Consider the following 72,089-nt stretch of genomic DNA (forward strand, 5'->3'; position numbering starts at 1 on the left):
TTGGAGCAAATCCAGAAGAGCTTGTTGCAGTTTTTCTGGAGCGGGCATCACTGGCTGCGCCCCATGGTGCTGTACCTTCCCCCAAATGAGGGGGGCTTGGGACTGATTAACCTCTCTTGCAGGGTGGCTGTTTTCCGACTGCAGGCAGCCCAGCGGCTGCTTTACTGCACGGGGCTGTGCTGGCAGGGGCTGGCCTTCTCTCTGCTGCACCGGGCAGGCCGGCTAGGTTTGGACAAACATCTTTTTTTAATTTCCCCTGACAGATTCCCCAACTCAGGACTGGACACCTTTTTATAGTACTATGTTTAATGCCTGGCACCTCCTTCACACCAGCAGGACTGACTCCTCCCTGTGCAGCCAGTGGATATTCGAAGAACCCCTGTTTTTTAATCCTATTTTTAATCACACTCATTTTAATTCTGTCACTATGTGTGGTGTGTTTTTAAATGCTGGACTTACAAAACTGGGCCATCTTATTGAATTCACAGATTTTCGGTGGAGGTCCAGCAGGGAACTGAGTGTGTTGCTGGGTATCAGATCAGAGAGGTTCCTGGAGAACATGCTGGCTGACCTGAAGGCCTCCTTGAGCCCGGCTGTCTCTGGGTTTGTGGAGAGGTGTCTGACGGAACGTGTGGTCCTCGAACCCGATCCATTGTTCCCCACAGTGCTGGTCTCTCTCTGTCCCCCTGGCGAAGGAAGAGCAGCCAGGGAGGCTGCTGTCAGTGCACAACCTCACTGAGCTGCATTTTCATGCCACAGAGAAGAAACAACTGTACCACCTGTGTGTTAAATCTCACTGTTCCCCCAAGTTGAGAGATCTGGTGGATACTAAGTGGAGGGCACACCTGGGGGTGAGCGAGGCCGTGCTCCCGAGTTGGCGCTCTCTGTATAAACTGCCCCTGCCCAAACGCTCAGGAGACCTGCAGTGGCGTGTGTTGCACAGCATTGTGGCCACAAACCGCTATTTGAGCCATGTAGAGCCTGGAGTGAGTGAACAGTGTCCCTTCTGCCCTGCCTCCGAGACTGTGTATCACCTGTTCACTGACTGCCCCCGATTACTACCTTTTTTCCAGCATTTAACAGACCTGTTGGCATCTTTTGGTGTTATTTTTAGTAAAACGTTACTTGTTTTTAGTATCACCTACAAATCAAAACAGCGTCAAAAATGTGTGCTTGTTAATTTTATCCTTGGTCAAGCGAAGTTAGCCATTTATAAATCTCGAAAAAACAAGATTTTAGCCACTGGTTTTACCGATGCCTGGAGTGTTTTTAGAGTTCTGCTTGTTAGCAGGATTCAGGTAGATTTGTTTTATTACCGTTTGGTAAAGGACTTGGACAAGTTTAAACAGAGGTGGTGTGAGGAGGGTGGGCTGTGTGACGTGAGTGAGGAGGGGGAGCTCAGTTTGTTATTTTAACCTTGTCACTCTAAAAAGATTTATTTTGTAACTTTGGTTGTTTTTTTGACAGCTTAATTGTTGTTTTTTTTTTTTTTTGCTGTGATGGTTTCCTTTTGTGGCTATCTTGTTTTATGTATTTTGTCTTTTGTTTCAATAAAGGGATTTTAAAACTCTCTCTCTCTCTCTCTCTCTGTGCAGCACTGTGGACTCAGGCTGTTGCATCCTTTACTGTGCAGCGTGTAGTTTTCTTCACACTGCTCTGTGGTTTTTACCACTAACACCCTTGTGCATCGTTTACAGTAAACTGTCACACTTCTCTGAGTGCAGACCACACTGTACCAGCTTGAGGGAGTGTGAGAGAGTACAGTGGCGTAGTGTACAGTATCTCACAGCACAGAAGTAGCATGTTAAACAAATACATTAATACATTAATCAGCCATTGCTGTGGACCTACGTAATAGAATACACTCGTGATTTCCATTACACGAGAGTAGATGTTAAAACTTCATGCTGATTTGAACTCGGCTCTCGCCAAGATAAGCACCAACTAAGACGTAGCTTTACAGTAAACTAATGTGATCCATATGTGTCTCCATCCATTTACGTTTCCTTCCATATAATGATGTAGATATCCTTCTGTCTGGTGTTAATGGCTGAAGTGTAATGCTGGCTCCAGGGATCAGCTTATTTTGCCTCCCTGGCGCATCAGCACACACAACGGCTGCGATGCTGGCTCCGGGGATCAACCACAGTGCGGCCTCCCCAGCGCATCAGCATGACAACCGTCTGGATTGAGCTAAGTAGGGTACATCTCTGGGGTTTTCAAGTGGGCACCTTCCATCCTCAGTGTTTCATCGACTAGCCCACGACACCTCAAGAGGGCTCGACGGTGATTCTGGCGTCCCAGCATCACTCCCCTCCGTCCCCCACTCAACTCAGCCCAGCTTACTTACCTGTACATCAGCGTTTCTTTCTTTCTATTGTGCTTGAGATCCCCAGCCAGAATCTTTCCGTCTCAACCACAGCCAGTTGCTGCTCCTCTCTGCTGCTTCAGATAAGTTCTTCACTGTGTGACGCAACTCTTGGCCACTGAATCCGATGTCTATGAGAAACAGGGTTGTAGAGTGTGCCACAAATCCTCGACAACCCACTTCCACTGGGTAAACCCGAACTCTCCATCCTCGCTGTTCCGCTTCAGTGGCTAGTTGAGCATACCGCAGTTTCTTCCTCTCATACGCCTCATCTACAGCATCCTCCCATGGCACTGTTAACTCTACCAGGTGAACAACTCGTTAGTGACTTGTGACTGGGATGGGCTGAAAAAAAAAAGATTATTTTTGTTACTGTTTAGGACCAATAAATTCAGGACCAATAATTTTCAAAGTTAAGCTAAAATTTATATTTACAAAATGAATTATTCATGTAATATATTCTAAATGAATAAGACAACATCAGTATTACACTTAATAAAATAATAGTTATAATAATGAAAACACACATACTGTTAAAAGGCTAATAAGTCAGTTGTTTAAAGTCTCCTGTTAGCATTAAGCTTGCTTTGCAGTGGTGTATTAGTGTTTGCTTTCTAATTGTCTGTATAATGTTATTGAAGGGTTTTGTATTCAATAAGCTTCATTGATAAACCAGGAGTTGAGTTGAGTTGAAGTTGGAAGGCAATGTGTACAGCGTGTGAGCTGCAGTAATGTAAGAGTGGAATCTGTCTGCATCCAGCTCAATTATTGATACAAGAGTTATTTCTTCACCACATCCGAACCCCGACATTACAGTGAGAGATACGCGGGCGGTAATGGGGCGTGCAATGAAGTCTGTAGGAGGCTGAAGTTTACTTCTTATTCGCCAGTTGCTTATTTGCCCAGCTTCTTATTCGCAAGCTTTTAAGTGCATAAATGTATTTGTCTATGTTGAATTTAACTGGTTAAATCACGTTGGGCCATCGATTTCTCTGTAGGTACCTGAAGAGGGGCAACTGCTCTACAAGCCCCACTTGTATTTAGTCCAGCCCAACATGGTTTACTGGGGCAGAACAGAGGGCAAACATACCACATATGCCAATTGTACAGCTTTTTTGCTGGAAAAAAGCCTTGTATTTAAAGGGTTAAATCACTTTGGGCCGCAGATTTTTCTGTCGGTACCTGACAAGAGGCAACCCCTCTACAAGCCCCACTTGTATTTAGCCCGGCCCAACGTGGTTTACTGGGGAAGAACAGCGGGTAAATATGCCACATATGCCAATTGCTCAGCTTATTATTCGCTCTTTATGGATCTACGTTGAATAAGTAGCCTTGCATTTAACGGGTTAAACCACGTTGGGCCGGGCTAAATACAGGTGTAGCTTACAGAGGGGTTCCCCCTCGCCAGGTACCTGCAGAGAAATCGGCGGCCCAATGTGATTTAACCCGTTAAATGTAAGGCTACTTATTCAACATAGATACATAAAAAGTGAATAAGAAGCTGAGCGATTGGCATATGTGGCATGTTTGCCCGCTGTTCTGCCCCAGTAAACCACGTTGGGCCGGGCTAAATACAGGTGTAGCTTGCAGAGGGGGTGCCCCTCGCCAGGTACCTGCAGAGAAATCGGTAGACTAATGTGATTTAACCAGTTAAATTCAAGGCTACTTCTTCAACGTAGACAAATACATTTATGCACTAAAAGCCTGCGAATAAGAAGCTTCTCACAAATCTCAGATTCAAAATGCATCCAGAGTTAAACATTGCCTTAATCCTAAATGTGGACATCCTCACTGCAACACAGTAAGTTAACCTCTGTATATGTATTAGTGAAATGTACATTCAATGCATATAGAAATTGAAAATTGATGTGTTTGAGTGGTGTTTATTCTGAATAACCGAAAAATAACCGATTTTACCAAATAATAATAAAAAAACAGAAAAAAAACATAACTAAACAAAAAATAAAAATCCAATGCCTAGTCCTAACTTGGCATGGTTAGTTTTAGTACATTTCAAGGGCGAGGTTCAGCAAAACAAAAATAAAATAAATTTTAAAAAAATCACGGAAAAGTCACCAAATAATGTAGTTTTAGCTACATCAACATACACAAGAGCTTTTAAATAGTAGACCTACAGCAATAATATAAAGACTTGACTACTGAGAAGTTTAAATGTTACTTTAGAGTACAATAGTGCATACTTCAGTTTCTGGTTGGAGTCGGGTCTCGTTTTCCACGATTCTGAAGCAGCATGTTGTAAATGAAGCCTCTGTATGTTGGTAGAATTCTGTTCTCCGATGCATTTGTTCTTCCGTCTTTAGAGTAAACAGCTAACTCACACTAATTTCGAAGATTTCACAGACTTTACTCTGTCCTCAGTAGAGCTCTCCGAATCATGTCTAATCACAGAGTCCAGATGGTACACCAGAGTGTAACCCCCTTGCAACACTCTCCTCACAATGGATTGTTCTGTGTGGTGTTTCTGTCTGAGAGGATGCCATCTCATTAATAGAGCAGCAGTTCACACAGAAGGACACACACACAGACACCCCCACACACACATGCACAAGCACAGAGACACACACACAGACACCCCCACACACACATGCACAAGCACAGAGACACACACACAGACACCCCCACACACACATGCACAAGCACAGAGACACACGCACACACACACATGCATAGTACAGCTCAATTCAAACAAGTCAGAATTACAGACAGTTCTTAGTATTTTAAAAGTAGTTCAAAAGGCAATATATTGCAGGATGAGTTCTGATTTATGTTTGTTTGCTGTAGTCAGCACTACCCATCATTTTCACTCCTAAACAAATATTATTTATGTGCATATTTATTAAAATCAATTAGACTGAGACCATTTCTCCCAGTGCAGTTCAATACATAAACCAGAAACAGAAAACTTGTATCGTCATTCCAGCACACTGTTTAACTTTGTTGAGAAAAAAAACATTAAAGAAATTGAGAAAATAATCTAGTCAAAACGTGTGTCACTGAATTTATGAAGTTTCCTTATTTCTAAATGTAGCACTATTGAGTGTGTAATAGTTATGGATGAGCAGAAATCTCCTTCCCACCTCCCCAACATTAGAAACCCGAGTCTAGTTACAACAAAGCAGCTCTTTACCACTGCAAACTGGCAAAGAGAGTTACACAGCAGAGTCTGAGACCCAGTCAAGTGTGTCAGCAAAGCACAGAAAAATGTACGCAACAATTTTAAAGGGAGCCCGTTCTTCATGTAATAAAGCATCAAGTTTACAGAGACAATGCTCACCTGCACACAGTTTAGCAGCTGCTTGGTCGCCTGGTTTCCGAGTGAACTTGACACTGGAGTAGAGAACTTCACCAGACATCTTGTTATATTGTCGTGAGATTGTAGCAGAATGGAGGGAGACCCGCATGAAGCTAACACAGGAAGAACTTACAAGACCTGGAGTGGCTATTTAAAACTCAGTGGCTATGTAGTCTTCCTGTATACTGAACAACTCAAAATCAACAACACATCTTTTTTACAGTGGTTCATTCTGTAAAGAGGAAGCTACAAAAAACAGCACTTGTTTTTCTCAAGAAGGATGATTTTTTTTTTCAGGGTGTAGTATTCAATTTTATGAGCTGTACCCCTCTGTGATTTAGTATCTTTTGAAGCATCCCTGTAAGGGAAGCCCGTATTATAGTATGAGTTAGTGAACCCGCTGTCACTGCACCTACAACAGCTAATATCTCAAAACCATTGCAGCTGCAACTTCATATTTCCAGTGTTGTGGAAACTCTGCAGCAAAATCTAAACACACCCTTCACTTTGACCTGTGACCTAATGGCTGCCACATTGGGCACGCTGTGTACGTTTGCTGTAATTGATGATCATTTTGGACAACCCCTTTACTGAATACAAGTGAAATGCAACAATGGGCTTCACGGTTTTGTTCTCACTCGACTCGACAAACAGCCAGTGGAAAAATCACCAGCACTGCGAGGGCTGGGGCCGGGATGTGCCAGTGGAACAGGGTGCCAGTGTCTTTATAGTAGTAGGAGCAGCACTGTCTAGTGCACAGCTACTGTGTATTGACAGCAATAAAAAAGGAAACTTGATTCACAGTGTGTGTTCACTAGATTGCACTCTCTACAATACAGACACTCTGCTGATCCAGTCTGTGTGGGTAAAGGGAACCTGGCAGCTAGAACTGAAGAGCTGTCCCTGAATTCAGGTCAAAGCACCTTAACACCCATACTAAAGGGATTAAACCATGGCTGAGTATTGACAATAAGAAGCACTCTGAATGATTCCAGTTGTAAGAGTATGGTGCCAGGAGTGGCGTGCCTTTTAATGATGCCAGAATAGGTGCCGAAGGTGTAGGAGAAGGAGGAGAGCACAACAACGAAAGTGTGTCTGAATCACAACACTTTATTATGAGCCTCTATAGAAATGCATTCAATTATATAAGCAGCAAGTATAACACTGAACATGGATATTACCCAGATTCTAGAGGGAGCACAGGCAACAGGCGTCTGTCCTTCAACAGTAGGTAGCTTCGGGGAAGATCAGCTGGCTCTGTGTTCTATCCTCCAAGTCTGTGTCTCAGTCTTGCTCGCTAACCCACCTTTTTATCTCCCTTACTTTCGGTCTTAGTCACGTCATCCCCAAGCAGCTACTCGGGCGAAGCAGCAGGTGTTGGCCAGGAGCTGAAAGAACTGGTGTTTCACACTTCAGTCTGTGTGGCACAGTGTAAATGCTGCTCATCTCTACACATAGGGCCTCATTTACGAAAGGGCACTAAACATTATGGTGCACCATCATTGCAATTAGTTCATGATTTCATGATTTCCGTATTTACTTTGCAATTGTATTCATTATCGCATGAAATAATGGGCATATTAAGGCACACACTGATTTTATTGTGCCACCCTATGGTAATCAGAATGACTATGTGATGTGCATGGTAATGCATGATAATCGACTGTGCACCTTAAAGAGAGCGATAATTCATTTTTTATAAACCAGGCTTTAAGCACTGATAGACACACTATTTAAACCTGTTTTCCTGGGCTGAAATGTATCTGGCATCATGGAGGGATTACTTGCACACAGAGGTGGTATGGGTAGCAGTGGTGGCGTTTGTCCCGTGGTGGCCCTATGCAAAGCTTGATTCCTGGGCCCCTATTCCCTATTCTTACCAGTAATACTACGCTACAATACCATGACTTTCAAACAGGGCAACGACACTATTAAATGTATTGCATTTTACAGCAATCGCAAAAATGAGTTCATTTTTAAATGTCTTTCTGTTTTTTGCTTAAATCGTGGTTACATGGTTACACGGCACATACTGAAATAAACTTGCACACAGCTTTAAACCCCAACAGTTTTTTATTGTTTTTTTGTTAATCGCCTATGGCGTACAGATAAAAAGAACGGTAAAATGGCTAAAAGTCATTAATTCTGGTACAGACGAGGTGAATATACATTTTTTCTAGTAACTGAGCCACGTCAACAGGGACCCCCTTGCCGCCCAGGACCCCGTGCAATTCCATGGGCTGCGTGTGCCTAAAGCCGCTGCTGTTGTGAACGAATCGCTATCGTGCCAAAAAGGTTTTCTTTAAAAGGGTGTTTTCTTATCCAAAGTGTTCTTTTAGGAGGTGTTCCTATACGCGGACACTTAATTTTTTAATTTTTAGCTTAAAAACAAAATCAGACGCAATAATAATAAACATTTGAAAAGAGATGGGTTTCATATACAATCGCAACAGCCCAACATGTTCTCAAAGAGGCCTAAGTGTTTGCACAATCCACACAGATGTTGCGCTTCTCCACATATGCAGTGCACTTTCCACACACTGCCTTGGGCACAGCTATCAAGAGTCTTGTTCCCTTTGCATTTGGCACCCTGGCATTGTTGTCTTTTGGGACTGGCACCGGGGTCGCTACCTTCAGCTGCAGGTACCTGCTTTGCACTCGTCTTCTGTTCAAAATGTTTCTGGCAAATTTTTTCGGCTAGCTGCCCGAAACTGCACAAGAAAAACCAACCCAACAAACATGATCCAATCTCTGGCTAGCCCTGTTGTCTTTGCAGCCAATCACAGTAAGAATAAGAACAATTCAATGTAACACAGGTAGAAGCACCCCAGTCCAGCTACAAATCCAAAACCATCTTCAGAGGCAACCGCAAAAAAAGGGGCCTATGAAATCAAATCAACTAGTTTATAACTTATTACTGCATGTCCTTATTTTATTTATATGTATGGCTTCATATTGAAGCTGTAACATGTTCACTGAGTTTAAAAATTCAATTAACTTGCTTGCTGAGCTGATGAAGAACCTTGTAGAACACACGCATGGTTGTACAGGAGTTATTATTATTATTATTATTATTATTATTATTATTATTTATTTCTTAGCAGACGCCATTATCCAAGGCGACTTACAATCGTAAGCAAATACATTTCAAGTGTTACAGTACAAGTAATACAATAAGAACAAGATAAATACAATGACTTTGGTTCAAGTAAGTAAAACTGTGACAAAATAAAATTCAATATTACAGCAGATAACAGTGACAGTGATAGTTACATCAAGATATGATTAAATACAAAATACTACAGATTAAACACTTGGCAGATTACAGTACTCTGAAGTACAGGATTAAATGCAGTAAAATAGGGGGCAGATAAGAGCAAATAAAGCGCATTTAAGGAAGGGTCCCAGCGGAAAAACAGAGGAGTTCTACAGGTGCTGTCTGAAGAGTTGAGTCTTGAGGAGGCGCCGGAATGTGGTCAGGGACTGGGCAGTCCTGACATCTGTAGGGAGGTCATTCCACCACTGCGAGGCGAGGGTGGAGAAGGAGCGGGCTCTGGAGGCAGGGGAGCGTAGAGGAGGTAGAGCCAGTCTTCTAGTGCAGGCGGAGCGGAGAGGTCGAGTGGGGGTGTAGGGAGAGATGAGGGTCTGGAGGTAGCTGGGTGCAGTCTAGTCAAGGCATCTGTAGGCTAGTACAACAGTCTTGAACTGGAGTTCAAAGTAACATTACAGTTTAAAATATAAGGCTCTTTTTTAATGCCTACCCCATTACCATTAAAGATTGTACAGTATTTATCGAGATTACTCATGACTTCAAGGTAATGTTGTATTTTACCCCTCTGAAAATACATTTTACTCTCTCAGTGTTAAAATCAGAGGGTAAGTTACTCCCAGACCCAAAATAAAAAGGCCTCCTAGCAAGATGGCAGCCAGTTGGACTGAGCAATACAGAAACATGACTTTATAACAACATTTAAATATTAGAGCTGGGGGCTTGGAGCTTCTCTAAACTTCACTGCAGCGTCGGTGACATCATCTTCCTTTCCTGTGTGTCATGATAATGGAGAAGAAACAAAGAACCCACCAGTTTGATGGGTGGATCTCTATTAAATGTTTTCTGTATCATTGTACTTGAAAACTCGCTATAGAATCCTGGCTTTAAAACGATTGTGTATCTGTTAATGAAAGGGACAAACTGACAAGCTGTATTATAGCAGGGAGGCACAGGAGCAGCAGCACCACAGTACTCAGGTAAAGTCGTAGTGCCACACTGTGCTGAGTGGAATCTGTACTGGATAGCGGATAGGCACAGTGCTTGAAACTGCTGGGAAGTGAAGGCTTTCACTTCCCCATTCAGCAATACTCAGCTATATTAAAATGGGTGTGAAAACCCTAAACTAACATAGTTCTGACCAAATCGCTGTTTCTCTGAAATGATGCTCTGTCGATTGAGGAAGTTCAAAAGCTAAATAAAGGGGGTGCTAAATAAAAACTTCCTGTTCTGCACAAATTAACATAGCCAGCCTTTGCAAAAAGCAAAGCACAGTTCAGCATCACACAGGGGTGCAAAAAAGGGGGCAACTACACTGCTGGTTTGTGCTGCATTCTACCAATAGCAGCCTCATCCCATTGTAGCTGCCCTATACTTGTTAGCATTGCTCCTCAGTATAATACAGAGCTACTGTTGTTGTGCCACTGTCTGTATTGCAGTTAAAGATTGTTATTGAAGGTTACGGCTAGAAAATGTTTGTGTCGGGTGCGTTTATTTAGTTTTCTATCAATGTGGCCCTTCTGGCATCCTCTGAATGCCTTTTCAATTTGTTATTTCATTTTAAACCGTTAAAGGCAAAATCATAACAAAACATAGAATAGTGTGTATACAGCTCTGGAAAAAAAGTTAGCATCACCTAGAATGTTTGAATTGAGACAGAATTAAAAAAAAAAAAAAAACTATATGAACATAATTTAGATATTTTATTTAAACTAATATAATTAAAGAAACTACAAAATGATATTGTAAAACTGTACCGGAATCCATAATAGTTGCACAGTGTGTTATGTTAGATTTCAAAATGTTGCATTTTTCAATTTGTTAGTTTTTTAAGTATATGGAAAACTACCAAGCTGTATGTAATTCAATATGTTAACATAACATTAATCAGCAGGTTTTATTTGATTTTTTGAAGTGTGTTCATTCTAAAGAGTGATGCAAAACCTTTGGCCATAGCTGTACATTGAGCAAAAAAAGTGGAGGGGCAAAATATACAGTTTGCCGTCACGTGCCCTTTCTGCCCTATGGGTTAGGCCCTCTGATTGTATCGACTGAAAGACTACCTGCCCTGATAACTCATTTAAAGGTTCCAGGTAGTTTTAGATGCAGGCAGGCACACAAGCTTCCTCCCTCTTTGAAGCTTTCTGTCACTCTTTCTGTATCTCTCATGTGAACTAAACATTCCCCTTTGTTTACATTGTTGTGTTTTTGTACACTGACAACATTTTACAAGAAGCTCCTAGAAAGCTGATACTGTGAGGCATGTGAGGGTACATATGGAAATTAATCCATTCAATTCAAATACACTGCATCTTGTAATACAGAGCTGCTTGTCCAATCTCTAACATGAGTTATGGATGTCTGATTTACTTGCCTTCTTTTTTCTTTTTCATGATACTGAAAGCTATGATTGTAGGATATTTTAACCTCTGGTTATTTCCATGGTACAGACCACACACTCTTCAATATCCAAACTTGTCCAGTATAAAGGAATCGTTGTCAGGCCATGTCAGATTGCTTCAAATGTTTAAACCTTAGTGTATAGATGCCATTCCTCTTGCATTAGGCTTCGTTATTGTTTTGGTTTCTTCTTTCTAGGTGTTGTGTCGCTACAGAAACGCCTGAAACATAGATCTCAAACTGATGCACAATTCTGCGCCGATTTGGTTTGCAGATAACGTCCCAAATTCTGGGCTGCTTTGGTTTTTAGATAACGTCCCGAATTCTGTATTTTCAAATTCAAGCCAGTTTTGGAGATATTCTGCTCAGCTGACAGCCGAGTTTCTAAGTCATGCATGCACAATTTACCATAAACTGGACCGTTAATTCATTTAAGAGTAACCCTTAGTACATGAATCAAAGTTAATGTATTTTTACTCTCCCCAGAAAACATTTAGGAACATGGTATACCAAAAAAAAAGTACATCACATTTGCTTATGTAATGTCCATCAATATATAGTGAGGCTTTGGGGTTTATCAGAACTTCTGGGTTTAAGAGACCAGTGCCCTTCAACAACTTCAAATAAATCCTATTGTATTGTATTAGTCAACATTTCCCTTATCTATTCCTGATAGTGTATACTGTAGGTCAGGGGTTTACAACCTTTTTTTGAAACTGTACCCCTTCTATCTGGAGATTTCAGCTCGAGTACCCCTTTACAATTTTCGCTCAACTGAATGGTACCTCAATTACAATAAAATGGAGAATAATCTGATGACCCCACCCCCCCCCCCCCCCGTTTATTTAATAAATTTGGGTGACAAACTGCTGGTTTAGGACAGAACAACATACAGTAGGCTTAATTCTTAAAACTTTTAAATACAAGTATTTGGATGCACAGAATTAAAAAGACAAGTATTGGGTTAGGAGCACACCTATTTTTTTGTAACTTTGACAGCCTTTTTTAAATTCTGACAGCCTTTTGTAAAAGTGAAGGCCTTTTGATACCCAGCATACACTGCAATACCCAGCAGAGTTATACACTGATATTCTGATAGCACAGCAATTAAAATGAAGTTGTGTTCCTCAAATACACAATAAATAGTGATATTTATAGGGTATACAGTTATACAGCGATACAGTGGTTTCGGATACTGATACTGTGATCACAAAACACTTGGAATGGACTTAAGTTGGTGCTTCTGTTGCATAAATACACTACAAAATGTGCACATTTCAGGTCTTATATATAATGGACATTTTTTGTATGTATTTTGTTATGGGAAACCGCGGTCGGGGGGGGGGGGGGGGTCCTCCTGTCGTACCCCATGAGTCCACAAATCCTGGGCCAACAAACTCGCTAGTACTCTCTTTAGATGCACAACAGTCTTAGCTAAAGAAAATGGCTTCTTTCGAGTTCATACGACCCACGACCGCCATTAGCTGAGCCTTACCCCGATGGTGGTTTTATAATGGGATTTGCCATAGGGAAGGGGGTGGTCTCTTATCGTACCCGTATCTCCACGACCCCTGGGCCAACAAACTCAGGACATTCTTTGCGTGCACAAGAGTCTTAGCTAAAGAAAGACATCAGCCACGGGTTCATACGCCACCCCACCGCCAGATGGTGGGCGTTGCCCCACAGGGGTTTTATAATGGGATTTCCCATAGACATTTTTCAGGGTGCTATATCTCAGGTTCCGGGGGTCCCCGAGACTTGAAAATCGGTACAGAGGTCCACCTCGGGGCCCCTGTCGATCCCTCCAAGCGACGTGTCCCCAGCTAGAAAGGACACCAGTTTAGACTTTTTTTTGCCAACCTGGAGCTTAAAAACTATTGGAAATGCAACCTTGACATGCCATCATGCTGGAAATGTGTAAATTTGTTGAAAATGTACCATTTGAAAACGGGTGGCTCCCTGTGAAAGAGGGCCCCCATACATGACCCTAGGAAGTTCAACCCGGTTTCTAGGCCCCAGGGTCATGGAGATATGACCACGAAAAGGGTAGTTTTTGGACATTTTTGACAGGGCGTATCTCGGGTACTGTGGGGGTTAAGAACTTGATTTTTTTTTTGCGGCGGGGCCCCATGGGGACCCACACAAGGAGTCACCATTTTCATTGGTTCAGATGCCAGGATGGCTTTGCAAAGTGAATTTTTTCGTCATGACATGAGTTTTTGGGTGAACCACCACACCGTTTTAGGGGGTGGTTTGGGGTGCTCCCCTGAGTCTATATCACTTTGAATGGTGGTTCTACGTGCTCGGGTTCGAGAGATATGCCTGAAATGTGTTTTTCAACCCTGCTATAGACATGAATGAGGCTGAACACCCTGAAAATATTTTTTGCAAAGAATTGCTACGAAACTGGGCATATTACATTCAGGCTGGTCTAGAACCCTTCGAACGGTGGTTATAGGTGCTCTGGTTCGAGAGATATGACTGAAAATGTGTTTTTTAACACTGCCATAGACATGAATGGGGCTGAATACCCGAAAATATATTTTGCAAAGAATTGCTACAGTGGGTGTATCCGTGCTGGGGTTGCATGGTGGTGTGTGCATGCAGGGGTTGCATGGTGGTGTGTGCGTGCAGGGGTTGCATGGTGATGTGTGCGTGCAGGGGTTGCATGGTGGTGTCTGCGTGCAGGGGTTGCATGGTGGTGTCTGCGTGCAGGGGTTGCATGGTGGTGTGTGCGTGCAGGGGTTGCATGGTGGTGTGTGCATGTAGGGGTTGCATGGTGGTGTGTGCGTGCAGGGGTTGCATGATGGTGTGCATGCAGGGGTTGCATACTGGTGTGTGCATGCAGGGGTTGCATATTGGTGTGTGCATGTAGGGGTTGCATGGTGGTGTGCATGTAGGGGTTGCATGGTGGTGTGTGTGTCCAGTGGTCTTATGGTGGTGTGTGCGTGCAGGGGTTGCATGGTGGGTGTATGTGTGCAGGGATTGCATGGTGGTGTGTGCGTGCTGGGGTTGCATGGTGGTACACGTGTGTGGAGGGGAATTGGAGTTCAGGTTTTGCACAAAACAGGGGCGGGAAAAGACTGGGAAGGGTAGGGCAAAAGAAAAATTACTACAATCATTTATTTTCACTGTCGACTCCCAGTCTCCTTTCCCTCACTTTATGATTTTATTTTGTGATTATTTAATTATTGTCAAAATAAACGGCCTTCATCTACTCACAGTTGCAGTCTCATTTCTGTCCAAAAATAACCTGAAACACTTCAATATATTGATGGACGTTACATAAGAAAATGAGATGTCCTTTTTTCGGAATACCATGTTCCTTCCCAAAAATGTGTTTTAATATTAGCCTTTAATAAAGGAAAACGACTGCTTTAATTAATTGTCATGGATGACTTAGAAACTCGCTGTCAGCTGAGTCCCCAAAACTGGGCTGAATTCGAAAATGCAAAGCGGCCCAGAATTTGGGACGTTATCTGCAAACCAAATCGGCCCAGAATTTGGGATGTTATCTAAAAACCAAAGCGGACCAGAATTTGGGACGTAAATGAAAACAGGAGCAGTCTATATGTACAACTGTGATTACATTAGCGATAAACTAATGTATCCTCTAACAAAACTGCAATAGTGTATACATTTTATATTAAAATATATCGCAAAAACGATTATAGATATATGCTACTTGAAAGAAAAAAGTACACTACCACAGAAAGCCAATTCTTACATTTGTGCATAACATGATAATTCATATAAAGAAATCACCCATAGTTTGTTATATCAGTACAGCGTAATACCACATTATATTTTAATGATAAGTTTGTGGAAAGCAGATCACTCTCTCTGTCTGATCACAATGTTAAAAATGCCTGCAAGCTTTTCCACTTGTGTGACGACGTATTCATGTGACAGACATGGACCAATCAAAACGCGAGACTGTTAAGCGGTTCCATCCCAAAAACCGGGCCTGTGTCATACCTCACCAGACCAGACCAGACCGGACCAGAGCAGACCAGACCAGACCAGACAAGACCAGAGCAGACAAGACCAGACCAGAGCAGAGATTTTAATAGCGTGACACTTTGGTGTTCTTAAGGCGAAGCATAGTTACTACCGACCGGAATAAGAGACCTGTTGGAAGGTGTTCAGAGGGTGTTTGGTGCGGTGAGTTTGTTGATTTGTTGTTTTGGACGTTGTGTAAATTATATTTCATATTTGCCATTCGCTTTTAGCTATGTAAAGAGAAGCTATGCTTGTACTGGGTCGAGAGTTTACCTCTGTTACAGTTTTAGTGCATTGTAATTTGTGATTGGTGTGTATGCTGCTGCTTATTGTTTTACTATATTGTATGTATTTGTATTAAGATATTTGGGTTTGTCTGATTTTTTTAAAGGGGAAACTGGGTTGCATAAATTGCTGTATTGTATTAAATTATCATTATTTTTTTTTTATCCTCCCCAGATGTGCAGATACTGTAGTTGTGGGTAATTAGTATTGATTTTGCTTGTCTGTAGTGGATTTGGCTATTTACACAGAAGGTATTTTGAGTTTTCACTGCTGTTTGAAATTGTTTGTATATTTATGTTATTTCTATTTAATTATATGTTTCTTTTGCTTTATGACTGCGCTTTTGGGATTTGATATGACTGTAAATTGACTGCAATTTAAGATTTAAATTGATCCTGGTGCCTGTTAACCCTGTATCTGCTGCTGTCCCCCTGGGACACCTTTGGAAATGAGCTCCTGAAACTCAAGCAGCCTCAGGGTTTGGGTTCCCGGTTCGTTGTTGTTGTTTCCTGGTGAGACCGCTACTAGGCCAGGGGCTGGGAGATTATTATAGGCTGGACTGTCAATATTTTAATTGTGTATTTAATAAAGTATATACCTTTTTACCAAGTACTGCATTGTGTGTGGTTGTGTATGGTGGGTCGGTGCTGGGTTACACTGGGATCCTTGGAGCAGTGGTCGGGTGGACATCCCGACGTTGTGGCCAGCAGTGTGGAGTAGTGGTTAGGGCTCTAGACTCTTGACCGGAGGGTTGTGGGTTCAATCCCCAGTGGGGGACACTGCTGTTGTACCATTGAGCAAGGTACTTTACCTAGATTGCTCCAGTAAAAAACCAACTGTATAAATGTATGTAAAATTGTATGTAAAATAATGTGATATAATGTATAATATGATATCTTGTAACAATTGTAAGTCACCCTGGATAAGGCGTCTGCTAAGAAATAAATAATAATAATAATAATAAATAATAATAATGGGGCCACTGTTCTGAAGGTGGAAGAATCTGGGGCTGCTTACAGATACGATTTTGTCACGGAGGTCATGAATTTGAAATGGATGTAAAACGCATTTGGTTTGGCATTTCCTTTAAAAAATTCAGTACGTCATGTAGTGGAAATACAAATATGCGAGTATCTGTTTGGTTGTGTATGCACACAGTATTTACATGTAGCTATGTAGGTCAGTGAATGAGATTTGTATTTTGTCGCTGAGCGAGCATGTAAATGAACACAGATCGTATGTTTCTGTAAACTCTCGGTTGTGATCTTCACATACATACAGCGCTTGTCTGCTTGACTCAGTCTCTTCTAGTTTCAATAACACTGATGAAGGCGCTAGCCTTGCAACACTACATACTGTGATTGTGGAAAAATAAAATCAAAGCATCCCGGGTAGATTACTCTAAGGGGTTATTTTTTCTTGTGCAACACCCACAATCAAACCTGACCTAGAGAATCACAGAACACAGCTGTGTAGCGAGTATGAAGGCAGAATCTCAAAGCGTTTTTATCACCTGGGAACCAAAAAGTCACCTGACACCAATGTGGCAGCCATCTTAAATCACAGGTCAAAGTGGCTGCACAGTTTCCACAACACTGGAAATATGAAGTTGCAGCTGCAATGATTTATGAGATATTAGCTGTAGTAGTGCAGCGGCGACGGGTTCACTAACTCGTACTATAATTAGGGCTTCTGATTTTCAGTTTTAACTGATAAAGCATCCCGATACAAAAAAAAAAATGAAATCGGTGGATAGCCAATAAGGAAAGCACCAGAAAAACTGTGGAAATGGTTAATCAATTCACGTTAACTTTACCCCTTTCCCATTAAAAAATAAAACCTATTACAAAAATAATAATAAATACATTTCTCAGTGCTGATGGGCAAAATCCCGCCTTCCTGACTTGTATCTATCATTGATTCGTTCTGAATACTTTGAACCAGCCCCAACTACCGAGTGACAGCACATTCCTACATTTCTATTGGAGACTCAGAGCAAGAGATCTAAAACGAGATTACAATCAGGATGGAGGCTCGTTAGCGGGATTTAAAGCTGTATTACAGTTAAGATACAGAGGATTTAAAACAGAATTGTGGTGAAATGTACAAAAATGCCGACACACAAAAACCCCAGAAGAATGAGCCCGTGGCCAGAGGGATTTTGTTGTGGAAGACAGCAAAACAAAAGAAGGTACCACTTAAGTGTGCAAGTACTGTCGAGTCAAAACTATACATATTTTGACAGAAAAAAAACTAAAAACTAAATGCTGAAGCATTTTGGAAAGTAACCGAAAACACTAATTTCATACAATATATCAAAAACGAAAGCCCCCCCTTCAAAAAAAAAAACTATTTACATAAAACTCAAAAATAGCTAAAAATAAGCACCAAAAAATACAATTAATAAAACCCGAAAAACAGAAGCCCTAGCTATAATACAGGCTGCCCTTACAGGGATGCTTCAAAAGATACTAAATCACAGAGGGGTACAGCTGATAGAAATGAAACTCAGACCCTGAAAAAAAAAAAACATTGCAGTTGTTTTTTAAAAAAAGTACCGGTGCTGAATTTGACAATTTTGCTTGTTGTTTGTAGCTTCCTCTTTACAGAAATAACTTCTGACACGGGTTGTTGATTTTGGGGAACTGTCTTCATTACCGTATAATTAAGAATACAAGAAGATCACATTGCCCATGGGGCTCTAGATCTCTTAGGTTCTTCCTGAGTTAGCTTCAGGCTGGTCTCCCTCCATTCTGCTACAATCTTACAACAATCTAAAAAGATGTCTGGTGAAGTTCTCTACTCCAGTGTCAAGTTCACTCGGAAACCAGGCGACCAAGCAGCTGCTAAACTGTGTGCAGGTGAGCATTGTCTCTGTAAACTTGGTGCTTTATTACATGAAGAACGGGCTCCCTTTAAAATTGTTGCGTACATTTTTCTGTGCTTTGCTGACACACTTGATTGGGTCTCAGACTCTGCTGTGTAACTCTCTTTGCCAGTTTGCAGTGGTAAAGAGCTGCTTTGCTGTAACCAGACTCGGGTTTCTAGTGTTAAATTTAGAAATACCAATAGAGCCAATACCTTTTATTGGACTAACTAAACAATAATTAATCACAAGCTTTCAAGACCTCAGCGTTGTCTTCTTCAGGTGTAAGTAGGATAGAGAGATTGATGTTTTTCCTAGTATCACATCTCCTTCTCTTTGTCCATCATCTCTAGACTAATAAGGCTACCATTTCATCTATCAATGAAATACCTAATGAAACTTCATTTTTTCAATGTTTTTCTGCTCAACAAAGTTAAACAGTTTGCTGGAATGAAGATACAAGTTTTCTGTTTCTGGTTTATGTATTGAACTGCACTGGGAGACATGGTCTCAGTTTAATTGATTTAATAAAAGATACGAGAAAATAATATGTATACTATAAAGAGTATGTGTGTGTGAATGTGTGCGTGTGTGAATGTGTGTGTGTGCGTGTTTCTGTGTGTGTGGGTGTCTGTGTGTGTATGTGTTTGTGTGCGTGTGTGAACTGCTGCTCTGCTAATGAGATGGCATCCTCTTAAGCCCCATTCACACTGGCATGCTCTACCCAGGTCAGAACCTACCCGGGTCAGGACCCGGTGTCATGCGGGTCGGCTACGCGATTTCACATGGCTTTTGATAAAGCAGGATCCACCTGGGTGACAGAAGCAAACACACAACGCATGTATCAATGCCCCGGGAGCAGCTTGTTACAGACATTTCCATCCAAGCTTCTCTGGATTGAACTGTGAGTGTTGATGAGAGCAAATGTTTCTACATCCCTGTTGCAATCTGGCTCATGGTGTGTCTCAATCAATAAAAATATGGCTCATCAGAATAAACAGAAATGTTCCTTGCAGTAGAAACCTTCATGCAGGCGTGGCTGTTTGTTATTTCGTTGGCTTACGAATGACCGTCATGCATTTTATCTCGCTCGGGTCAAAGCGTGTCATCCCACATCCTGAGGTGGGTCGCTGGGACCCGGGTCAACCCGGGTACAACCTAGGTACGTGGTTTCACAGGATTGTGACCCGGGTAGCCAGAATCCGAGTAGGAGTGCCAGTGTGAAAGGGGCTTAAAAAAGAAACACCACACAGAACAATCCACTGTGAGCAGAGTGTTGCAGGGTGATTACACTCTGGTGTACCATCTGGACTCTGTGATTCTGAGAGCTCTACTGAGGCCAGAGGGGTGCTTTATGTTACGACTGAAACATAAACTGGATCGATACAACAAGACCCTTTAGAGGGTCCCTTTAAAGCAAGTGCAGAGGCAATGGCAATTTTCCAGAGATGAATGCAGTTTCTGTAACTGTCAGAAACTGAACTTCTCCTTCCACAGATTTCTCAAGCAACCTCAAGTTGTTAGTTTCTCCTTGTGAACATTGTAATGATTACAGGCTGGATGAAAGGCATTTAGATGATGTGCATTATTGTAAGATGCCCCTCTTTTCTTTCTTTCTGCTTCGGTTTCTGTTTTGAAACTGCCTGCACACTCTAAAGCAGAACCAGCTATTGAGTAACAGCTTGGATTTTTGGGTTTCATTTTTAAATATGTATCTTTAAGGAACAGGTTTTTTGTGATTTTGTTTTTGCACACCAAGAATTTTGGTGAAAGAATTGTCTTAGTTTCTATCAGCATTTCACACACACAAGGGCAATGGGACATCCAGGGGAACGGGACAATGAGGCTCTATGAGATCAAATCACAAATAGCCCTCTTATTACAATCCACTCATTAGACATGTATCCTCTCTCTGTGGTGTTGTGTCAAGAGTACACACTGTCAAAAGATCTGCTCTTCCACTGATAAATAACTCAACCTACACTTGGGAGTGGCACTTTCATTCTACTACAGGAAAATTAACATTATTATTAATGTATTTGTTTAACATGACACTTCTGTGCTGTGAGATACTGTACACTACGCCACTGTACTCTCTCACACTCCCTCAAGCTGGTACAGTGTTTACTGTAAACGATGCACAAGGGCATTAGGGTGAAGAAAACCACACGCTGCACAGTAAAGGATGCAACAGCCTAAGTCCACAGTGCTGCAGAGAGAGAGAGAGAGAGAGAGAGAGAGAGCTCTGCAGGAAGTGCACTGGACTGTGCAGAGCTGTCATACACATCATACGAATCACACAACTATTCTGGCTCTTCAGTTTTATTCATTACAAATTATAGGCTTTCAATATTTTCTTCCCCCTCATGTAACTTTCTTCTCATTCTTCTGTAGATCAGCTAGTTTTACAGGCTTCTTTATTTTCACTTTCTCTAAGAGAATGGATTTTCAGTCCTTGGTTAGCTCTCCTTTAAAGGCTGGGCAGTAATAATTTAAAACCAGTAAGAGCTAAGGGAATGGATTTGATAAAGCCTTGTTTAGCGCTGCTTTAAGTTGAACTTGTTTTTAAAGCATTGTTAATAAGAGCCTACTATCTGATGCTCCGCTAATAAAATGGTCAGATCAGATGTTCACTTCTCCTGTGTTTTGTTTGTCATCACTCCCAGGAAGGGAAGACGATGTCACCTATGCTACAGTGAAGTTTGCAGAAGCTCCAAACTCCCAGCAGCAGCAGCAGACAGACCCCAGCCGCACAGCGGGTGAGCCCATGAATAGCACTGCTGTCAGTGTCATCATGTTACATTACATTCTCCCTTACCTTTTCATGATGTCTGGAATCATTCAGAGTGCTTCTTATTGTCAATACTCAGCCATGGTTTATTCCCTTTAGTCTGGGTGTTGAGGTGCTTTGACCTGAATTCAGGGCCAGCTCTTCAGTTCTAACTGCCAGGTTTCCTTTACCCACACAGACTGGATCAGCAGAGTGTCTGTATTGTAGAGAGTGCAATCTAGTGAACACATACTGTGAATCAAGTTTCCTTTTAAGCCAACATCAGAACAGCCTTGCTGTATTTATCCACACACCCTGTTGAAACACCTGTTAACTAGCTCCTGAGCTGCAGCTTTGTAAACAGGGCTCGCAGTGCTGGACTGTTTTAAAGAGCTCCTCAAGTTTGACATTGAGCTTGACATTAACAGCAGCTCCTAGCCTCTAATTCTTCTTATTATAATTATTTATTTCTTAGCAGACGCTGTTATCCAGGACGACTTACAATTGTTACAAGATATCACATTATTTTTTTACATACAATTACCCATTTATACAGTTGGGTTTTTACTGGAGCAATCTAGGTAAAGTACCTTGCTTAAGGATGCAGCAGCAGTATCCCCCACCTGGGATTGAACCAACAACCCTCCGGTCAAGAGTCCAGAGCCCTAACCGCTACTCCACACTGCTGCCCTATACTGAAGTGTATCTTTGACTGAGTGTTTGAAGTTATAACTCCAGAAAGTTTCTTTAGTATACTGTGTACTGTATCCTGAGCTGTGTTCTCTCTCCTCAGACCCCACCCCGCCTGTGAGTGCTGCTGGCAAGGCCTCTTCATACAGACAGCCTGCACTGGTCCTCCTCATCCTGTGCTGTCTCTTACTGGCTGCCATCATCTCCCTCGCTGTCTATCGTGAGTATTAACACACTGCTGTTTGTTAGCAGGGTTTCAAATCGCTGCATTTCAGAGTCAGATTTACTGAACTGATTAATCAGCTTTAAACATGTACAGAACAAGCTGGTTGAGTGCATTCAACTGAACAAAACTGTAATTCACGCTTGTTTATTTGTTTTTCTCAGATTTCAGAACTAAAGAAGATCCTGAGAAATACACCAGCCTGTCCACAAATTATTCATCATTACTGAATCAGCTCCAGGACTTGAGCAGTGACTACAGCAACCTCAACAGGAATCATTCTGAGCTGCAGAGTAACTATAGCAGGCTCAATGAAACTCATTCTGAGCTGCAGAGTAACTATAGCAGGCTCAATGAAACTCATTCTGATCTGCAGAGTAACTATATCAAGCTATCTGGATCTCACTCTAATCTGCAGAGTAACTATAGCAGGCTCAATGAAACTCATTCTGAGCTGCAGAGTAACTATAGCAGGCTCAATGAAACTCATTCTGAGCTGCAGAGTAACTATAGCAGGCTCAATGAAACTCATTCTGAGCTGCAGAGTAACTATAGCAGACTCCAAAAAGAAAATTCAGCATTGAAAAAGCACAGTACTGAGCTGTCTGTCAAATCAATCTTGGATAAATACTGTCCTCTCAAAGAAGGCTCTTCAAAGGGTGAGTTGTGAATTCTATACAATCCCATCATCATCAACAGACAGAGAGAGAGAGAGAGCTTTGCAGGAAGTGCACTGGACTGTGCAGAGTTGTCATACACAGTATACGAATCACACAACACAGAGATAGAATTTTGAAAATCAACACATTCTACACCATAAAACAGCAGCAACAATGACTAAAACACAGACAGCAGCAACAGTGATAGATCATTTTAAAAATTTAAAATGAAATTGCCATCTTCACCCACCACACACACTCCCTCCTCAATGCACCACCGCATCTTGCTTTTATTCTGGTTGCAAACAGGACTCTAAAAACACACAAAGCATCATCTATACCAGTGCAGGACATACTGTTCTTGTGGGATTTCAAAATGGTTAGGTTCGCTTGACATTGAAGAAAGTTGACCAGGGCACACCGATAGCGGCATATGTAAGAATACTTAATACTAAAAATGAACAGCGCTTTAGTAAAAAGCACCCCGAGGTTCGTCAGCAGGCCGGAGTCGAGGGCAGTCTGTGAAACACTGTTTCCACGGTGGGGCTGAAGGGGCACCGCTCCCTCAACCCGTCTCAGCTAGCGGTTCGTGGCCATGATGCCATGCAGGATGTGCCATTGCAGGTCCCCGGAGTGCTTAGGCAAGGGCGGCTTGTACAGCACCCTTCAGGACAGCAGCGGCAAAGAAAGACGTGAAAGATGCAAAGGCTGCCCTTCGAATCGGTGATATCATGGGGCAAGTTCAGCATGGAAGAGTGGGCCTTGGTCTCAGTTCAGCTCCTCCTACATGGCACAAGGCAGCCCCAGCTCAACGGAGGAATCTGGTAGACAACAAGGTGCAAAAGCAGGAGGAGAGGATGAGGTGCTTAAAGGCCATTTCCCAGGCCAAGCAGGAAGAATGGATGAGATGGGAGAGTGTGGAACAACGCAAGATCGGCTGGCAAGACTTATGGACAATGGAACAGAGCAGGATCAGTTTCCTCATCAGGTCAACATATGATGTTCTCCCATCACCACAGAACCTAAACCTCTGCGTGGGTGAGGATCCCTCATGTCCTTTGTGTTCATCACCTGCAACATTAAGGCACATTTTGACAGGATGTAAGGTGGGTCTTAGCCAAGGACGGTTTACTTGGCGCCATGACCAGGTGCTGCGATGTTTGCCCTTACAATTGGAAGACAAGCGTAACATGACCAATAAGTTGCAACCAGTTCCATCAAAGCATTACACAATATTGTGACAATATTCCTCCTTCCAGGAGAGCAACAGCCAAGAAAAGGTGTAAAAGCCAAGCCTCGCCCAGGACAACTGGAAGCTGCTAAATGCTGGCAGATGTTGGTAAATGGCTTATTTTTCCACCCGAGATTGCCACCACTAACCTTCAACCAGACATTGTCTTGTGGTCTGGATCAGCACGCCTTGTTCATCTGGTAGAGTTAACAGTGCCATGGGAGGATGCTGTGGATGAGGCGTATGAGAGGAAGAAACTGCGGTATGCTCAACTAGCCACTGAAGCAGAACAGCAAGGATGGAGAGTTTGGGTTTACCCAGCAGAGGTGGGTTGTCGAGGATTTGTGGCGCACTGTACAACCTGATTTCTCAGAGATGTCAGGTTCGGTGGCCAAGAGTTGTGTCGCACAGTGAAGAACTTATTTGAAGCAGCAGAAAGGAGCAGCAACTGGCTGTGGTTGAGACGGAAAGATTCTAGCTGGGGATCTCAAGCGCAATAGAAAGAAAGCAACACTGCTGTACGGCTAAGTAAGCTGGGCTGAGTTGAGTGGGGGACAGAGGGTGGTGATGCTGGGATGCCAGAATCACTGTTAAGCCCTCTTGAGGTGTCGTGGGCTAGTCGACGAAACACCGAGGACGGAAGGTGCCCACTTGAAGATCCCAGAGATGTACCCTACTTAGCTCAATCCAGACGGTTGTCATGCTGATGCACTGGGGAGGCCGCACTGTGGTTGCTGGGGAGGCAAAATAAGCTGATCCCTGGAGCCAGCATTACACATAAGCCATCAACACCAGGCAGAAAGATATCTGCATCATCATATGGAAAGAAACACAAATGGATGGAGATGCAGATGGATCACATTAGTTTACTGTAAAGCTACGTCTTAGTTGGCGCTTATCTTGGTGAGAGTCGAGTTCAAATCAGCATGAAGTTTTAACATCTACTCTCATGTAATGTTAATCAGACAGGGGCAGCTTGTACAGCACCTTCCAGGACGGCAACGCAGACTCATCCACCGGTAGGTGTCACTCAGGTCTCTTAACTTGGGGTACAACTGTGCTGTACAGCTGCCTCTTCAATGCAGAGTGGAATTGCAGGTCTGACTCTCTGTCCAGTGATAACAGCATCACGGACTGCTCACCCCCCTCCTCCTCCTCCAGCACCGCAGGGGAGAGCAGCACCGAGGGTGAAACTGGCTCATGCTCCAGGGCCTGTCTCTCTGAGTGGCACTGCGCCACGAACTCCGACACAGCAGGGCTCAAGGGAGGCTTTGCTCTCTCCCAGAACCCTCTCCATGAATCGTACTGAGTGCAGGCCCAGTGCTGCAGTCAGCTCAGCCCCACTCTTCCATCGCCACTCAGTCCAGTCTATCAGGTGACACAGGGTGGTGAATCTGGCCTCTAAAAACACTGAAAAAAGCTGTTTGTAATTAAAATAAACGCCACATTTAAAAATGTCATTAAAAAAGAGGCTCTTTGAAAACACAATTAGTGCATTCTGTCCTTAAAACCTTTACTAACCTCCAGGCATTTAACATGTTCTTATAAAAACTTTCCAACCCTGTCTAAACTGAGCTCTCCAGCCCACCTCAGGAGAGACAGAGCTAGGCCTTTCCAGTTCAGTTTGGGGTAGTACAGCAGACTCTGGGATGCCTGCAGTCTGAAAGCAGCTAACTGGGAGGAGATGTCAATCAACCCCTGCCTCCCTTCATCTCAGGGCAGGTACAGCACCGCTGGCTTCAACCAATGGTTTCTATTCCAAAAGAAATTGACCAGTTTCTTCTGGACCTGCTCCAGCAGCCCTGAGGGAGGGTTCAGACACACCAGTCTGTGCCACAGCATGGATGCCACCAAGTTATTAATCACAAGGACCCTCCTCCTGAAGGGCAGGCGGTTCAGCAGCCATTACCAGCTCTGTAATCTCCCTGCCACCTTCACCAACACCCTCTCCCAGTTCTGCTGCATGTAAGCCTCTGTACGCAAGTATGCCTTCAGCACTTTCAGTCCAGCTCTGTTCCAATCCAGAACCCGAGGCAGAAAGGGAGGGGCTCTTCCCAGCCAGCTCCCTGCCAGGAGGCCAAGCCAGCAGGACACTCCCTCAGCCGGTGTAGCAGCAGTTCAATAGATCTCGAATAGAGCATCCCCTACAGAGAGCAGCCCTGTCTGTTCCCTCTCTCCACTGGGAAAGGCTGGCTTAGACTGCTATTAATCTTAAAGCTAAAAATATCAGAGTATACAATTTTGATGTAAGAGATAAAAACAGGACCAAAAGCAAACACCTCCAGTGTGTGGAATAAAAGGCCATGGTCCACCCTGTCGAAAGCTTTCTCCTGATCAAGTGACACCAGCCTAAAATCTAGATTTAAAAACATTAGAAACATTAAAAAGGTCTCTGATTTAAAACAAATTATCAAATATAGAGCGCCCCGGCACACAGTACATCTGGTCTCTGTGCACCATGGGGCTCAAGCATTCTCTAAGATGGCTGGCCAGAGTTTTTTGTAATCACAGCACAACAGCGACACTGGGCGCCAGTTCTTCAGCTCAGATAGGCCTCCTTTTTTGGGATAACAAAGTCAGTAATGCCCTGCAGCAACTCAGGGGTAGCTCTCCCTCCACCACACACTCCTTCAGCACCTGTGCAGATCACTACCCAGACATTTCCAAAAATGCTTATTAAACTCAGCCGGAAGCCCGTCCAGCCCAGGTGCTGTGCTGTTGGAGAACTGTGTGACGGCGGTCGTGAGCCCACCAAATAAGACAGGCGTATCCAGGCCGCAGCGCTCCCCCACACTCAGGCTAGGGAGACCCTCCAATAGCCACTCCATCTACTCCTGGTCGCACTTCTCAGCCTGATACAGCTCGGAGTAAAAGTCCACTGCGGCCCTACGAAGCTCCGCAGGGCTGGAGACCTCTCTCCCCCGGGCAGCCTCAGTAACAGCATCTGCTTGTGTTCAGATACCTTCTTCTCCAAGCTGAAGAAGGCTGTGGGGGCATCCATGTCTCTTAGTTCAATGAATCTTGCTCTCACCAGCGACCCCTTGATCAGGAGCGGTTACCTCTCTTTCAGGCTGCAATATATTCCCTCCGTGCTGTGGCCACCCAGTGCTCTCTCAATCTCTCAAAATGTCAATCTCTAACTGGCTGACTGCTGCATTCATTTGTCCAGTGACGTTCTGGGAGTATTGCTGGAAGAAAATCTTAATTTGAGTTTTCCCCACGGATTGGGGATTGGGTTCATCATGATTTCTGTCTAAATAAAAATCTAAAGTACAATTCAAATCCCCACCCACCAGTATAAAATGTTCTGGATCACACTTTCCTAAAATCTGATTCAGACTTTTAAAAAATAAAATCTGTTCTCTGCCCAAATTAGGAGCATAAATACTACAAAGATCAATAAAACCCTGTGGCAGAGTAGTTGCAATGACGTCACAGACCAGGAAAGAGTAAATCATAAACAACGAAGTGCTGGGCAAACTGTAGCGCAACTGGCGCTCAGCGCGTTTATTTAAATAATAAAACAAAATATTTAAACAGAACAAAAGACAAAAAACAAAAGGGCACGTTGGCCAAACAAAACAAACAAACAAACAATTGTGCTAACAAATATTGTGCTGGCGATTCCAGCACAATAGCAGTTGTTTTCGCTTTTCTCTTCTCTCCTTAACTCCCGTTCCTTACTCCATGAACACTCTCTCCTCGAGTGCAGAAAAGCTGCACATTTTTATACAGGTGACCATCTCCCGATTAGCAACAATTAGTCAATTAAGTAAATTGGGAGATGGTCACTGGCTGCACGGGGTTTTTAAATAATTCAATGCAATAAACAAACACACGGCTTTCCGCCGTCATCTCAAAATAATAACTAAGACGGACGGCTTTGTCCGCCTGCATAAAACTACAATACTAATAATAATAATAATAATAATAATAATAATAATAATACAGACATACATGAATAAATATAAAGGGGTGGGCACTTTGCCACAAACCCCCATTTAATTTCATTTCAACTTTTAAAACCTCTCTTGCACGACCTCCTCCACAGACACAATCTCTGCTCCCAGCCCCGGTGAAAATAAAACTACCACCCCAGCACTAACGTTGGAGCCGTGACTTAAAATCACCTTCCCCTTCCACTCTGACAGCCAGTGTGCTTCATTACTGCTGTCAGAGTGAGTCTCTTGCAGTAAAAGACAATTCGCCTTTTTTGACTCAATAAAATCAAATAACTGGGCTCTTATTAACATCACAGCAGCCACTTTCATTAAAAGAGCTTAAAGTAAACTTCTCCATGGAGGATGACGCATAAAACATGACAATAAATAACAGAAAACAAGGGTAAAAGCTATACAAGTGACGTGATCCATTTAAAAGCTTTTTGATTCGCCCATCATTTTTCTAGCAGTGCTCACAAACTTTTTCAAACTAAATCTCTTTTTTCTATCAAACTCAACTACTGTCGCTTTTATTAAACTACACTAGCCATCATACCAGTGTATAGTGAGGGAATAGCAGAGCGGAGGTTGGAGACCCGAGCTGACCGGTTTAGCGGTGGTCGGGGACGCTGCATGGGCAGTGTCTTTTGTTTGTAGTTTTTATTACTGTGTTTTATTTTCCCTTTTTCTTTCACCTTTTGTTTTCATTATTATTTCTCAGCACCTGCGCATGCTGCCTGATACAAGTGCAACGCCTTTACCATCGTTGGTATTGGGGGATAGAAGAACCAGTGCCACCTGGTGGTTAATAATGGAAAGAAAAGAATAATAAAACTGGGCACCAGAGAGGTGTTTCAATTAAAACCTTCTGTCTCCCATGTCAGTGAATTCCCACACCCTCCCACAGGGACAAATAAAGCACCCCCCCCCATTTACTCATCTGTCCCAATACTATTTGGAGTGGAGATGTAGTATCCTTGTGATAAAATCATGCTAATGCTAATTCTGAGAATCTAGCCCTGTGTTGTAGGTGCAGCCCCCTTCTTCAGATCTCCAGGTGTTTCTGTTTAACATGCACTGCTTCTTTCTCTCATTGTGCAGAGCGGGTTTGTAAAGCCTGTCCAGAGAAGTGGGTGGAGTTCAATGGAAAGTGCTACTACTTCTCACCTGATGAAATGAACTGGCACTCCAGCCGGGCTAGCTGTGTGTCAATGGGAGCAGACCTGGTGATTATAGAGAGCGAGGCAGAGCAGGTACAGTATTGCAAACATTCAAGTTTAAAAATAAAACAAACTGGCAGGAAAAATTGCTTGTCATGTATTTGTTAATTTCCTTTCTTTTAAGTACAGTAAGGGTCTCTCTTTCTTTAAAAATACACCCATCTTTGCCTCATGATCTTACAGCTCCATTGTAACTAATAGCAAACTGTTGTTTTCTGCTCAGAAATTCTTATCAGAGAATGCTAAAACGGATTCTTACTGGATTGGCCTGACAGATGCTGTTACTGAAGGAGTCTGGCTCTGGGTGGACGACACTCCTCTCAATGACAAGGCAAAGTAAGAGCTTCAATATCATTCTGAAATCACTGCTGAGGATTAAAAGGATACAGCAGCAAACAACCTAGTCATTTTCTACTGACATCGTGTGACACTGACTGGCATTGCTCCTCATCTCTTTCAGATTCTGGGCCACAAGGACACATGATAAATGTAAAGAGCCTGATGACTATAAGGTTGAGGACCCGTCTGGTGAAGACTGTGCACAACTACAACCACAGAGGAATTCCAAAGAGACCTGGTTTGATTCTTCATGCAAAAAGCAATATAAAAGGATTTGTGAAACTGAGGCAGTGATAGTTTATAAAGAGGATATGACAGGTTGACCGAGTGACGACGTCCCCAGAGCAGAAAGCTGACACAGACAGGCAGGTACTCGGGTGAAAGTGCTGGTGCGCGCGTATTTATTTAAAAATAAAATTAAACAAAAACAACTCAGAGCAAAAATTAATATTTAAAACAAAACAAAACGATACCTAGGTCAGGCTGGGCAGTCGCCTTCATTGATCCTGTAGTTCTCTAGTTTTATTTTTACTTTCGATTTTCACCCGTCTCACTCTCGTTCCTCCTCTCAATCACCCACCCTGAACACAGAAACAGACAGGTTCATATACTCGAGGCCATCTCCGAATCAACACCCAATTCATTAATTTGGATACGGACACATTCTGCACGAGAGTTTTGGTTTGCGTGGCCGACAGTCAATTTGTCAATAATCACTGACTGCTGACCACGCATTCTCATGAGCTGTCTGTCAGAGACGAGCTGCTAACACCACCTGTGCCAGACCACATTCAAACCAATAATAAACAAAACACTCGTCTTTTAAATAAACACAAAATCCCTTTTTGCCAGCACATTCACCCGTGCTACATAAACACAACCCAATACATGATTTCCAGGCAGGGCTTTGCCCCGCCCCCTCTAACAATGTTCAGGGCTTCTCCTCTGCCCTGCCACACAGGACAATCAGGAAAAAAGAAACTAACGTCACTGAAGCACAAAGAGAGACGAGAAAGAATAGAAGAAACTCAGTTCAGATAGACAAGCATGCAGGTCATCCCCCAACATTACCAGATTAACCGTTTGATTCCACATTATGAAAAAGCAGAGATAACAATGAGCTGGTGGTGGTTTGTACTGAATGAAGTCTGGCCGTGAGAACAGAATTGCATTGTTTGTTCAGAAACAAAGCTGAAACATTAAGAATCTCACAATATGAAAGAGCAGCTGAGATATAAAACTGCTCTCAGGTAGTTTAGCAACGTGAACAGAAAGGTCAGTGTTTATTTAAAACCACTACACACATGCACCCAGGAGACCCCCGAACCCTGATCTCCTGTGAAAAAAACAAAACAAGAAGTTATCATGTTCACCATGCAGAGTGGGACAGACAGAAAGACCCGATCAGTGAAGAAAGCTCCACATCTTGAATGAGGACCCCAACAACAAGATTGGGAATCAAAGTCTTAATCGTAATGATGGGGAGATTCAACCTGATTCCTCACAGGGAGGGGCCAGCCCTACCTAACTGATAGAAGCACACCCCCACAAACAGTCTGAATCAGCACACTGATGAAGGCACCACACTGTGCAGAGTTTATGATTGTGTGAAGTAAATGAAGTCAGACAAGAAAACTACAAGAAGATAACTTATGAAATTAAGATATTTCACCAAGTGGAGTCTCTCAAAGTCATTAAGTTTTGCTTTATTGTATAACTGAGTCTTTGGAGTTTTGCTCCCTCTAGTGGTTCACAGAGGTATGACTAGTTAGTCACACAGGATACACACATTTCGTAACTGTATCTGAGGGCTGTGCTCTGAGCTACAATAGAGCAACCCACTGAAACAACTACTTCAGCAGATTAGTATTATCATTTTATAACCCTGCACTGCACTGATACTCATTATAAAAGTTCACCCTGGTAAATGTACAGTCATTTTGCAGTTTCCTGTGCTTTAGCAGGCTTGTGCTGGTTTGCCATTGTTTTTACAACACTTTACAATACATATCTGTGCTTCACCTGCTCGCCTTTGCTTTACCATGATTGTGCTGTGCTTTTACCCTGGTATACCACACACTTACAAGGGAGACAATGATCATTTTTATAGATCTTCAGTATTGTGTTTCACTCCATTCTGACTACAGCTCCCATCATCCCTCACTGGTACTGCTGGGGTAGAGCATGATGGGAGCTGTAGGCACTGTATTGAATATGCAGCCTTCTGTCTTTCCCCATATTTAAGGTTGTTACCTCACAATCCTGTATTGATAAAATGTGCATTATAGGTTTTCTTGTAAAATGTTATCAGTGTAAAAAACACCAAAGATGTAAGAAAATGAGAAGGAGAGCTCCTGTTCCTCTTCCATTTGTTTCCATTTGTGTTTTTCTTCTCTGAGCTGAAGCAGAGCTCCTTGTATATACAGCGTTCCTATCATACCCCCCTGCTGCTGCTGTTTAGTTCACAAGCCAGAAAGCTTGCATTGTTACTGATAAAGCAGAGTGCAAACACAAAAGACCACACTCTGGAAGAATGTGATAAATATTCAGACAGATTGTAGAGTCAAATTGAACAAGATTATGAGATGCAGGTTTCAGTGCAATATTCTTCAGCATGTTGATTAAACTATTGCTTTGTATATTATATGAGTTCATTATTTTTTATTCTATTTGTATTTTTATTTGTACTGTATTATGTAGGGATTCAGCCTGGCTGTGCTGTGTGCTCTCCAATGGGTGCTGTCCCTGCTGAAAATCTCAGCCACTGCTGGTAAGCAGCTCAGATTTGGTAATCGAAATAAATATTACTGGGCACCTAGCTGGTACATACAATCCCAGAGAGGGTTTACAGCAGATAGAGTCGTGGAGTACAGTGCTACAGACAACAAACTGTTCAGACCAGAACTCCACAGTATTACATTTAAATGAACCAGTTTAACCAGCTCCTCAACCAGCACCTAGTCTCCTGAACCAGCACGACCAGCTGCAAACCAGTAAGACACACCAGCTCTGACCACACCTGCTGTGGCTTACCTGGCCTGTGGTGCAAAGTGCTGCTCAGATAAACTGTCACCTCTCTTTCTGGCAGCACTGAACCTCTTTTAGAATAAGAGGACACTGCAGCATGAACCTCCATGGAGTACTGCAGCTGTTCCAGGTAGGAGGGGGCGAGTGGGTCGCTTACGGCTCTCCTCATGAGTGAATAACCACAGCACTCTAACGCTCATGGAGCATTCTGTTTATTTAGTCTGGGGGGACGTGGACCCAATACCTGGATGTTTCCACCCCAGTAGTGTTACAGCACTAAAGAACTGAACATTAAACATACAGGCAAAGACTAATCACACACACTCAATGTCTGAACAACATAGCATTAAATAAGACTACGTGCACAAACAGATACACTAGGGTACCAACAATACATTAAACACGAAGACAGACAGTATAAACATTGCAGTAGACACACACACAGACAGACTGTCACACACTCACCTTGTGATTCAGTGCTTCCTGGGTCACCTGTTTCAGCTTCTATTTCACTTCCTGTGAGCCAGCCAATCCCACAAGCCTCTGCAACTGATCTGCGGGAAGCCCCGTCTTCTCTCCAGCCTGGGATGTCAACCAATCAGCAAACAGGTAAAACTTAAAACTCAGAACAGAGAAATGTTTGGGCTCGTGCCTTCTTCAGAGCTACTGGGGAAAACTATATGAAACCAAGTCAAGCAGACAATTCAGACACGCTTGAGGTTTAGTCTCACTTGAGTGTGGTTGCTCACATTGAGAACGCACCCTTAGAGGTTCTGTGAAACACTGATTAAACCAATGATGGTACCAGCTGAAATACACATCAGCTGACTTACAGTGGCTCTCAAAAGTATTCACCCTCCTTGGACTTTTCCACATTTTATTGTGTTACAACATGGAATCAAAATGGATTTAATTACTAGTTTTTACCACTGATCAACACAAAAAAAGTCCATAATGTCAAAGTGAAAAATAAAATCTACAAATTGTTCTAAATTAAATTACAAATACAAAACAGAAAATAATTGATTGCATAAGTATTCACCCCCTTGAGTCAATATTTGGTAGAGACAACTTTGGCAGCAATTACAGCCATGAGTCTATTTGGATAAGTCTCTACCAGCTTTGCACATCTGGACACTGAAATGTTTGCCCATTCTTCTTTGCAAAATTGCTCAAGCTCCATCAAGTTGGATGGGGACCTTTGGTGAACAGCAATTTTCTACTCTTTCCACATATTCTCAATTGGATTGAGGTCCGGGCTTTGAATGGGCCACTCCAGGACATTGACCTTGGCCACTCCAAACTATATAATTTGCCCCTCCACTTTTTTTGCTCATTATACAGCTACAGCCAAAAGTGTTGCATCAGCCTTTAGAATGAACACATTTTGCTTCATAAAAATGAAACCTGCTGAATAATGTTATGTTAACATATTGAATTACATACCGCTTAGTAGTTTTCCATATACTTAAATCTGACAAATTGAAAAATGCAACATTTGAAAATCTAACATGACACACTGTGCAAATATTATGGATTCCGGTACAGTTTTACAATATCATTTTGTAGTTTCTTTAATTATATGATTTTAAATAAAATATCTAAATTATGTTCATATAGTTTTTTTTTTTTTTTTTATTCTGTCTCAATTAAAACATTCTAGGTGATGCTAACTTTTTTTTCCAGAGCTGTATACACACTATTCTATGTTTTGTTATGACTTTGCCTTTAACGGTTTAAAATGAAATAACAAATTGAAAAGGCATTCAGAGGATGCCAGAAGGGCCACATTGATAGAAAACTAAATAAACGCACCCGACACAACCTTTTTCTAGCCGTAACCTTCAATAACAATCTTTAACTGCAATACAGACAGTGGCACCACAACAGTGGCTCTGTATTATACTGAGGAGCAATGCTAACAGGTATAGGGCAGCTACAATGGGATGAGGCTGCTATTGGTAGAATGCAGCACAAACCAGCAGTGTAGCTGCACCCTTTTTTGCACCCATGTGTGATGCTGAACTGTGCTTTGCTTTTTCCAAAGGCTGGCTATGTTAAGTTGTGCAGAACAGGAAGTTTTTATTCAACACCTCCTTTATTTAGCTTTTGAACTTCCTCAATCGACAGAGCATTGGCATTTCAAAGAAACAGCGTCTTGGTCAGAGCTGTGTTAGTTTAGGGTTTTCACACCTCTGAGTACAACGTGAGAACATGACACTCTATACTGTAGTGCGCTGCATTCAAACCTGGTGACACACATTGTTTTGTGGCACAGTGCAGAGCAATAAAATCCTGATGCACAATCTACACTGTATGTATACATTGTTTTTATTTATTCATTTAAATGTTAAACACACAGTGATAATCTGCAGCTCACCCTGGTTCACCACACAGTCATGAGGATTCTTCACCGTCACCTCCAGGCTTGTAGAAGAAAGCACCAAATAAAAGAAGAACCAAGGGCAGGCTCTCCAGCCCCTTTTTAAAGGCAGGACACCAGGGTTAATTGATGATCAATTCTTCAATTGACACCTGGCCACCTGCTGCACATTCCTTTCCATTAGGTAGGAAGGGGAGTTTACCCTCCCGACACTGCCATATCCAAAGCTAAACATTTATGTGCAAGTTAAACAAACCCATATTCTTTACAGGGGCAGGCCTGTCACATTCATTTAAATGTTTCAATGTGAATTCCTGTGCCACCTCGTTCTGAACTGAAGGCTCCAGTCCCAGTGTTCAGAAAGTGAAAAGACTGGAACCCAGGCCTCCTCCAGAGGAAGGTGAAAGGCATGAATGAGAGGCTGCTGAACTAGCCCTCTGTCTGTCCATTTGAAAGAGTCAGAGGCACTGGTCCCAGTTCACTTGCTGTATGGTATATCAGGTACTGGAAAGACAATGAGCCAGACAACGCATTGTGTTCTCATAATGGTAAACGGCATTCTAATGCAGACTGTGCTGTCATCGATTACAGAGCAGCATCCCTGCAGAGCTGGGGTGATACACTGTGCTCTGTGTCAGTCAGAAGGGTTTGTGAAACTATCTCAGCGATCCCCGCTGGTTAAATATTCTCTACACCTGGTTACCCTCGTGCTGCAGACAGGCTGCCACTGAAATACAAACAGACTCACACATTCACAGCCCTGCTTGGAGCAGCTCAGCATCGCTAGACCCCAAACAGGACTGAAAACACCCTGATTCAGAATATCAAACCTACAGTGCAGAACCCGCCACGGCTATCAATACACAATCAGAGCTACAGGATCAGAGTCATGAAAGAGAAAGAAAGCAGATCACCACGACCTTCATCCACCGAATACACAGGGACTAATGGAACTGAGGCATATGAAGAGAAACAGCAACTCCACACACCCCCAGATTGTGATCATCTCAATAACTTCTGCTAAAGAATGTCCTGACCAAGTTTCATTACTGTTAGAGGAGTTGTTCCCAGAATCCTGTTACACCTGGTGTGTGTTTACTACACTGTTACACACTCACACACTCTGGTGAAATCGGGTATCATACTCTGAACTTTACATTTGAATACAGAGCTTACCAATCGTTTCCAATCCATCTACTTTGTATTAGCTTTATTAAAAAGTGACAAACACACAAGCATATATATAAAATATTTTTTCTTTAATTCTTGTGAGGCCGGCGTGATCTGGTATAAACTCTCTCTCATTGTAACTGCCATCAACATTGCTGTGTTTTATATAATAATAAAGTGTGGATCTCTTTAAAGGTTTCCTGCTTGTTTTATTACAGTCTTTCCTCAATGTGTGAGTGTGTGGATTGTTTCTCAATTATATCGGGTTCAAGCACTCTACAAGCAGCAAGACCACAATGTTATATCAATGGGGCCCCTTGTGATGTTTGTTTATCCAAACTGTACTGTGTCCTGTTAGAATCGCAGGATAAGAGGATTTGGATCCCCTATTGAAAGTGAATGGCACAGAGTCCACTTGCACTACCTTTTAAACCCCTATCTGAGTCCTCTGTAGCTCACTCCTCATACAGCACAATAGCTACAGAGATGGGCATCGGTAACAGATTTAAGTGTGAATCACCACTTCCTCTCGCCTCTGCACTGTTAATATAACAGTCAGAACTTCCTCTCTAGCTCACTTCTCTACAGCACTAGCAATGGAGATGGACAGCATTTACACTGGGCTGCAGAAACCCTCGGAGGATGTCTATTCCACAGTAAACCAACCCCAGGGCAGGAGAGCAGGAGCACAACAGGGGGGTAAGTACCAGGGGTCACATTTAAAGATGTCCCACTTCACTTTACTACTGCTAAAAGTTTAGCCATTCACTGAAAGGTTTTTGTTGTTTAATAGAAGCTAAAGAAAGACATATTGCTTCACATGTGCTTTATTTATTCAAGTACTTTTTTCAGCAACTTAATCTTGAGGGAAAATAAGCTTTATTAAAGTAGAAGGGATAAGTAATATCATCTACATTTTTATAAGGTTTTATTTCTTATCAAAACATGACAAACCAGGGTAAGCCATGGTGAATGCATAGTATAATCAAGCGAAAACTGCACAATGACCCTGCAAATGTACCATGGTACACTTTTATAAGAGAATATCCTATTATGTGTGTTCTCCATCATTCTCTATTGTTTCTGTTTAGATCATTTAGAACAGGGGTCTCCACCCAATCAATCTCTGAGTCTTTGAAAGTCAATCTCACAAGGTTTACTGATTGTTTTGTATTCACTGTATTTTAAAGAATCACGTTTATATTTGTATTTCGAGATGCATGAAATACTTTGTGCATCTGGCTTCGTTTTCAATTGCACTTAATAACTCTGCAGTTCTATCACTGCGTCCTCTTGTCTTTATTGGTCATGCACGAGACAGACATCAGCGTTTAGTCTGCAGTAAGATTCCAGGCTTGAATTGTTGTGTTTGATTTCTGTTGGAAAGTGTTACGGGAGTAGCATTCACTTGGACTGGTTATTGTGGGGGAGTGCTGAATTTGCAATTTTGCTTGTTTTTTGTAGCTTCCTCTTTCCAGAAATAACCTGAAAAAAAGATGTGTTGTTGATTTTTTGTTGTTCAGTATACAGGAAGACTACATAGCCACTGAGTTTTAAATAGCCGCTCCAGATCTCGTAGGCTCCTCCTGTGTTAGCTTCAGGCTGGCCTTCTCCATTCTGCTACAATCTTATGACAGTCTAATAAGATGTTCAGTCAGTGATATTGTAATGGCGGTGAAAGAAAGGTGAGGAAACAGCATTTAAATGAGCCGGAGCTCTTTTTATTAAATGAACCACACAGGACTGGAACGAGGCAGACTGATTATCTAAATACAGCCATGAACATTGTGAAACATTTATTCACATGAAGGAAGCGACAGGAACACAGACAGAAACCAACCAATAAGCTTAAACAACACACACACACACACACACACACACACACACACACACACACACACACACAGAGTCCAGGAGCCACGCCCCCTGCTGCTTGCTGCAGCTCTGTCTCTGCTCAGCTCTGTCCCGCAGCCACTCCGTTACAATATTCTATGTCAGCAATAAGACCCTCCACAGCAGGCATTACCAGGGATTATGGACTGTTTGGGTAATGGGGCCGAGACGAAGTTGTTACAGCACAATTAATTATTAATTTTATTTTAACTATTTATTTTGTTTTTGGTTTTTTATATGAATCCTTCCACGTAAGCACTCTAAAATGAATGCGCTACAGACTAGTCTTCCATTATAAGAAAGTTGCCTTTGAGCTTCTCTATGAAATGAGGGTACAAAACAGCGCGTTTAAACTAACTTTTGCCATTATGTTTTCGATTTCATTTTTCCCTAATGACATGCCAGTATAATACATATGTATCGCTCACATTATGGAGCGTCCAATGTAAAAGCACAACTATTTTACCAGGTGTTTCTTTATTTCAGATTTCACTTAATGCATACATGTTAACAAAACATGCTTCAGTCTTTAAAATTTTTTTATTTTCATTTGGCAAGTCAACATAAATCCGAAATACATCTTTTGTTGCCTGCAATTAAATCTGGAAAAATAAATCTGTTTTTCAAAATAAATAGTAATATTCCAAGCTCAATCTGAAGCTAACATACAAAATGTTAGAACTTAAGGAAGCAGTGTGGAGTAGCGGTCAGGGCTCTGGACTCTTGACTGGAGGGTTGTGGGTTCAATCCCAGGTGGGGGACACTGCTGCTATACCCTTGAGCAAGGTACTTTACCTAGATTGTTCCAGTAAAAAAAAAACAGCCGTATAAATGGGTAATTGTAAGTAAAAAATAATGTAATTGTATGTAAAAATAATGTGATATCTTGTAACAATTGTAAGTCGCCCTGGACAGGGGCGTCTGCTAAGAAATAAATAATAATAACAACAACAACAACAACAACAACAACAACAACAACAACTACTGCACTCACAAGTAACTACAATGTGATAGGTGTTACAGAAATGTGGTTGTCTGAGAATGATGGAGACAAATACAATATTAGTACACACTCTATAGGAAAGACAGGCAGGACAGAAGAGGCGGAGGGGTAGCTCTATACATAAGAAATAGTCTTGAAGCCCAGGTGTTAAATCTGGACAAAGAAAACAATGCAGAATCAATATGGGCCAGAATAATGGACAAAAATTCAAAGGGCATAATAATAGGAGCATGCTATAGACCGTCAAATTCAGATGCCGAGCAAAATAATCTGTTATACAATGACATTTGAATTGCGTGTATGCTAATGGGGGATTTCAACTTCCCCCTTATAAAATGGGAGAACCCGGTGGGGAGCACGACGGACGAAATTGAAATGCTAGAAATGACAAATGACTGCTTCCTAACGCAATTTGTCAAGGCACAGACTAGAGGGGAGGCATGCCTTGATTTAGTCTTTTCAAATAACAAAGACAGAATAACTAAAACAGAGGTCAGACAGCCATTGGCAAACTCAGACCACAACATGGTCTCACTCTCATTTTAAGTGTTTTTTAAAAACCCAAAAGTAATGACTAAAGCTAAGGTTTACAATTTTAGAAAAGCAAACTATGAAGGTATGAAACAGAGACTAACAGAAGTAGATTGGAGTAAAATAGAGAAAACATCCACAGAAAAAGGATGGCTGTTTTTTAAAAATGTAGTACTAGAGGTGCAAAACAATTACATCCCAAAAGTAGACTAATCTAAATCTAAAACAAAATGGACAAATGGTTTAATAGATCAATTAAAAAAAATATTCACCGAAAAAGGGCACTTTTAAGAGTGCTTAAAAGGGACCAAACACAAAGTACACAGAAAGAGTACTTGGAACTGGAAACACAAGTCAAAAAGGAAGTTAGAAAGGCCAAGAGAGAGATAGAAATCAATATTGCTAAGGGGGCTAAAACCAATTCCAAAATGTTTTTCCAATATTATAACAGCAAGAGAACATTCAAAGAGGAGGTTAAATGTCTAAGAGACACAAATGGCCAAATCATAGATGAAGAAAAAAAAATAGCAAATATATTAAATGATTACTTTTCACAGGTTTTTAAAAAGGAGAACACGGACAACATGCCCCACATGTCGACCTGTTCCTATCCAGTTTTAAATAACTTTAGCATAACAGAGGTAGAAGTGTTAAAGGGACTAGGAGCTCTTAAAATAAACAAATCCCCTGGGCCGGATGAGATCCTCCCAATAGTACTCAAAAAAATGAAAGAAGTTATTTACAAACCGCTAACCAAGATCATGCAACAGTCTCTTGACACAGGGGTTGTACCGACAGACTGGAAAATTGCAAACGTAATACCGATCCACAAAAAGGGAGACAAAACCGAACCAGGTAACTACAAACCAATAAGCTTGACTTCTATTATATGTAAACTTATGGAAACTATAAGAAGATCTAAAATGGAAAATTACCTATATGGTAACAATATCCTGGGAGACAGTCAGCATGGTTTTAGGAAAGGGAGATCGTGTCTAACTAACCTGCTTGACTTTTTTGAGTATGCAACATTGACAATGGATAATTGCAAAGCATACGACATGGTTTATTTAGATTTCCAGAAAGCTTTTGACAAAGTCCTGCATAAAAGATTAATTCTCAAAGTGAACGCAGTAGGGATTCAAGGAAATGCATGCACATGGATTAGGGAGTGGTTAACATGTAGAAAACAGAAATTACTGATTAGAAGAGAAACCTCAAAATGGAGCGAGGTAACCAGTGGTGTACCACAGGGATCAGTATTAGGTCCTCTGCTATTTCTAATCTACATTAATGATTTAGATTCTGGTATAGTAAGCAAACTTGTTAAATTTGCAGACGACACAAAAATAGGAGGAGTGGCAAACACTGTTGAAGCAGCAAAGGTCATTCAAAATAATCTAGACAGCATTCAGAACTGGGCAGACACATGGCAAATGACATTGTAATGTATTGCATGCAGGCAATAAAAATGTGCATTATAAATATCATATGGGAGATACTGAAATTGAAGAAGGGAACTATGAAAAAGACCTAGGAGTTTATGTTGACTCAGAAATGTCTTCATCTAGACAATGTGGGGAAGATATAAAAAAGGCCAACAAGATGCTCGGCTATATTATGAGAAGTGTTGAATTTAAATCAAGGGAAGTAATGTTAAAACTTTACAATGCATTAGTAAGACCTCACCTAGAATATTGTCTTCAGTTCTGGTCACCTCTTTACAAAAAGGATATTGCTGCTCTAGAAAGAGTGCAAAGAAGAGCAACCAGAATTATCCCGGGCTTAAAAGGCATGTCGTATGCAGACAGGCTAAAAGAATTGTATCTATTCAGTCTTGAACAAAGAAGACTACGCGGTGATGTGATTCAAGCATTCAAAATCCTAAAGGTATAGACAATTTCGACCCAGGGGACTTCTTTGACCTGAAAAAAGAAACAGGGACCAGGGGTCATAAATGGAGATTAGATAAAGGGGCATTCAGAACAGAAAATAGGAGGCACTTTTTTACACAGAGAATTGTGAGGGTCTGGAACCAACTCCCCAGTAATGTTGTTGAAGCTGACACCCTGGGATCCTTCAAGAAGCTGCTTGATGAGATTCTGGGATCAATAAGCTACTAACAACCAAACGAGCAAGATGGGCTGAATGGCCTCCTCTCGTTTTATAAACTTTCTTATGTTCTTATGCAGATGAGTCCCCACCCATTGAAGCATTTGACATATGAATTCTACACATAGAGGAGGCATGGAATATCAATCAATCTTTATTTTATATAGTGCCTTTCATAGTGGACCACCATCACAAAGTGCTTTACAAGATGCAGTAACAACAAGACAATCCATAATACTTTAAATACAGAGAAATGCAAAATACATGATATACAGTAAAAAAAATACATAATACATTAGAGTGGAAAGTGCATAATACATGATAGTACCATAATACATGAAATAGTACATTAAATAATTGATTGCAGGGTTATAGATCTCAATATGTATGCAGGACACCACAGAACTCACACACACGCCCTTAGTTAGAGGACAATAGAAAGCTATCGCCGTTCACTTTACACTAAATTTGCATCAACTTCACAATTCAACACGTCCCCAAACACAGTTTGGATAACTTAATAACTTTATTTAATTTTTTTTTATTTAAGTGCAGACTGCTTACCTAAGCAAGCAACTATTCTAACAAATAAAACTACAATCCACTTACCTATTTCAATGCTGATTCAAACAGCAACGTGAATTCCAGCCAGGGGAAGAAGCAGATACCACACGTGTTTGCAGATTAAGCTCTCAAATCTTAACTGTCCTCAGTCAAAAAGAGAATGGATTTTCAGTTCTTGGTTAGCTCTCCTTTAAAGGCTGGGAAGTAATAATTTTAAGCCTGTAAGAGGTAAGGGAATGGATTTGATAAAGCCTTGTTTGGAGCTGCTTTAAGTTTTATTTGAAGTTATAACTCCAGTATACTAAAGAAACTTTCTGTGTACTGTATCCTGAGCTGTGTTCTCTCTCCTCAGACCCCACCCCGCCTGTGAGTGCTGCTGGCAAAGCCTCTTCATACAGACAGCCTGCACTGGTCCTCCTCATCCTGTGCTGTCTCTTACTGGCTGCCATCATCTCCCTCGCTGTCTATCGTGAGTATTCACACACTGCTGTTTGTTAGCAGGGTTTCAAATTGCTTGCATGGTATTCTCTAACTTAATCATCACCTCACAGTGGGGCCATTTCACAAACAACTGATCAAAAGTTTTGTTTTTTAAAAGTCCAAGTTGATGAATTAAATAAAGTTTGACATTCAGTTTTATTCTCCTTTGGTTGATTCAATACATGTTAAAGTCCATGAAACTGTTCTAAACTGATGTTGGCTTCTTCAATGAAACTCAAGGAATGTGTCATGAATATGAAACTTGTATTCATATAAATGGACTTGTGAAAAGAGCATTCAGATACCAGTTTCCCATGCCCAGTATGTGAAGCATGGACAGCAAATACCACTGCATTTCAGAGTCAGATTTACTGAACTGATTAATCAGCTTTAAAGATGTGCAGAATAAGCTGGTTGACTGCATTTGACTGAACAAAACTATAATTCACCCTTGTCTATTTGTTTGTTTGTTTTTCTTAGATTTCAAAACTAAAGAAGACCTTGAGAAAAACACCAGCCTGTCCACAAATTATTCATCATTACTGAATCAGCTCCAGGACTTGAGGAGTGACTACAGCAACCCCAACAAGAATCATTCTGAGCTGCAGAGTAACTATAGCAAGCTCTCTGGATCTCACTCTAATCTGCAGAGTAACTATAGCAGGCTCAATGAAACTCATTCTGAGCTGCAGAGTAACTATAGCAGACTCCAAAAAGAAAATTCAGAATTAAGAAAGAACAATACTGAGCTGTCTGTCAAATCATCAATCTTGGATAAATACTGTCCTCTCAAAGAGGGCTCTTCAAAGGGTGAGTTGTGAATTCTATACAATCCCATCATCAACAACAGACTGGATGAGAGAGAGAGAGAGAGAGAGAGAGAGAGAGAGAGAGAGAGAGAGAGAGAGAGAGAGAGAGAGAGAGAGAGAGAGAGAGAGAGAGAGAGAGAGAGAGAGAGAGAGAGAGAGAGAGAGAGAGAGAGAGAGAGAGAGAACTCAACCAATGGTTTCCATTCCAAAAGAAATTGACCAGTTTCTTCTGGACCTGCTCCAGCAGCCCTGAGGGAGGGTTCAGACACACCAGTCTGTGCCACAGCATGGATGCCACCAAGTTATTAATCACAAGGACCCTCCTCCTGAAGGGCAGGCGGTTCAGCAGCCATTACCAGCTCTGTACTCTCCCTACCACCTTCACCAACACCCTCTCCCAGTTCTGCTGCATGTAAGCCTCTGTACGCAAGTATGCCTTCAGCACTTTCAGTCCAGCTCTGTTCCAATCCAGAACCCGAGGCAGAAAGAGAGGGGCTCTTCCTAGCCAGCTCCCTGCCAGGAGGCCAAGCCAGCAGGACACTCCCTCAGCCGGTGTAGCAGCAGTTCAATAGATCTCGAATAGAGCATCCCCTACAGAGAGCAGCCCTGTCTGTTCCCTCTCTCCACTGGGAAAGGCTGGCTTAGACTGCTATTAATCTTAAAAGCTAAAAATATCAGAGTATACATGTGATGGGGTGCAGCCTATTTTGTGGTGGTTCTGTGTTTTTTGTATTGTTTAGAGTGGATGTGAGTGAGTTTGGGGTGTGGTTCAGTGAGTATGTGTGGAATGTGTGGAATGTGCCTGGGCTAATGAGGTGCGAATTGCCCAATTAGCCCAGGCACCTGTATAAAAGGGAGTGGTTGGGTATGTTAGTTGGAGAGTGTTTGTAACAGAGAGAAGACGTGTGTTAGAGAGAGAGTGAGTGGTTTTTTTTGGTTTGTTTAAAGCCTGTTTTGTGTTTGTCTTTTTGGTTGGCCATCGTGCCTTTTTATTTGTGTTTTGTTAATTTAAATATTTTGGTTTCACTGCACTTTCTGTCTCTGAGTCTTCCCTCTGCCGCTATCCTGCCACAGGTTGGTGTTAGAAGTGGGATAGCGCCCCCTGGAGACTTAGAGCGGAAGTGCAGTTTTTTTGTTTTGTTTAAAAAAAAAAAAAGGGAAGAGAGGATGAGGTGGAGGAAAATGGAGCTGGCCCAGGAGGAGGCAGATGACAGCTGGGAGCTATTTTTAAAAGGGCTCGCGGCAGAGTTGTGCCCCGGCTGTGGGGCATATGGACACACAGTGGCCATCTGCCCACCCAGTATGAGGAGGAGGAGCTGCCGCTGCAACAGCCCGAGTGGGAGGAGCCCGAACGTCCACAGCCCGAGTGGGAGGAGCCCGAACGTCCACAGCCCGAGTGGGAGGAGCCCGAACGTCCACAGCCCGAGTGGGAGGAGCCCGAACGTCCACAGCCCGAGTGGGAGCAGCCCGAACGTCCACGTCCCGAGAGGGAGGAGTCGGTGCGTCCACAGCCCGAGAGGGAGGAGTCGGTGCGTCCACGGCCCGAGAGGGAGGAGTCGGTGCGTCCACGGCCCGAGAGGGAGGAGTTGATGCTTCCTCCACCAGCAGGGGAAGATTACCTGCTGTCTCTTCCTCCATTGCCGCCACCAGCAGAGGGAGCATGCCTCCTGGTTCACCTGCCGCTGCAAGAGCCGGAAGAGGAGGAGCCAGTGTGTCCTGTGTCTGGAGGGGAGGAGCCAGTGCATCCTAGGTCCGGAGGGGAGGAGCCAGTGCGTCCTGTGTCCGGAGGGGAGAAGCTGAAGGCCCAAACCCCTATTTTTTTTGGGAGGGACGAAGGCGTGAAGTTCAGGCTCCACAGCAGCCGCTGTTTTTGCTGCTGAAGGGAGCCCAGCGGAGACGCCCGCCACCAGCCCTACTCCCGCTGTCGGAGGAGCCGGCAGTGCCACCAGCCCTACCCCCGCTGTCGGAGGAGCCGGCAGCACCAACAGCTCTAACCCCGCTGTCGGAGGAGCCAGCAGTGCCACCAGAGGGAGACGAGCTGCTGTTCCCGCCGCCACCACCCGAGGGAGAGGAGCAGGAGCTGCCTCTGCCTCCACCACCACCACCTGAGGGAGAGGACCAGGAGCTGCCTCTGCCTCCACCACCACCACGTGAGGGAGAGGGGCAGGAGCTGCCTCTGCCTCCACCACCCGAGGGAGAGGAGCAGGAGCTGCCTCTGCCTCCACCACCACCACCCGAGGGAGAGGAGCAGGAGCTGCCTCTGCCTCCACCTCCCGAGGGTCCGCTGCTGCTGCCGTCGCCTCCCGAGGGTCCGCTGCTGCTGCCGTCGCCTCCCGAGGGTCCGCTGCTGCTGCCGTCGCCTCCCGAGGGGCCGCTGCTGCTGCCGTCGCCTGGGGTTGCCAGGGATCCTGCTTCGCCTGGGGTCGCCAGGGATCCTGCTTCGCCTGGGGTCGTTGAGGGTCCTGCTTCGCCTGGGGTCGCTACACTGTGGCCGGAGCCCCACGGAGGGGAGCTGCCAGCCATGAAGAAAGGGGGGGAGATCAGGAGACCAGCTCCCCTCGCAGCAGTTTCGGTGCCGGAGATCGTGTGGTCGGAGCCCCACGGAGGGGAAATGCCGGCCATGAAGAAGGGGGGGAAGGTCAGGAGACCAGCTCCCCCAGCCGCACTTTTGCAGCAGGATAGAGTGTGGCGGGAGCCCCGGAAGAGGGAGCTGCCGGCCACGAAGAATTGGGGGGGTGCCGGACCTCCCACCATGGCCACCCCCATGGACACTGTGCTTCCCCCTCTTCTGGGACTTTGAGACAGCCTATTTTGTGGTGGTTCTGTGTTTTTTGTATTGTTTAGAGTGGATGTGAGTGAGTTTGGGGTGTGGTTCAGTGAGTATGTGTGGAATGTGCCTTAGCTAATGAGGTGCGAATTGCCCAATTAGCCCAGGCACCTGTATAAAAGGGAGTGGTTGGGTATGTTAGTGGGAGAGTGTTTGTAACAGAGAGAAGACGTGTGTTAGAGAGAAAGTGAGTGTTTTTTTTGGTTTGTTTAAAGCCTGTTTTGTGTTTGTCTTTTTGGTTGGCCATCGTGCCTTTTTATTTGTGTTTTGTTTATTAAAATATTTTGGTTTCACTGCACTTTCTGTCTCTGACTCTTCCCTCTGCCGCTATCCTGCCACAATACAATTTTGATGTAAGAGATAAACACAGGACCAAAAGCAAACACCTCCAGTGTGTGGAATAAAAGGCCATGGTCCACCCTGTCGAAAGCTTTCTCCTGATCAAGTGACACCAGCCTAAAATCTAGATTTAAAAACATTAGAAACATTAAAAAGGTCTCTGATTTAAAACAAATTATCAAATATAGAACGCCCCGGCACACAGTACAACTGGTCTCTGTGCACCACTCAAGCATTCTCTAAGATGGCTGGCCAGAGTTTTGGAGAGGATTTTGTAATCGCAGCACAACAGCGACACTGGGCACCAGTTCTTCAGCTCAGATAGGCCTCCTTTTTTGGGATAACAAAGTCAGTAATGCCCTGCAGCAACTCAGGGGTAGCTCTCCCTCCACCACACACTCCTTCAGCACCTGTGCAGATCACTACCCAGACATTTCCAAAAATGCTTATTAAACTCAGCCGGAAGCCCGTCCAGCCCAGGTGCTGTGTTGTTGGAGAACTGTGTGACGGCGGTCGTGAGCCCCCCAAATAAGACAGGCGTGTCCAGGCCGCAGCGCTCCCCCACACTCAGGCTAGGGAGACCCTCCAATAGCCACTCCGTCTACTCCTGGTCGCACTTCTCAGCCTGATACAGCTCGGAGTAAAAGTCCACCGCGGCCCTACGAAGCTCCGCAGGGCTGGAGACCTCTCTCCCCCGGGCAGCCTCAGTAACAGCATCTGCTTGTGTTCAGATACCTTCTTCTCCAAGCTGAATAAGGCTGTGGGGGTGTCCATGTCTCTTAGTTCAATGAATCTTGCTCTCACCAGCGACCCCTTGATCAGCAGCGGTTTCCTCTCTCTCTTTCAGGCTGCAATATATTCCCTCCGTGCTTTGGCCACCCAGCACTCTCTCGATCTCTAAAATCTCAATCTCTAACTGGCTGACCTCTGCATTCATTTGTCTAGTGACGTTCTGGGTGTATTGCTGGCAGAAAATCTTAATTTGAGTTTTCCCCACGGATTGGGGATTGGGTTCATCATGATTTCTGTCTAAATCAAAATCTAAAGTACAATTAAAATCCCCACCCACCAGTATAAAATGTTCTGGATCACACTTTCCTAAAATCTGATTCAGACTTTTAAAAAATAAAATCTGTTCTCTGCCCAAATTAGGAGCATAAATACTACAAAGATCAATAAAACCCTGTGGCAGAGTCGTTGCAATGACGTCACAGACCAGGAAAGAGTAAATCATAAACAACGAAGTGCTGGGCAAACTGTAGCGCAACTGGCGCTCAGCGCGTTTATTTAAATAATAAAACAAAATATTTAAACAGAACAAAAGACAGAAACAAAAGGGCACGTTGGCCAAACAAAACAAACAAACAAACAATTGTGCTAACAAATATTGTGCTGGCAATTCCAGCACAATAGCAGTTGTTTTCGCTTTTCTCTTCTCTCCTTAACTCCAGTTCCCTGAACACTCTCTCCTCGAGTGCAGAAAAGCTGCACATTTTTATACAGGTGACCATCTCCCGATTAGCAACAATTAGTCAATTAAGTAAATTGGGAGATGGTCACCGGCTGCACGGGGTTATTAAATAATTAAATACAATAAACAAACACACGGCTTTCCACCGTCATCTCAAAATAATAACTAAGACGGACAGCTTTGTCCGCCTGCATAAAACTACAATACTAATAATAATAATAATAATAATAATAATAATAATAATAATAAAACATACATGAATAAATATAAAGGGGTGGGCACTTTGCCACAAACCCCCATTTAATTTCATTTCAACTTTTAAAACCTCCCTTGCACGACCTCCTCCACAGACACAATCTCTGCTCCCAGCCCCGGTGAAAATAAAACTACCACCCCAGCACTAACGTTGGAGCCGTGACTTAAAATCACCTTCCCCTTCCAATCCGACAGCCAGTGTGCTTCAAGTAAACTGCAGAGTAAATTTAAAGTAAACTTCTCCATGGAGGATGACGAATAAAACATGACAATAAATAACAGAAAACAAGGGTAAAAGCTATACAAGTGACTTGATCCATTTAAAAGCTTTTTGTTCGCACATCATTTTTCTAGCAGTGCTCACAAACTTTTTCAAACTAAATCTCTTTTTTCTATCAAACTCAACTACTGTCTCTTTTATTAAACTACACTAGCCATTGTACCAGTGTATAGTGAGGGAATAGCAGAGCGTAGGTTGGAGACCCGAGCTGACCGGTTTAGCGGTGGTCGGGGACGTTGCATGAGCAGTGTCTTTTGTTTGTAGTTTTTATTACTGTGTTTTATTTTCCCTTTTTCTTTCACCTTTTGTTTTCATTTTTATTTCTCAGCACCTGTGCATGCTGCCTGATACAAGTGCAACCGCTTTACCATCGTTGGTATTGGGGATAGAAGAACCAGTGCCACCTGGTGGTTAATAATGGAAAGAAAAGAATAATAAAACTGGGCACCAGAGAGGTGTTTCAATTAAAACCTTCTGTCTCCCATGTCAGTGAATTCCCACACCCTCCCACAGGGACAAATAAAGCCCCCCCCCACCATTTACTCATCTGTCCCAATACTATTTGGAGTGGAGATGTAGTATCCTTGTGATAAAATCATGCTAATGCTAATTCTGAGAATCTAGCCCTGTGTTGTAGGTGCAGCCCCCTTCTTCAGATCTCCAGGTGTTTCTGTTTAACATGCACTGCTTCTTTCTCTCATTGTGCAGAGCGGGTTTGTAAAGCCTGTCCAGAGAACTGGGTGGAGTCCAATGGAAAGTGCTACTACTTCTCACCTGATGAAATGGACTGGAACTCCAGCCGGGCTAGCTGTGTGTCAATGGGAGCAGACCTGGTGATTATAGAGAGCGAGGCAGAGCAGGTACAGTATTGCAAACATTCAAGTTTAATAATAAAACAAACTGGCAGGAAAAATTGCTTGTCATGTATTTGTTAATTTCCTTTCTTTTAAGTACAGTAAGGGTCTCTCTTTCTTTAAAAATACACCCATCTTTGCCTCATGATGTTACAGCTCCATTGTAACAAATAGCAAACTGTTGTTTTCTGCTCAGAAATTCTTATCAGAGAAGGCTAAATGGGATTCTTACTGGATTAGCCTGACAGATGCTGTTACTGAAGGAGTCTGGCTCTGGGTGGACGGCACTCCTCTCAATGACAAGGCAAAGTAAGAGCTTCAATCTCATTCTGAAATCACTGCTGAGGATTAAAAGGATACAGCAGCAAACAACCTAGTCATTTTCTACTGACATCGTGTGATACTGACTGGCATTGCTCCTCATCTCTTTCAGATTCTGGGCCACAAGGACACATGATCAAGGTAAAGAGCCTGATGACTATAATGGAGAGGACCCGTCTGGTGAAGACTGTGCACAACTACAACCACAGAGGAATTCCCATGAGACCTGGTTCGATATCTCGTGCAAAAAACAATATAAAAGGATTTGTGAAACTAAGGCAGTGATAGTTTATTAAGAGGATATGACAGGTTGACCGAGTGACGACGTCCCCAGAGCAGAAAGCTGACACACACAGGCAGGTACTCGGGTGAAAGTGCTGGTGCGCGCGTATTTATTTAAAAATAAAATTAAACAAAAACAACTCAGAGCAAAAATTAATATTTAAAACAAAACAAAACGATACCTAGGTCAGGCTGGGCAGTCGCCTTCACTGATCCTGTAGTACTCGAGTTTTATTTTTACTTTCGATTTTCTCCCGTCTCACTCTCGTTCCTCCTCTCAAACACCCACCCTGAACGCAGAAACAGACAGGTTCATATACTCGAGGCCATCTCCGAATCAACACCCAATTAATTAATTTGGATACGGACACATTCTGCACGAGAGTTTTAGTTTGCACGGCAGTCAATTTGTCAATAATCACTGACTGTTGACCACGCATTCTCATGAGCTGTCTGTCAGAGACGAGCTGCTAACACCGCCTGTGCCAGACCACATTCAAACCAATAATAAACAAAACACTCGTCTTTTAAATAAACACAAAATCCCTTTTGCCAGCACATTCACCCGTGCTACATAAACACAACCCAATACATGATTTCCAGGCAGGGCTTTGCCCCGCCCCCTCTAACAATGTTCAGGGCTTCTCCTCTGCCCTGCCACACAGGACAATCAGGAAAAAAGAAACTAACACTGAAGCACAAAGAGACGAGAAAGAATAGAATAAACTCAGTTCAGATAGACAAGCATGCAGGTCATCCCCCAACATTACCATATTAACCGTTTGATTCCACATTATGAAAAAGCAGAGATACCAATGAGCTGGTGGTGGTTTGTACTGAATGAAGTCTGGCCGTGAGAACAGAATTGCATTGTTTGTTCAGAAACAAAGCTGAAACATTAAGAATCTCACAATATGAAAGAGCAGCTGAGATATAAAACTGCTCTCAGGTAGTTTAGCAACGTGAACAGAAAGGTCAGTGTTTATTTAAAACCACTACACACATGCACCCAGGAGACTCCCGAACCCTGATCTCCTGTGAAAAAAACAAAACAAGAAGTTATCATGTTCACCATGCAGAGTGGGACAGACAGAAAGACCCGATCAGTGAAGAAAGCTCCACATCTTGAATGAGGACCCCAACAACAAGATTGGGAATCAAAGGCTTAATGGTAATGATGGGGAGATTCAACCTGATTCCTCACAGGGAGGGGCCAGCCCTACCTAACTGATAGAAGCACACCCCCACAAACAGTCTGAATCAGCACACTGATGAAGGCACCACACTGTGCAGAGTTTATGATTGTGTGAAGTAAATGAAGTCAGACAAGAAAACTACAAGAAGATAACTTATGAAATTAAGATATTTCACCAAGTGGAGTCTCTCAAAGTCATTAAGTTTTGCTTTATTGTATAACTGAGTCTTTGGAGTTTTGCTCCCTCTAGTGGTTCACAGAGGTATGACTAGATAGTCACACAAGATACACACATTTCGTAACTGTATCTGAGGGCTGTGCTCTGAGCTACAATAGAGCAACCCACTGAAACAACTACTTCAGCAGATTAGTATTATCATTTTATAACCCTGCACTGCACTGATACTCATTATAAAAGTTCACCGGTAAATGTACAGTCATTTTGCAGTTTCCTGTGCTTTAGCAGGCTTGTGCTGGTTAACCATTGTTTTTACAACACTACAATACATATCTGTGCTTCACCTGCTCGCCTTTGCTTTACCATGATTGTGCTGTGCTTTTACCCTGGTATACCACACACTTACAAGGGAGACAATGATCACTTTTATAGATCTTCAGTATTGTGTCTCACTCCATTCTGACTACAGCTCCCATCATCCCTCACTGGTACTGCTGGGGTAGAGGATGATGGGCGCTGTAGGCACTGTATTGAATATGCAGCCTTCTGTCTTTCCCCATATTTAAGGTTGTTACCTCACAAGCCTGTATTGATAAAATGTGCATTATAGGTTTTCTTGTAAAATGATATCAGTGTAAAAAACACCAAAGATGTAAACAAATGAGAAGGAGAGCTCCTGTTCCTCTTCCCTTTGTTTCCATTTGTGTTTTTCTTCCCTGAGCTGAAGCAGAGCTCCCTGTATATACAGCGTTCCTATCATACCCCCCTGCTGCTGCTGTTTAGTTCACAAGCCAGAAAGCTTGCATTGTTACTGATAAAACAGAGTGCAAACACAAAAGACCAAACTCTGGAAGAATGTGATAAATATTCAGCCAGATTGTAGAGTCAAATTGAATAAGATTATGAGATGCAGGTTTCAGTGCAATGTCTAACTAGTACAATATTCTTCAGCATGTTGATTAAACTATTGCTTTGTATATTATATAAGTTTATTATTTTTTATTCTATTTGTATTTTTATTTGACTCTGTACTGTATTATGTAGGGATTCAGCCTGGCTGTGCTCTGTGCTCTCCAACGGGTGCTGTCCCTGCTGAAAATCTCAGTCACTGCTGGTGAGTAGCTCAGATTTGGTAATCGAAATAAATATTACTGGGCACCCAGCTGGTACATACAATCCCAGAGAGGGTTTACAGCAGATAGAGTCGTGGAGTACAGTGCTACAGACAACAAACTGTTCAGACCAGAACTCCACAGTATTACATTTAAATGAACCAGTTTAACCAGCTCCTCAACCAGCACCTAGTCTCCTGAACCAGCACGACCAGCTGCAAACCAGTAAGACACACCAGCTCTGACCACACCTGCTGTGGCTTACCTGGCCTGTGGTGCAAAGTGCTGCTCAGATAAACTGTCACCTCTCTCTCTGGCAGCACTGAACCTCTTTTAGAATAAGAGGACACTGCAGCATGAACCTCCATGGAGTACTGCAGCTGTTCCAAGTAGGAGGAGGCGAGTGGGTCGGTTACGGCTCTCCTCATGAGTGAATAACCACAGCACTCTAACGCTCATGGAGCATTCTGTTTATTTAGTCTGGGGGGACGTGGACCAAAGACCTGGATGTTTCCACCCCAGTAGTGTTACAGCACTAAAGAACTGAACATTAAACATACAGGCAAAGACTAATCACACACACACACTCAGTGTCTGAACAACATAGCATTAAATAAGACTACGTGCACAAACAGATACACTAGGGTACCAACAATACATTAAACACGAAGACAGACAGTATAAACATTGCAGTAGACACACACACAGACAGACTGTCACACACTCACCTTGTGATTCAGTGCTTCCTGGGTCACCTGTTTCAGCTTCTATTTCACTTCCTGTGAGCCAGCCAATCCCACAAGCCTCTGCAACTGATCTGCGGGAAGCCCCGTCTTCTCTCCAGCCTGGGATGTCAACCAATCAGCAAACAGGTAAAACTTAAAACTCAGAACAGAGAAATGTTTGGGCTCGTGCCTTCTTCAGAGCTACTGGGGTAAACTATATGAAACCAAGTCAAGCAGACAATTCAGACACGCTTGAGGTTTAGTCTCACTTGAGTGTGGTTGCTCACATTGAGAACGCACCCTTAGAGGTTCTGTGAAACACTGATTAAACCAATGATGGTACCAGCTGAAATATACATCAGCTGACTTACAGTGGCTCTCAAAAGTATTCACCCTCCTTGGACTTTTCCACATTTTATTGTGTTACAACATGGAATCAAAATGGATTTAATTACGAGTTTTTACCACTGATCAACACAAAAAAAGTCCATAATGTCAAAGTGAAAAATAAAATCTACAAATTGTTCTAAATTAAATTACAAATACAAAACAGAAAATAATTGATTGCATAAGTATTCACCCCCTTGAGTCAATATTTGGTAGAGACAACTTTGGCAGCAATTACAGCTATGAGTCTATTTGGATAAGTCTCTACCAGCTTTGCACATCTGGACACTGAAATTTTTGCCCATTCTTCTTTGCAAAATTGCTCAAGCTCCATCAAGTTGGATGGGGACCTTTGGTGAACAGCAATTTTCTACTCTTTCCACATATTCTCAATTGGATTGAGGTCCGGGCTTTGAATGGGCCACTCCAGGACATTGACCTTGGCCACTCCAAACTATATAATTTGCCCCTCCACTTTTTTTGCTCATTATACAGCTACAGCCAAAAGTGTTGCATCAGCCTTTAGAATGAACACATTTTGCTTCATAAAAATGAAACCTGCTGAATAATGTTATGTTAACATATTGAATTACATACCGCTTAGTAGTTTTCCATATACTTAAATCTGACAAATTGAAAAATGCAACATTTGAAAATCTAACATGACACACTGTGCAAATATTATGGATTCCGGTACAGTTTTACAATATCATTTTGTAGTTTCTTTAATTATATGATTTTAAATAAAATATCTAAATTATGTTCATATAGTTTATTTTTTATTTTTTTTAATTCTGTCTCAATTAAAACATTCTAGGTAATGCTAACTTTTTTTTCCAGAGCTGTATACACACTATTCTATGTTTTGTTATGATTTTGCCTTTAACGGTTTAAAATGAAATAACAAATTGAAAAGGCATTCAGAGGATGCCAGAAGGGCCACATTGATAGAAAACTAAATAAACACACCCGACACAACCTTTTTCTAGCCGTAACCTTCAATAACAATCTTTAACTGCAATACAGACAGTGGCACCACAACAGTGGCTCTGTATTATACTGTGGAGCAATGCTAACAGGTATAGGGCAGCTACAATGGGATGAGGCTGCTATTGGTAGAATGCAGCACAAACCAGCAGTGTAGCTGCACCCTTTTTTGCACCCATGTGTGATGCTGAACTGTGCTTTGCTTTTTCCAAAGGCTGGCTATGTTAAGTTGTGCAGAACAGGAAGTTTTTATTCAACACCTCCTTTATTTAGCTTTTGAACTTTCTCAATCGACAGAGCATTGGCATTTCAAAGAAACAGCGTCTTGGTCAGAGCTGTGTTAGTTTAGGGTTTTCACACCTCTGAGTACAACGTGAGAACATGACACTCTATACTGTAGTGCACTGCATTCAAACCTGGTGACACGCATTGTTTTCTGGCACAGTGCAGAGCAATAAAATCCTGAGACACAATCTACACTGTATGTATACATTGTTTTTATTTATTCATTTAAATGTTAAACACACAGTGATAATCTGCAGCTCACCCTGGTACACAGTCATGAGGATTCTTCACCGTCACCTCCAGGCTTGTAGAAGAAAGCACCAAACAAAAGAAGAACCAAGGGCAGGCTCTCCAGCCCCTTTTTAAAGGCAGGACACCAGGGTTAATTGATGATCAATTCTTCAATTGACACCTGGCCACCTGCTGCACATTCCTTTCCATTAGGTAGGAAGGGGAGTTTACCCTCCCGACACTGCCATATCCAAAGCTAAACATTTATGTGCAAGTTAAACAAACCCATATTCTTTACAGGGCCTGCCACATTGATTTAAATGTTTCAATGTGAATTCCTGTGCCACCTCGTTCTGAACTGAAGGCTCCAGTCCCAGTTTTCAGAAAGTGAAAAGACTGGAACCCAGGCCTCCTCCAGAGGAAGGTGAAAGGCATGAATGAGAGGCTGCTGAACTAGCCTGCTGTTTCTCCATTTGAGAGAGTCAGAGGCACTGGTCCCAGTTCACTTGCTGTATGGTATATCAGGTACTAAAAAGACAATGAGCTCATAATGGTAAACGGCATTCTAATGCAGACTGTGCTGTCATCGATTACAGAGCAGCTTCCCTGCAGAGCTGGGGTGATACACTGTGCTCTGTGCCAGTCAGAAGGGTTTGTGAAACTATCTCAGCGATCCCCGCTGGTTAAATATTCTCTACACCTGGTTACCCTCGTGCTGCAGACAGGCTGCCACTGAAATACAAACAGACTGACACATTCACAGCCCTGCTTGTAGCAGCTCAGCATCGCTAGACCCCAAACAGGACTGAAAACACCCTGATTCAGAATATCAAACCTACAGTGCAGCCCCCGCCACAGCTATCAATACACAATCAGAGCTACAGGATCAGAGTCATGAAAGAGAAAGAAAGCAGATCACCACGGCCTTCATCCACCGAATACACAGGGACTAATGGAACTGAGGCATATGAAGAGAAACAGTAACTCCACACCCCCCCAGATTGTGATCATCTCAATAACTTGTGCTAAAGAATGTCCTGACCAAGTTTCATTACTGTTAGAGGAGTTGTTCCCAGAATCCTGTTACACCTGGTGTGTGTTTACTACACTGTTACACACTCACACACTCTGGTGAAATCGGGTATCATACTTTGAACTTTACATTTGAATACAGAGCTTACCAATTGTTTCCAATCCATCTACTTTGTATTAGCTTTATTAAAAAGTGACAAACACACAAGCATATATATAAAATATTTTTTCTTTAATTCTTGTGAGGCCGGCGTGATCTGGTATAAGCTCTCTCTCTTTGTAACTGCCATCAACATTGCTGTGTTTTATATAATAATAAAGTGTGGATCTCTTTAAAGGTTCCCTGCTTGTTTTATTGCAGTCCTTCCTCAATGTGTGAGTGTGTGGGTTGTTTCTCAATTATATCGGGTTCAAGCACTCTACAAGCAGCAAGACCACAATGTTATATCAATGGGGCCCCTTGTGATGTTTGTTTATCCAAACTGTACTGTGTCCTGTTAGAATCGCAGGATAAGAGGATTTGGATCCCCTATTGAAAGTGAATGGCACAGAGTCCACTTGCACAACCTTTTAAACCCCTATTTGAGTCCTCTGTAACTCACCTCTCTACAGCACTAGTGATGGAGATGGACAGCATTTACACTGTGCTGCAGAAACCCTCGGAGGATGTTTACTCCACAGTAAACCAACCCCAGGGCAAGAGAGCAGGTGCACAACAAGGAGGTAAGTACCAGGGGTCACATTTAAACATGTCCCACTTCACCTTACTACTGCTAAAAGTTTAACCAGTCACTAAACGGTTTTTGTTGTTTTGTTTTTTTGTACAAGTAACAGAAGCTAAAGGAATACATATTGCTTCACATGTGCTTTTATTTATTCCAGTACTTTTTTCAGCAACTTAATCTTGAGGGAAAATATAGTTTTGTTAAAGTAGGAGGGATAATTAATATCATCTACATTTTTAGAATGTTTTATTTCTTATCTGATCAAAACATGACCAACCAGAGTAAGCCATGGTGAATGCATAGTATTACCATTGGGAAAACTGCACAATGACCCTGCAAATGTACCATGGTAAACTTTTATAAGGGAATATCCTATTATGTGTGTTCTCCATCATTCTCCATTGTTTCTGTTTAGAACAGGGGTCTCCACCCAGTCGATCTCTGAGTCTTTGAAAGTCGATCTCACAAGGTTTACTGATTGTTTTGTATTCACCGCAGTTTAAAAAATAATGTTTATATTTTTATTTTGAGATGCATGAAATACTTTGTGCATCTGGCTTTGTTTTCAATTGCACGAAATAACTCTGCAGTTCTATCACTGCGTCCTCTTGTCTTTATTGGTCATGTGTGAGAGGGACACCAGTGTTTAGTCTTTAGTTTCTGCAGTAAGATTCCAGGCTTGAAGAGTTGTGTTTGATTTCTGTTGGAAAGTGTCACAGGAGTAGCTTTCACTTTGACTGGTTATTGTTCATAGGTATCATTAAATCTGAGCGATGTAGCTGGGCCATCTAAAACGAAACAAGACACATTATTTGCATGCGGAATGGGAAAGTGAATTTGTGTTCCCTACAGTGAAGGATAAGTGCCTATGTCTTATATGCCATGCAAATATATCAACAAGTAAAAGGGGTCATTTGGAAAGACTTCACACTACAATGCACAGGACATTTAAAAAGGATTTTCCATTAAATATCTCTCTTCAAACAAAGAAAGTTGGTGAACTAAAACTCATAATACATGCTCCCCTTACAGGGGATATTCAAAATCTACAAAATTACAGAAAAAATGGAATCCCAGACTCTGAAAAAAAATAAAAATAAAAATAATTAATTAATTAATTAATTAATTAATTAATTAATAAACATTTAATTATTCTCGGGTGGGAAAAAAGTGCTGAACTTGCAATTTTGCTTGTTTTTTGTAGCTTCCTCTTTCCAGAAATAACCTTATAAAAAGATGTATTGTTGATTTTGAGTTGTTCAGTATACAGGAAGACAATATAGCCACTGAGTTTTAAATAGCCGCTCCAGATCTCGTAGGTTCTTCCCGTGTTAGCTTCATGCTGGCCTCCCGTCATTCTACTACAATCTTATGACAGTCTAACAAGATGTCCAGTCAATGATATTGTAATGGCGGTGAAAGAAAGGTGAGGAAACAGCATTTAAATGAGCCAGAGCTCTTTTTATTAAATGAACCACACAGGACTGGAACGAGGCAGACTGATTATCTAAATACAGCCATAAACATTGTGAAACATTTATTCACATGAAGGCATTGAAAGGAAGCGACAGGAACACAGAAACCAACCAATAACCTTAAACAATACACACGCGCGCACACACACCATATGTACACGCACACGCACACGCACACGCACACGCACACACACACAGTTCAGGAGCCACGCCCCCTGCTGCGTGCTGCAGCTCTGTCTTTGCTTAGCTCTGTCCCGCAGCCACTCCGTTACAATATTCTATGACAGCTATAAGACCCTCCACAGCGGGCATTACCAGGGATTATGGACTGTTTGGGTAATGGGGCCGAGACGAAGTTGTTACAGCACAATTAATTATTAAATTTATTTGAACTATTTATTTTGTTTTTGTTTTTTTGTATGAATCCTTCCACGTAAGCACTCTAAAATGAATGCGCTACAGACTATAGTCCTCCATTATGAGAAAGTTGCCTTTGAGCTTCTCTATGAAATGAGGGTACAAAACAGCGCGTTTAAACTAACTTTTGCCATTATGTTTTGGATTTCATTTTTTCCTAATGACATGCCAGTATAATACATATGTATCGCTCACATTATGGAGCGTCCAATGTAAAAGCACAAATATTTACCAGGTGTTTCTTTTTTTCAGATTTCACTTAATACATACATGTTAACAAAACATGCTTCAGTCTTTACATCTTTTTTTTTTTTTCATTTGGCGAGTCAACATTTAGCCGACAGATAAATCCAAAATACATCTTTTGTCATGTGCAATTAAATCTGGAAAAATAAATCTGTTTTTATATTCCGAGCTCAATGTGAAGCTAACATGCAGATGAGTCCCCAGCCATTGAAACGTTTGACACAGGAATTCTACACATAGAGGAGGCGTGGAATATCAATCAATCTTTATTTTATATAGCGCCTTTCATAGTGGACCACCATCACAAAGCGCTTTACAAGATGCAGTAACAACAAGAGAATCCATAATACTTTAAATACAGAGAAATGCATAATACATGATATACAGTAAAAAAAAAAAAAAGAAAAGATGCATAATACATTAAATAGAGTGGAAAGAGCATAATACATGATAGTACCATAATACATTAAATAGTACATTAAATAATTGATTGCAGGATTATAGCTCTCAATATGTATGCAGGACACCTCAGAACTCACACACACGCCCCCTAGTTAGAGGACAATAGAAAGCTATCGCCGTTCATTTTACACTAAATTTGCATCAACTTCACAATTCAACACGTCCCCAAACACAGTTTGGATAACTTAATAACTTTATTTAATTTTTTTTTTATTTAAGTGCAGGCTGCTTACCTAAGCAAGCAACGATTCTAACAAATAAACTACAATCCACTTACCTATTTCAATGCTGATTCAAACAGCAACGTGAATTCCAGCCAGGGGAAGAAGCACATACCACACGTGTTTGCAGATTATGCTCTCAAATCTTAACTGTCCTCAGTCAAAAAGAGAATGGATTTTCAGTTCTTGGTTAGCTCTCCTTTAAAGGCTGGGAAGTAATAATTTAAAGCCTGTAAGAGGTAAGGGAATGGATTTGATAAAGCCTTGTTTGGAGCTGCTTTAAGTTTAATTTGAAGTTATAACTCCAGAAAGTTTCTTTAGTATACTGTGTACTATATCCTGAGCTGTGTTCTCTCTCCTCAGACCCCACCCCGCCTGTGAGTGCTGCTGGCAAAGCCTCTTCATACAGACAGCCTGCACTGGTCCTCCTCATCCTGTGCTGTCTCTTACTGGCTGCCATCATCTCCCTCGCTGTCTATCGTGAGTATTCACACACTGCTGTTTGTTAGCAGGGTTTCAAATCGCTTGTGTGGTATTCTCTAACTTAATCTTCACCTCACAATGGGACCATTTCACAAACAACTGATTAAAAGTTTTGTTTTTTAAAAGTCCAAGTTGATTAATTCAATAAAGTTTGACATTCAGTTTTATTCTCCTTTGGTTGATTCAATACATTTTAAAGTCCATGAAACTGTTCTAAACTGATGTTGGCTTCTTCAATGAAACTCAAGGAAAGTGTCATGAATATCAAACTTGTATTCACATAAATGGACTTGTGCAAAGAGCATTCAGATACCAGTTTCCCATGACCAGTATGTGAAGCATGAGTCAGATTTACTGAACTGATTAATCAGCTTTAAACATGTGCAGAACAAGCTGGTTGAGTGCATTCGACTGAACAAAACTATAATTCACCCTTGTCTATTTGCTTGTTTGTTTTTCTCAGACTTCTAAACTAAAGAAGACCCTGAGAAATACACCAGCCTGTCCACAAATTGTTCATCATTACTGAATCAGCTGCAGAGTAACTATAGCAAGCTCTTACAAAATCAGAGCCAGCTAGTAAATGAGAAAAATAGACTCCAAAAAGAAAATTCAGCATTGAAAAAGAACAATACTGAGCTTTCTGTGAAATCATCAATCTTGGATAAATACTGTCCTCTCAAAGAAGGCTCTTCAAAGGGTGACTTGTGAATTCTATACAATCCCATCATCAGCAACAGACTGGATGACAGTGAGAGAGAGACTTTGACTTTTTAAAAAATCTTTATTCAATAAGTTAAATTAGCATTACATATGTAATGTATATTCCTGTATATTATTCCTGTATATATATATAGTGAAACTTTTTTTTTAAATAAAAGAAAAAGATTGAATTTTTAAAATCCCTTTATTGAAAACATAAAAAAGAAAATTGTTTACAAGAAAATGATAAAAAAAATTCAACACCAATGCTTCAGCCGGTGTAGCAGCGGTTCAATGGCTAGCGAGTAGAGCATCCCCAACAGAGAGCAGTCCTGTCTGATCCCTCGCTCTACTGGGAAAGGCTGGCTTAGACTGCTATTAATCTTAAAGCTAAAAATATCAGAGTATACAATTTTGATGTAAGATATAAAAACAGGACCAAAAGCAAACACCTCCAGTGTGTGGAATAAAAGGCCATGGTCCACCCTGTCGAAAGCTTTCTCCTGATCAAGTGACATCAGCCCAAAATCTAGCGCCCCTGCACACAGTACATCTGGTCTCTGTGCACCATGGCGCTCAAGCATTCTCCAAGACAGCTGGCCAGAGCTTTGGAGAGGATTTTATATTCGCAGCACAACGGCGACACAGGGCGAAAGTTCTTCAGTTCTTCAGCCTCCTTTATTGGGTAACAAAAGTCAGTACTGCCCTGCGGCAGCTCAGGGGTAGCTCTCCCTCCACCACACACTCCTTCAGCACCTGTACAGATCAATTCCCAGACATTTCCAAAAGTGTTTATAAAACTCAGCAGGAAGCCCGTCCAGCACAGGTTCTGTGCTATTGGAGAACTGTGTGACGGTGGTCGTGAGCCTCCCAAATGAAACAGGCGTGTCCAGGCCGCAGCGCTCCCCCTCACTCAGGCTAGGGAGACCCTCCAATAGCCATTCCGTCTACTCCTGGTCGCACTTCTCAGCCTGATACAGCTCGGAGTAAAAGTCCACCGCGGCCCTACGAAGCTCCGCAGGGCTGGAGACTTCTCTCCCCAGGCAGCCTCAGTAACAGCATCTGCTTGTGTTCAGATACCTTCTTCTCCAAGCCGAAAAAGGCTGTGGGGGCATCCATGTCTCTTAGTTCAATGAATCTTGCTCTCACCAGCGACCCCTTGATCAGGAGCGGTTTCCTCTTTTTCAGGCTGTGATATGTCCCCTCCATGCTGTGGCCAACCAGCGCTCTCTCAATCTCTAAAATCTCAATCTCTAACTGGCTGACCGCTGCATTCATTTGTCTAGTGATGTTCTGGGTGTATTGCTGGTAGAAAATGTTAATTTGAGTTTTCCCCACGTCCCACCACTGCCTCAAACTGGAGACACGGCTCTTCTCTCTTCTCCAATTGTCCTGGAACATTGTGAACTGAGGCCTGGATTTATAAAAGGATTGCGCATGTTTCAGACCGTAAAACGGGTGCTAAGGGTTCTGAATTCTTGGATGGGATTTCTAAAACACACACAATGGCGTAAACACGCAATTAAGACGTGATTTGCGGGAGCAATGTTTCTGTGCACTTGATGCATGTGTAATTCTGTATATGTATATGTAATTCTGGGGCGTTTGGGAGGGGATTTTGCAAATGAGGTCTATTAAATATTCTGTCTGCTGGTAATTGCGGGCCTCGTATTTGCTTGATTATTTTAAGAACTCTGTAAAGCAGGTGTTAATTTGCTGCAGTCAACAGTAGGCTGTATAAAAGTCAAGGTGATGTGGGAGACTTGTCTGCAGCAAGAAGGAGACATCGTTTTCAAGGACAAAGAAACATTTAATAACATTTTGCAAAAAGCTAATTTTTTAACCCTTCTGATCAAGTCCGTTTGTAAATTGCGGTTTATAATATCATATTGTTTTGCAAACTCAAATTTTTAATACATGTTTCATAGCTTACATGACAAAAAAGAAAGTCTGCAAATAGAGAATATAGAATCCATGTAAAAAAAGTTTATTAGAAGTACCTAAAAAGGTCTCCCCACAGTGGCAAAGCAAGTTTCTAACGAGAGCCTTTACTTCTAGAGTGTAGGCATTATTATAGAAGAACAGTGGAGATTAAGAAAAAAAGGAACGATATTCCAAGGCGCACGAAAGAAAAAGTCTCATATACATGTGTGACAGGGTAGCGTTGCAGGCCCAGATGGTATCGGCTGGGAAGGAGACTCAGAGACAAGGAAGCTGTAGTTTAAGCGCTGCTGCCCTGCCCTGCCACATCTCCCCCCCCCCTTGTGCGCAGCACACATGGTCCCACGGCCACTCCCCCCCCTTTGAAAGCCATCCACCCTCCCTCAAGTCCCCTATTGTCCTTCCTCTCCCATCCTCGGGAAGCGACGGCAGCAGCGGACCCTCGGGAAGCGATGGCGGCAGCGGACCCTCGGAAGGCGACGGAGGCAGCGGACCGGCAACGACCCTAGGAGAAGCAAAGGAGACGCAAGCAACCCCAGGCGATGCAGAGCAGCAGGCAGGCCCAGGCAATGGCGGGAGGGGAGCCCCTGGCCATGAAGGCGGCAGCAGGAACTCCACTTCTCCCAATGGTGGTGTTGGAGGCAGAGGTAGCTCCTGCTCCTCTCCTCTTGATGGCAAAGGCAGCAGGGGCTCCTCCTCTTCTGGCTGCGAAGGCGGCAGGGGCTCCGCCCTTTCTGGCTGCGAAGGCGGCAGGGGCTCCTCCCCTTCCGGCTTCATTGGGGGAACCAGCAGGCCTTCTCCCTCTGCTGGTGAGAATGGGTGCATCAGGCACCCCTCTGGTAGGAGGGGGCAGTTGAGTGTGGAATGCCCCCGCTCTCCGCAGATGGGGCACCAGCAGGATGCCTCTACAGTGGGGAGGATGGCCTCCCAGCTGATCTCCTCTGGTGATGGTGGTGGGATAAGCAGGCACTCTTCCTCGGCTGGTGCAGGCTTGAGTGGTGGGCATTCGGGCTCCTCACTCTTGGGCATTGAGGACACCTGGGTATGGTTGACTGCCCAGAACCATTCGGCGGCGTCCCCAACCAGGCCCTGGTTCCAGGCCTCCTCGTACTGGGGATCACCGTAGGGGCAGTCCTCCCTGTCATGCCCGAACTCGCCACAGGCCTCGCACATGGGGGCCACTTCAGCCCTCCATTGTTCCTGCTCAGCTGCCCAGTTCGGGGGTCCAAACTGAGTGGGCACCCGGGACCACCATCTCTTTCTCTGCTGCGGTTGCGGTTGCTGCCGCTTCTGCTGTTTTTTGCAGCTCTTCCTTCCCATTTTAATTTTTTTTTTTTTTTACTACAGTCCCGCTCCGAGTCTCTAGGGGGCGCTATCCCACTTCTGACACCATATGTGAAAGGGTAGCGTTGCGGGCCCAGATGTTATTGGCAGGCAAAGAGACTCAGAGGCAAGGAAACTGTAGTTAAAGCACTTCTGCGCTGTTTAATAAACAAAAGGAAATAAAAAAACTTGAACAAAACACAGCTCACAGAGCAAAAATAAAACAGTTAAACAAAAACAAAACTTTCACAATAAAACAATTACAAAATAACTGGCGCAAGGGCCAAAACAAAAGGTTTAAACAAAATTCAAACATGTAGGCTGAACATTAGCCTTCACTACACTTTCTTTTTCAAAAAAATAAACAGAGCACAAACACTCACCCAAAACACCTCCACCAAACAAAGGAATTTCCCCTTTTTTATATCATGTGGCTGGAGCCTAATTATCAATTACTCAATTAGCTCCAGCCACATTCTCACATGTATTTTTGGCAGGGATAGGAAATTAACCCCATCCCTGCCAACCACCACCAAATCACCACACAACAATAATATTATTATTTACAGGCAGGGCCCTGCCCTGCCACAGAGGTCTATTAAATATTCTGTCTAATTTATTAAAGCTGCTGGTAATTGTGGGCCTCGTATTTCCTTGATTATTTTAAAAACTGAAAAACAGGCGTTAATTTGCCACAGTCAGACAGTAGGCTGTATAAAAGGCAAGGTGATGTGGGAGACTTGTCTGCAGCAAGAAGAAGATTTCATTTTCAAGCACAAAGAAACATTTAATAACATTTTGCAAAGAGCTAATATTTTAACCCTTCTGATCAAGTCAGTTTGTAACTTGCGGTTTATAATACCGTATTGTTTTGCAAACTCAAATTTTCAATACATGTTTCATAGCTTACATGACAAAAAAGAAAGTCTGCAAATAGAGAAGGTCTCCCCACAGTGGCGAAGCAAGGTTCTAACGAGAGCCTTTACTTCTAGAGTGTCTTATTATAAGAACGATGGAGATTAAGAAGAGAAGGAACGATATTCCGAGGCGCACTAAACAAAAAGTCTCATATACATGTGTGGCAGAGCAGGGCTCTGCCTTTGGAAATACTGGCAGGGATGGAGTTAAATTCTCCTCCCTGCCCAGGTTGATTGCGTCAAGTGGGAGCAATTAATTATCCAATTAAATACTCAGCCACCTGGCATAAAAGGAGGCCTCAGCCTCCCATTTGGGGGAGAGTTCTAGAAGTAGAAGAAGCAACAGTGTTTTTCTGTGTGTGCTGTTTTTGTTCGTTTTGGTAAACCAGTGAAGACAATGCCCAGCCTGGAAGCCGTATTTTTGTAAGTTTTGTTTTGTGCTTATTGTCTATCATTTCTGTTTAAAACCTTTTTGTTTGGCCCTTTATTTTGTATTTTTTTGTATATTAAAAAGTTTTCACACTGTCTCGGAGTTTCAACCTCTGTTGTCCTGTCACAACATGTAATACAATGAGGGCTCATCCTCCACTGTTAATTTAGTAATGCCTACAGAATTTATGTTTTGTAATATGGCATTCTGGTATGTAACAATACTGGTTCAGGCAGTATTGTTAAATTTGAGTTTGAAAGAAAACAGTAAATAAAAGAAAGGACAGAGGGACAGATGACGCAGTTAGTTTGTAGCTAGAGCAAATACAGTACAGCTGGTTGTAGGCACATCTGAATAATGTTGCTATACTATAGACCATACAGATATGCTTTAAAATCATACATAGAGTCAGAAATACAGACATACATAAGAAATAGGAGAGTTGTAACTGCATAAGAATTTAAGAAGATATAAGTCGTAGTTAGACTGAAGAATGTTCGTATGAAGCTGTATGGAGTTATTGTTGCTGAACATATTGCTGTACAATGAAAGGATTATAATTATCCACCCGTTTGACTGCCATGGATGTAAGTAAATAAAACGTGTTGTTTCTGAAGTTTGAAAAGTCTATACACCTATGTGGAAGGGTGCGGGTATTCACTGACACAGGAGACAGAAGTTGTAATTGAAACACTGCACAGTTGCTCGGTTTTATTTGGTTTAATTGTATGATTTGTACTGATTTCTTTTAGCCCGCAGAGGGCGCTGTTGTCCGTGGTCTGACTACCAACTATGGTATCCAGAACCTACGGGAATACCACGACAGGGTACTCAGTACAGTTCAGGTGCACTCGCAGGTGCTCAAAACTAATGAAAAACAAAAAGGCAATAAGAAAAAGGGAAAATAAAACAAAGTAATGAAAACTACAAAATAAATGTGCTGCACTTCGCAGCGTGTTTTTCCCCAGTTACCGCTACCCGTACGACCTGGGCCTCCGTCCTACACTATGTTGTTTCCTCAGCTGACTTAAAACAATATCGGGGTCTGCCCAAGGATTCCACACTTTCTATCTATTTCTTTAATTTCTTCTCTTTGAGCTTCTTTAGGGTCTTTTCTCCTGTCCGTCCGTGGTCTTGCCGAGCAGCGAGACCGCTTGCTCGTTGTTCAAGTCTAAAGGGGCAGATCTGGGGAAACAGCACAGTATTAATTTATAGGATCAGCAATCACATTAAAACCCGCCTCCCAGACACTCAGAGAGGGGGAAAGCCCACACACCCTCTTCCCCACCTCTCTGTGTCACTGCCATGACTGGCAGGCAGACCCAACGGGACTGCCGCCCTCTTCCTGCAGGATCGTGCATGCGTCAGACGGCCAGTCCAGATCTCTCCGTTACAGCCTACAATTATTCAATACAAAATAAGAATTTGAACTAATATGCGAAGCACAGTAGCTGGATGATGGGTCGTAATGTATAAGCAACCTAGACAACAAACTCTGAAGTGGTACATTTGTTTATTAAGAAGCCACGACACATTCCATATTTTATTCATTTGTCCTGGTGATGTATTTCGAGCTTGTAACACATCTTCATGTGTTACAAGTACTGCTTGTACCAAAATCTCCACTTCCATATTGGTAAATTTCAGTTTTCGCTTCCGAGCATCCTCATCACCATGGCTAGTACCAGGCTGAGGTCTTTGTGTGCCATTCATTTTCTTTTGGAATGTGTAGCCTACACACGCAGGGTTGACCCGTAACCCGCTATTTATTGTGAGAGGTGTGTAATTCTCCACCGCTAATTGCAGTGAGGGGTATTTAAATTGGTTGATTGTGGAATTGCCTGCTTCACCTAATTAGTCTTATAAAATAGGTTGTTATTTTGACGCTGAGTGCGGCCGTACTGAACACGCACATTACGTGGCTTTTTGCGGTCGGTTTTTCCCCTTTATAGATTTGGGCCTAAATATCTTGTAATGGTTTAATATTAAAGTGCCAGTAAGATTTAGTGCACTGTGCAGTGGGTAAGCAGAAAACTGTGGTGATGAAGTGACGATCAGACAGGGACGTGGGGTGAATACTGCTGTTAATGATTCTATTGAGGCTGTGCTTTTGAGTGTATACACAGTCCAGCTGTGCTCCAGATATTTCACCATTACTTATTTTAATCCAAGCGTACTGTTTAGAGGTGTTGTGCAAGTTCCTCCAGACGTCAGCTAGATTGAATTTTGTCAGCACGCCAGCCAGCTCTCTGACGGATTGGGGATTGGGTTCATCATGATTTCTGTCTAAATTAAAATCTAAAGTACAATTCAAATCCCCACCCACCAGTATAAAATGTTCTGGATCACACTTTCCTAAATTCAGATTTTTTTTAAAAATAAAATCCGTTCTCTGCCCAAATTAGGAGCATAAATATTACAAAGATCAATAAAATCCTGTGACAGAAATATAATGAATCTTGGTGGTAAATCTCCCTCCCGACCTGTGAGGGCGCTAAGCAGCGAGGACAGAGTTCCTCTGATGGGCTGGCCTGACAGTTCATTCCCGGGTCGGGAAGTCGGCCAGTCTGGAAGAAGGCGAGACTCCATTGCAAGAACCCGGAAGAGAAACAATGTAGCAGCCACTGATTGTAAAGGCAGCTGCATTCGTTTACCAAGGGGTCATGCGTGACAGCATATAAGGGGGACGGAGAATCGTAATCAGTTCCTTCGTTTTTGGTTATTAAGAAGTGAGCTGGAAGGACCTGTGTTTTGGTGAAAATTGTGAGTGTTTGTCTTGTTCTGACTATTTGTTTGTTTGTATTCACTAGACAGCTAACACGTTCCAGAGCTGTCGCCAGAAGCCAGCACAAACCCGGAACAGCACTGCACTCGTATCACTATAAACTGTATTTGCACCACTAGCACTAATTCACGCACTAACAGACTTGTGTATGTGTTTTGTGTGGGTGTACAATAAAAACAGGACTATCATTTGTGGGGCAAACCTGGGGATTATGAATTAAGTAATACACACCGCTGTATTACTTACCTTCATTATTGTTTACTGTTTGTTTCGCTGTCAGGCACTGGACAAAAACAAATAAAACAAACCTTTGCACCTGGATTACAATTGTCTGTCTGTTCTTTAACCTGCACCTGTTAACCACTTTGCCACAGACTGGTACAGACCAAGCTTATCCAGATTAAAAATACCAGGGAGTTTGTCCACACTGTCCCTTGAGACCTTTCCTCTCTCCAGTGCAGTGCTACTCAACTCTGACCCTCGACGTCCATTCCAGTCCAGGTCTTTATTCCAAGCAGTCTGCCAGAAAGCATAACTAATGAGCTCAGCAAAACAGACTTGAGATCATTAGAAACATGTGCTGGTAATGTGTGTTGTAATTGTACATGATGATACTGCAATAAGAAGGATTTGACACTTTTTAAAATGCAATTAGAAGTGCATTTGCAATGTGTAACATGATCCAGCTGTAACTGGATTTTGTGTGAGGCTGCCAGCCCCCCTGAACCCCTACCCCCTGGGACCCCCTTGTGAATAAGATGCATCTCACAGGTTACATCCTGGAGAGCTAAAGGGATGAATACATTAATGCATGCATGTTCTTTCTCATTCTACAGACAGCAACTGTAATCTGTGTCCAGAGAAGTGGATGCAGTTCAATGGAAAGTGCTACTACTTCTCAACTGATAATATGAACTGGAACTCCAGCCGTGATAACTGCACATCAATGGGGGGGCACCTGGTGATTATAGAGAGTGAGGCAGAGCAGGTACAGAATAGCAATCAACTTCACAAAAATCCTAATGGAGCTGCACAGTCTGACATCACAGTGTGTAGGAACAATTCAGTAATTGATAATTCAGAGTTTATCTGGGTTGATTAGTTCTCTTATTAATAATATTTAATTGACGTGTTACAAAGATCGAGGATTTACTATGAACACACATTCACGCGCTAGACACAAGGAATGTTTAATCAATAGTAGTATTTTGTTAAGTACACAAATATTAAACAGAAATCAGAAAAGTCAGAAAGTAAATCTCTTAGTCTCTAAGAACAAAACACAAGTCAAAAGCTTTCACTGCATTCATGCGGCTAGCAGGGCAATTGAAATATGACACCGCCTATCTCCTCACACACAGGGCAGCAACCTCATCAGCCCAAGCAAGCTGTGACGTAGCTAGTAACTTGCTCACACACATACACGCCCACACACACACACATAATGGTATATAGATTAAAGATATGGCAAGTTTACTTTTAAAGAAATTCTTCATACAACAATATGAGGTAGATTACTTATAGTTACTTCATAAAGTTTCACTAAAAGTTATTTCACATGCAAAGTGTGTAAATTAAATTAATCACAGCTCAATTCTTTGTGAATGTGTTACAATTAATTTAGTTCCATGAAAGGAAAATGCAACTGGAATTATACTCAATGGTTCCTTGAAGCTTAGACTTTTGGTCCGCTGGTTTGGTAACTCAAATCTGTTGAAGTGTCCAGTACAAAAACTCTCCTCTCAGCAACAAAGTCTTCAATCCCACATTGGATCAAACTCGGCAAGAAAGCTTTCAATTCTCGATAGAATCAACAAACAGCTGCAGCAAAATCTTCAGTCCTCGGTATAGGATCCACAACAGCTCCCATCCGCTCTGTCCTCTTCACTGAATCTTTTAGCTGCGCAGGTAGCAGGGCACAGTTTCTTTTGGATACTGTGGTTGTAAGTGTACAGCAGACCCAGACTGGTTTGCCTGATAACAGATTTGTCTTTTGTCTGCTTCCTTTCATCCAACAGCTTGTTGTTGCAGTTGGGACTTGTTGACTTCTATATTTTATGTCTTCCTTGCACCAAACCGCTTGTGTTTGCAGTTTTGCGGTCTCTTCACTGTCCTTTCAGCCTCCCCCAGTCCAGGTGCCCCCCTCCTAGCCCTGGTCATCTTCAGTTCAGTATTCCTGCCAGGAACCAAGGGGCCCTTTTCTTAAGACACAGCAGTTTCATTAATTAGTCCAGTTGTATCATTAATACACATTCAGGTATTAATATCATATTCAGGGAATCTGTCCCACAAGTGTCACAGGCATTGCTGCTAACTGGTCCAGCACAAATTACTAAAATTAATCTACCGTATTCATTTTTATATATGGATAGGTGGAAGATCAACAAATTCCTTTGCTACTGTATGTATGTATATATATATAGAGGGAAAGAGATTTCAAAAACAGCAAACAGTTCTCTATCCAAGAAGAATCAGGATCTAACAGGGTACTCATCAATCACTAGAAATACTCCATGAAGAATATATACAGACAGGGTTAACACTGCTGAAGAGTCAAAGGTGTGTTTTGTGTTTAGGATTTCTTATCGAACCAGACCGGCAGTAAGGAATACTGGATTGGACTGAATGATCAGGCTATAGAAGGACAGTGGCGCTGGATGGACAACACAACTCTAAATCCTAAAGAAACGTGAGTCATTCTCTTTCTGAAATCATTCAGGAAGGTCTACTGTAAAACAGTAAATGACCTACCTTGCAGATAGTATAGCCTAAAGTTTACATAAACTGTAAATAAACTAATTGCAGTCAGTATGCTATCTCTGAGGCTTAAAGTAGTGAAAATGTCTTGCTCACAAACATGTCATGTTTTACAGTATTTTAATGATCTACTCTGTATTAATCCTGCTGGGGCTTTCCCCTCAAAGCGATTTATAGGCTTGTTTATTAATACAGTGAAATGAGGTCCATATATGTTTTAGATCCGCCACTGTTTAGCTCATTAAAATAGCCCCCTTCGGTTATTACATCCAAGGATGTGCTTCATATCATCTCATTATCTCATGCCACACTCAGCCTTTTAATGCACAAACTGCAATGCAAAGACCATACGCGACTTCAACTTTAAAAAGTGAAATGGCCAGTCCTCCTAAAGCGTGCCTGTCTCGTGAGGATTGTTCAGTGCAAACTGCTGGGGTTACATTCTGAGCTCATTAGTTGTCCCTTATTGGGCTTGTAAAGCACTTAATCCTAGGAAAAGTGATGAAGAAAACGATACCTGGAACTGGAGTCCAATTCATGTGTGTTTCATGCAAAAGTATTTTGAAACTTTACATTTTCATGCAATTAGTAACCGATATAACGATATTGCATTTTTAAAGCAAGCTTTAATCACACTTTGTGTTCATTTAATATTTCAGATACTGGGGCAAAAGGGAGGATGGTGTAGAACCCGACAATTATACTGGAGAAGATCCACTGGGGGAAGACTGTGTTCATTTTGCTAAGTATAAAAATGTCACACTCGGCTGGTACGATGCTTCCTGTACTAAGAGTTCAAATCAAAGGATTTGTGAAACAGTGGCAGCGATTATAAAACCATGATATCTGTAATCCCTCCCTCCCTCAAAACAACTGTAACATCTAATGCTTTTAATC

General features: G+C 42.4%; 1 protein-coding gene and 2 long non-coding RNA genes across 3 annotated transcripts in view; all 3 read left to right on the plus strand.

Annotated features, from left to right (window-relative positions):
- The first annotated feature begins 21,269 nt into the window (after positions 1 to 21,269).
- On the plus strand, positions 21,270 to 32,219 carry LOC131698952 (asialoglycoprotein receptor 1-like). The gene is made up of 6 exons (XM_058994082.1): positions 21,270 to 21,284; positions 22,011 to 22,182; positions 22,350 to 22,844; positions 29,118 to 29,269; positions 29,460 to 29,572; positions 29,697 to 32,219. The coding sequence occupies exons 1-6, from the start codon at positions 21,270 to 21,272 to the stop codon at positions 29,896 to 29,898; spliced, it is 1,149 nt and encodes a 382-aa protein (XP_058850065.1). The 3' UTR covers positions 29,899 to 32,219.
- A 17,213-nt stretch (positions 32,220 to 49,432) lies between these two features.
- On the plus strand, positions 49,433 to 52,543 carry LOC131698925 (uncharacterized). Its single transcript, XR_009307937.1, has 3 exons — positions 49,433 to 49,579; positions 49,770 to 49,882; positions 50,007 to 52,543. It is a non-coding gene; the product is annotated as an uncharacterized LOC131698925 (long non-coding RNA).
- A 16,734-nt stretch (positions 52,544 to 69,277) lies between these two features.
- Positions 69,278 to 72,089, plus strand: part of LOC131698926 (uncharacterized) — a 4,674-nt gene continuing 1,862 nt past the window's right edge. Inside the window, exons 1-3 of the long non-coding RNA XR_009307938.1 lie at positions 69,278 to 69,423; positions 71,012 to 71,124; positions 71,852 to 72,089. The exon at positions 71,852 to 72,089 is cut by the window's right edge and continues 1,862 nt beyond it. This is a non-coding gene — a long non-coding RNA (uncharacterized LOC131698926). The remainder of the gene's footprint in view (positions 69,424 to 71,011; positions 71,125 to 71,851) is intronic.

This window comes from Acipenser ruthenus, chromosome 20 (assembly GCF_902713425.1).
Source record: "Acipenser ruthenus chromosome 20, fAciRut3.2 maternal haplotype, whole genome shotgun sequence".
Classification (NCBI taxonomy): domain Eukaryota; kingdom Metazoa; phylum Chordata; class Actinopteri; order Acipenseriformes; family Acipenseridae; genus Acipenser; species Acipenser ruthenus.

Coding starts and splice junctions, on each gene's coding strand:
- LOC131698952 (XM_058994082.1), top strand. Junction 29,270..29,459: donor TAGAGAGCGAGGCAGAGCAG/GTACAGTATTGC, acceptor TTTTCTGCTCAG/AAATTCTTATCAGAGAATGC. Junction 29,573..29,696: donor CCTCTCAATGACAAGGCAAA/GTAAGAGCTTCA, acceptor CATCTCTTTCAG/ATTCTGGGCCACAAGGACAC.